The 63,404-nt window shown below is 43.6% G+C and overlaps 2 protein-coding genes across 2 annotated transcripts in view; both read left to right on the forward strand.

The window, feature by feature from the left end:
* LOC141472907 (myosin-1B) overlaps positions 1-1,340 on the forward strand; it is a 19,646-nt gene extending 18,306 nt beyond the window's left edge. Inside the window, exon 38 of the mRNA XM_074160194.1 lies at positions 1,188-1,340. Coding sequence (XP_074016295.1) covers positions 1,188-1,340 — 153 coding nt within the window. The remainder of the gene's footprint in view (positions 1-1,187) is intronic.
* Positions 1,341-25,833: 24,493 nt separating this feature from the next.
* On the forward strand, positions 25,834-60,625 carry LOC141473062 (myosin-4-like). Its single transcript, XM_074160372.1, has 39 exons — positions 25,834-26,037; positions 26,132-26,275; positions 26,371-26,527; positions 27,104-27,131; positions 27,222-27,333; positions 29,948-30,040; positions 30,137-30,200; positions 30,290-30,388; positions 30,485-30,588; positions 30,806-30,944; positions 31,367-31,485; positions 31,586-31,735; positions 31,815-31,985; positions 33,887-34,196; positions 35,655-35,728; positions 36,279-36,366; positions 38,131-38,248; positions 39,681-39,804; positions 40,655-40,791; positions 42,090-42,345; positions 44,204-44,446; positions 45,847-46,023; positions 46,681-46,826; positions 46,915-47,005; positions 47,777-48,166; positions 48,255-48,381; positions 48,774-48,892; positions 49,604-49,800; positions 50,310-50,493; positions 51,408-51,573; positions 52,372-52,496; positions 54,459-54,767; positions 54,854-55,057; positions 55,142-55,267; positions 56,441-56,611; positions 58,099-58,203; positions 58,283-58,378; positions 58,822-59,109; positions 60,560-60,625. The coding sequence occupies exons 1-39, from the start codon at positions 25,834-25,836 to the stop codon at positions 60,623-60,625; spliced, it is 6,021 nt and encodes a 2,006-aa protein (XP_074016473.1).
* Positions 60,626-63,404: the final 2,779 nt, after the last annotated feature.

Below are 63,404 nucleotides of genomic sequence, written 5' to 3' on the forward strand. Positions count from 1 at the left end.
TCCTTTCCTTTCCTTTCCTTTCCTTTCCTTTCCTTTCCTTTCCTTTCCTTTCCTTTCCTTTCCTTTCCTTTCCTTTCCTTTCCTTTCCTTTCCTTTCCTTTCCTTTCCTTTCCTTTCCTTTCCTTTCCTTTCCTTTCCTTTCCTTTCCTTTCCTTTCCTTTCCTTTCCTTTCCTTTCCTTTCCTTTCCTTTCCTTTCCTTTCCTTTCCTTCTTTCCTTTCCTTTCCTTTCCTTTCCTTTCCTTTCCTTTCCTTTCCTTTCCTTTCCTTTCCTTTCCTTTCCTTTCCTTTCCTTTCCTTTCCTTTCCTTTCCTTTCCTTTCCTTTCCTTTCCTTGCCTTTCCTTGCCTTTCCTTGCCTTTCCTTTCCTTGCCTTTCCTTGCCTTTCCTTGCCTTTCCTTTCCTTGCCTTTCCTTGCCTTTCCTTGCCTTTCCTTGCCTTGCCTTTCCTTGCCTTGCCTTTCCTTGCCTTTCCTTTCCTTGCCTTTCCTTGCCTTTCCTTTCCTTTCCTTTCCTTTCCTTTCCTTTCCTTTCCTTTCCTTTCCTTTCCTTTCCTTTCCTTTCCTTTCCTTTCCTTTCCTTTCCTTTCCTTTCCTTTCCTTTCCTTTCCTTTCCTTTCCTTTCCTTTCCTTTCCTTTCCTTGCCTTTCCTTTCCTTGCCTTGCCTTGCCTTTCCTTGCCTTTCCTTGCCTTGCCTTTCCTTGCCTTGCCTTGCCTTGCCTTTCCTTGCCTTGCCTTTCCTTGCCTTTCCTTGCCTTTCCTTGCCTTTCCTTGCCTTTCCTTGCCTTTCCTTGCCTTTCCTTGCCTTGCCTTTCCTTGCCTTGCCTTGCCTTTCCTTGCCTTGCCTTGCCTTGCCTTCCCTTGCCTTTTGCCTTCCCTTGCCTTTCCTTTTGCCTTCCCTTCCCTTCTCTTTCCTCTTTTCTTTTCTTTTCTTTTCTTTTCTTTTCTTTTCTTTTCTTTTCTTTTCTTTTCTTTTCTTTTCTTTTCTTTTCTTTTCTTTTCTTTTCTTTTCTTTTCTTTTCTTTTCTTTTCTTTTCTTTTCTTTTCTTTCTTGCCTTGCCTTTAATTCTTTTCATTTCTTTTCTTTTTTTTCATTATGTAAAGGCAAAATACCGGAGCATGTCTAGTGCAGTGTTACAGTCGGAACATTATTAAACATTTTAAAACCTGTTTTATCTCTTCCTATCCTCAGGAGGAGCTCTCCAATGTCAATCTCACAAAGTTCCGCAAGATCCAGCATGAGCTGGAGGAAGCTGAGGAGCGGGCTGACATTGCAGAGTCACAGGTCAACAAGCTCCGAGCAAAGAGCCGTGAAATTGGCAAGAAAGCAGAAAGTGAAGAGTAAATGCTTCCAGTAATGCAAAGTGAAAGAGAATTGCACAAAATGTGAAAATCTGCCACTTTGATTTCGTAATCACTTCTTAGTCCTTCATCAATGTCTAGATAATGAATGCCTAGATAATAAAAATTGTAGAGATTTTCCCATGGAAATAATGAGAAGTTCACTGTTGTATTTTAATCATTATCCTGATTTCTTATAAGGTTTACATTTTTTCTCACCTATTTAAATTCATTCAATTAAAAATCTTGCTTAAGGTATTTTCAAAGTGTATTGGCCACTGCTGAAGTGGTCTAATCAGACATCGTCCTTCATTCTCACCATGGAATTTCATCTAAGACTTCCATAAGGGAGAAAAATAATTTCTTTGCAACAGAATGTAATTATATCTTATAACTTCTGCTTTAGGAATATAATAGATTTTAACTCAAAGTTTCTGTGCCAAAAAAAAGAGTTTAATCTTCCTGTAATCCAGTCTAATCATCAATTATTCCATTAAATCCTGTGTCTTGTGAGACCTTTTTTCAGGTTAAACCTCTTCAGTCCTTCAAGGCACTTTGAAACATAGTGTAGATATAGTATTTAAACCTGACATGAGATCCACTTTCATTCATTAAAGTGATGTGCAAACCAACATTCCAAGGGTAGCACAGCCAGCTAGCTCATAAGCCCTGTCCAACCTGGCCTTGAACGCCTCCAGGGATGGGGCAGCCACAGCTTCTCTGGGCAACCTGGGCCAGGGTCTCACCACCCTCACAGCAAAGAATTTCTTCCTAATACGTAGTCTAAATCTCTCCTCTTTCTGTTTAAAACTGTTCCCCCTCATCCTATGGCTCCACTCCCTGATCAAGGGTCCCTCCCCAGCTTTCCTGGAGCCCCTTTAGGGACTGGAAGGGGCTCTAAGGTCTCCCCAGAGCCTTCTCGAGTTCTCCAGGCTGAACACCCCCAACTCTCTCAGCCTGTCCTCACAGCAGAGGGGCTCCAGCCCTTGGACCATCTTTATGGCCTTCTCTGGACTTGCTCCAACTGGTCCATGTCCTTCTGATATTGGTGGCCCCAGAGCTGGAGGCAGCACTTGGAGGGGTCTCACCAGAGCAGAGTAGAGGGGCAGAATCCCCCCCCCACCTTTCACTGCTGGCCACGCTGCTGGGGATGCAGCCCAGGATGTGGGGGGCTTTCTGGCCTGCCAGTGCACATTGCCAGGGTGTGTTGAGCTTCTCATCAACTGACACCAAGTCCTAGGGAGGACTTACTGTTCAGACTTATGGCTGGTGTTCAGTCTACCATAGTCACTTCTAATTATGTATTAGATTATATAACCTTTAGTAATTTTCCACAGGTCTGATTGTTAATTTAAGACACATGAAAGACAGCATTCAGTGGCTGAGAGCTTTCGGCATTTTTTCCCCTTTGCTTCCTGTTTAAAAAGTATTATTCAAATCAAGCTTGAAGATGGAAATACTAAATTCTTCTTAGGCTTTCCAAGGTTATAAGATACATGTGTGAAACATTTCATATTAATGTATTTATTGAATGCAATTTATGCATATATATCTATGTGTGTATAAATACATACACGTACATATATACATGTATATATGTATACATACACACACACACATATATGTAAAGTTTCCAAAGCTATATTTTTCAGCAGCAATCCAGTAATATGAAGATGTATGTTACTGTTTCATCACTGGTATGTAATCAAGGTCAAAAGTAATCACTATTTTTAGCATTCAAGGTCAAGGCTTTGATAAGCATTTTACAGCTTCACAGGACAGTTTCCCCTGACTACAGTCCTAGTTGAGTGTCACCAGATCTCCAAACCCATTACCAGAGTCACATGTCAGACACCTGAGAAATTGTCTGTGGGATTGATTGCCACCTGTGAACAGTATTGCTACCAAGTTCCTTTCAGAGGAAGAAAAATTATGACAAATCAGCATGAAGTCTTTATACTACATAGATAGCCCTCTTTTCATGGATGCCAAACAAAAGCAGTAGAAAGCATCTTTGCTCAGAAACCCCTTTACGTGCCAAAGAACTGTTTGGGCTTTTGGGGGTCCCGCTCCCTACTTTCCATGATATTTTTTTCGTGCTTCTGACTCAAGCAGATCATCTTTTTCTTTCAGGGAGTGTGTGGACTTCTAACTAGATTGCAGTCCTTTTACTCAGGCCCTTTCCTATCTACTTGCAGTGTATGCACAGGATGAAACCCTGGATTACAAAATGTGGGCTGCAAAATCCCTCCAAATTCTGGGATCTGTATCAGTTCATTACAGAAACTGTCTCTGACAGGTCCACTTTATCAACCTAACAGGGTAGCTCAGCCATGAGAAGGAGTTTGTAGGCCCCCTGGAGCAGCAGATAACATTACTCCTGTGGAACAGACAACACCTCATCACCCATGGACATCAGCTGGTGTGGTCACAGGACTGTGCAATGCTGTGGCAATGTCACAGGTCATACATACACTTCAGCTGTGTCTAACAAGCTGACTGAGTAGTCAAACCCTAAAAAAGGTGTTGGGCAACAGCTTCTCCCTCTCTTTGTTAGCCTGCCACACCTTGCAAGCACTGTGCAATGACACTGGTGAGCTATGCCAACTAGAATGGTTGCAACAAATCTGGTCTGTTCAGGTTCTGTACAGTATTGAGCCATTCAAGTGACACCACTGGCACCAGAAAAAAAGTGAAAGCTGTCACCCAGCCTATCTGGCATCACAACATTCACAAATGGCACAACAACATGCTGATGAGGCCTCAGACATTATGGTAACACCAGTCAAAACACCAAGTTTGACTCTTTCTGCTTCTTCTCCAAATGCATCTGTGACTTACTCCATCCCTGTCTGCCCAAATCCTTGTGATCACACTATAGCTGTTTGTCACCAGCCCTGGCCCCATCCCTTTTTCCATGCTTGTTCACACTCTGTGTTCACAGAGCAGCACTGCCAAGCCTCTACACCCCATCAGCCTGGTTCTTCCTTCTGTGTGTCAGAGGAATTCTGATGGGGGATACCGCATAATATCCCTGGAAGAGACTATTGCAATGTCATACTATGCCCATTACAAAGTAGTGCCTTGCTGCAGTTAAGTCTGAAAACACAACAGCAATAAGGAAAAACATCTTTGGTCTGGGCATTTCTGGCATTTCCAACATTTCCAACAACAAACAATAAATAGCTAAAATCATTCACTCACAGCCATCACACCTCAGCTAAGTCTGATGGAAAGAAAAAGCAGTAAGTGAAAAAGGCTCAGTCTTATGCATGTTTTTACAGAAAGAAGAAAATAAGGCTTTGGTCTTATTCATGGGTTCAGCCACAACATTGCCTCTCCCTGGCTGACTTTTGCTGAACCTCTTTAGTCACAAGGCTGCAGCTGGCGTTCCTCCCCTCGGTTATGATAGGCTGCAGAGACAGGGACTGATCAAGGAGCTGATCCCACCCCTGGAACAGCTGACACCAGCAACTTCTGGGACAAGGACAGTCACAGGAATGAATCCCAAAACATCGTGAAAGATCTGTGTGTGCCTCTTAAGATCTCTCTTCCACCTCCTATTGCAGGTGCCACATTGTTCCCACAGAGGAAGCCCAGCTGGCATGCAAGCAATGTCCAAGTGCCCTGAGTTAGGTTATGTGATAAAAACTTGTCTTCACACCCACAATAGAACACAGAGAGACGATTCCAGGAGGGGGACCCCAAATGACACCCTCCCCAGCTACTCCCAGGCCCGTCACAGGAGCCACCAGACTGTCAAAAGCACTCCTCCTCAAGCACAGGGTGCAGTGGGGACCCCGGAGGAACAGGCCCCTTTGCCGAGCACTTCCCAGGGCTCTTCTGATGCAGCACAAGGCTCAGGATCCAGGTTTGAAACCCACCACCATGACCCACAGGGAGCAGCTCTCCTTTCAGATTGAGGATTGCTGCTGCTGGGGGCGAGGCACGTTGTGGGATGCAGGGGAAGAGCAGTTGGGATCACACAGGGATAGTGACGGGATGTTTAAGGGAGGAACCAAAGGTGTGGAAGAAGAGGGGGTTAGGTGATCTGGGCAGAAACAAAGTGTCTGAGCCCAGCTGCTGGAAGGATCCACCTTGTACATATGTATTTATATTGTCTCTAGCAGACCCCCATCCTGCTCAGCCACAGGTGGAGGCAGAATGAGGTATTGGTGCTGTCTGTGTTTGCGTAAGTACTCTGAGTGTCTGTTTGTGATCTGTAGGACCAGTCACATAGATATGTAAGTACGTATGTATACATAGACATATATATGTACAGATGTATTTAAGTATGCAAACACATATGCGGGGCATATATTTTTGCTCTGTGTGTGTTTGTGCCTCCTGGGACTACATCTTCAACCTTGCTACAGGGGGCATGGACCAGGGGGCATGGATCTGGTGGCACAGAGCTGCAGCAGCCTTGCCTCTCTCAGGCTGTTGGATCCAGTATGGTGTATTTTCTTTTAATATCTGGCATAGTCAGCACGAGCCAGCTGGGCTATATTCCCAAAGTAGTAGATTCAATATTCCCAAGATGGGGAAGGAATTGACCCTTTTGCAAATGTGTTCTATCTGTTAGAATTATTTATCAAACTTTTGGAATATTGTGAGGGAAACTCCTGGACGAACCATGGTGATAGACTGAGAAATACATACACAATATTGGCTGCTTAAGAGATCAGGAGTGCAAGATGTGTTCTCCTCTATCCCTTCAGTGGCAACCATGAATGAGGAAATTAATAGGAAGAGGCAACAGGTCAACTCATGGCTCTGGGACTGGTGTTATCGGCAGGGCTTTGGGTTTTTGAGCATAGGCAGCAATACGAGACACTTGGCCTGCTGGTGGCAGGTGGGATGCACCTGTCCCAGAGGGGCAAAAGAATTTTGAGGCAGGAGTTATCAGGGTTCATTGACAGGGCTTTAAACTAGATATGAGGGGGGAAGGGGCGCTAACTGGGCCTGTCAGGATTAAACCCAAGGGAAGCATGCCAGGACTTGAAGGATGCTGGATTAGTGAGGACTCTCGATCTGTCATTTCATTTGAGAAAAGGGATAGACATTTAGAAATTCCTGATTGCGAACAATGGGAAAACCCTATCCTGAAAGGGGAAAAGGGCACTAGGCCAGGAGTTAACAAAGCTCATGGACAGAGCTTTAAACTAGAAGTGAGGGGGGAAGGGGATGAAACCAGGCCCACTGGTAATAAGCCTGGGGTAAAGGGCCAAGGATGGGGGTGAAACTGGGAGCCCAGCTCAAGTGCATCTACGCTAATGCACGTAGAATGGGCAACAAACAGGATGAGCTGGAAGCCATTGTGCAAGCAGGACAGCTATGACATAGTCGCCATCACGGAAATATGGTGGGATGACAGTCACGACTGGAATGCTGCTATGAATGACTATAAGCTCCTCAGAAGGAACAAGCAAGGAAGGAGAGGTGGGGGTGTAGCTCTGTACATTAGGAGTGTTTTGACTGTATAGAGCTAGATTCCAGTGACGATGAGGTTGAGTGTTTATGGATAAGGATGAAGGGGAAGGCTAATGAGGGGGATTTTGTGCTGGGAGTCTGCTATAGACCACCCAACCAGGACGAGCAGGCTGATGAAGTAGTCTATAAGCGGCTGGCTGGAGTCTCGCAATCGCCAGCCCTTGTTCTGGTTGGGGACTTCAGCCTACCGGATATCTGCTGGAAATACAACACAGCAGAGAGCAGGCAGGCTAGGAGGTTCCTTGGGTATATGGAAGATAACTTCCTGACACAACTGGTAGGAGAGCCTACCAGGGGAGGTGCCTCACTAAACCTACTTTTCACAAACAAAGAACGACTAGTGGGAGATGTGGAGGTCGGAGGCTGTCTTGGTCTTAGCGATCATGAAATGGTCAAATTTTCAATTCTTAGTGAGGTAAGGAAGGGGGTTAGCAAAACCTCCACCTTGGACTTCCGGAGGGCGGACTTTAGCCCTCAGTTCAGAACCCTGGTTGGGAGGGTCCCTTGGGAGATAATCCTGAGGGGCAAAGGGGTCCAGGAAGGCTGGACGCTCTTCAAGAAGGAAATCCTAAAAGCCCAGGAGCAGGCTGTCCCCATGAGGTGCAAAATTAAAGGGCGGGGAAAATGGCTGGCCTGGTTGAACAAAGAGCTTTGGATGGGACTTAGGGAAAAAAGGAGGGTTTACCACCTTTGGAAGAAGGGACAGGCAACTCAGGAAGAGTACAGAGATCTTGTTAGGTTATACAGAGAAAAAATTAGGAAGGCAAAAGCCCAGCTGGAACTCAACCTGGCCATCAATATAAGGGACAACAAAAAAACTTTTTATAAATACGTCAACAAAAAGAGAGTCAGGGAGAATCTCCATCCCTTACTGGATGCGGGGGGAAACATTGTGACCAAGGACGAGGAGAAGGCTGAGATACTTAATGCCTTCTTTGCCTCTGTCTTCAACAGTCGGACCAGCTACCCCCAGGGTGTTCAGCCTCCTGAGCTGGAAGATAAGGATGGAGAGCAGAACAACACCCCCATAATCCAGGAGGAAGTAGTTAATGATTTGCTTATGCACCTGGACACGCATAAGTCCATGGGGCTTGTCCCAGTTTGAAGTAAAACCGAACCAATTTTCTGTTCTGTAACTTTACATCCTAGCTAGGCCTCCTTTAAATCTCTGAAATTAACGGCATATTGTGGAGAAAACTGCTCATTCTCAGAATGATAAGACCAATGTTTGTGCTCCATGCCAAGGAATGGTAGGCAGGGAGGCCCTTGCTTATACCTTGCTTATATATTTATATATATATAAACCAAGGTCAGCCAATTTCGTTATTTGCCCCCTTAGAGGGTCGGAAATGGAAAAAACGTAGAGGGGTCACATCAGTGGGGAGGAGTGGACAGGAGAGGTGACCCAAACCTGACCAGCTGGGGTATTCCATGCCATCTGCCCCATGCTCAGTATAAAAGCTGAGGGATCAAAGGGTCAATCCCTTTCCTGCGATGGCCGACGTCCAGAGAGGACTCTGTCTGTTCATCTGCCTTTGATCCCAATCCGTGTGTTCCTGACTCCAGAGCTGGAATCCAGTTCCCATTTGTCGCTGAGTCCAGTCTGGGACTTCCCCAGTGCCTGCCGGTGACGTGACTGTCATCCTGGGAGCTTGATACGGTTTTGTATATATTGTATCTATTTCATTATTTTCTTCTTTATTTTTATTTTAATATTAATACTTCATTAAAGTAGCTTAGTTCATTCTAAACTTCAGGATCTCCTTATCTCTTTCTCCTCCTCTCTCTTCTTTTGGCGGCGGGAGAAGGGTGGGGAAGGGCCATCTGTCGGTCTGGTTTTGGTAAATTAGGCGGAAACCACAACAGGGCTGGATGGGATTCACCCAAGGGCACTCAGGGAGCTGGCAGGAGAGCTCACCAAGCCTCTCTCCATTATCTATCAATAATCCTGGTCAACAGGAGAGGTACCAGATGACTGGAGGGTGGCCAATGTGACACCCATCTGCAAGAAGGGCCAGAAGGAGGATCCGGGAAACTATGGGCCTGTCAGCCTGACCTCAGTACCAGGAAAGATCATGGAGAGGATCATCTTGAGTGAGCTCTCAGGGCAAGTGCAGGGCAGCCAAGGGATCAGGGCCAGCCAGCATGGGTTTATGAAAGGGAGGTCTTGCTTAACCAACTTGATCTCTTTCTATGACCATGGGACCCGCCTTCTCGATGTGGGGAAGGCTGTGGACGTTGTCTACCTGGACTTTGGTAAGGCCTTTGACACCATCCCCCACAGTGTTCTCCTGGAGAAGCTGGCGAATCATGGCATAGACAAGTGTATTTTTCACTGGGTAAAAAAATGGCTGGATGGCCGTGCCCAGAGAGTTGTGATTAATGGGGTGAAATCCAGTTGGCGGCCGGTCACCAGTGGTGTCCCTCAGGGCTCAGTCTTGGGGCCAGTCTTGTTTAATATCTTTATTGATGATCTAGATAAGGGGATGGAGTGCACCCTCAGTAAGTTTGCAGATGACACCAAACTAGGTGGGAGTTTCTGCTTGAGGGTCAGAAGGCTCTACAGAGGGATCTGGACAGGTTGGATCAATGGGCCAAGGCCAATGGGATGAGGTTTAATAAGGCCAAGTGCTGGGTCCTGCATTTGTGTCACAACAACCCCAGGCAACGCTACAGGCTTGGGGAAGGGTGGCTGGAAAGCCTGGGGTTGGACCTGGGAGTGTTGGTGGACAGCCGGTTTAACATGAGCCAGCAGTGTGCCCAGGTGGCCAAGAAGGCCAACGGCATCCTGGCCTGTATCAGGAATAGCGTAGCCAGCAGGAGCAGGGAAGTCATCGTGCCCCTGTAGTCAGCACTGGTGAGGCCTCACCTCGAGGGCTGTGTTCAGTTCTGGGCCCCTCACTACAACAAGGACATTGAGCTGCTGGAGCGTGTCCAGAGGAGAGCCACCAAGCTGGTGAGGGGTCTAGAGAACAAGTCATATGAGGAGAGGCTGAGGGAACCGGGCATGTTTAGTTTGCAGAAGAGGAGGCTGAGGGGAGACCTCATTGCCCTCTACAACTCCCTGAAAGGAGGGTGTAGAGAGGTGTGTGTTGGCCTCTTCTCCCAAGGGAATCATGAGAGGAGCAGAGGAAATGGTCTGAAGTTGCGGCAGGGGAGGTTTAGATTAGATATTAGGAAGAATTACTTTACTGAGAGGGTGGTCAGGCACTGGAACAGCCTGCCCAGGGAGGTGGTGGAGTCACCATCCCTGGAGGTATTTAAGAAACGTGTAGACGTGGCACTTCAGGGCATGCTCTAGTGGCCGAGATTGCAGGGTTGTGTCAGTTTGTGGGTGGGTGTGGGGGGTATTTTTTTGGTTTTTTTTGTGGTTGGACTCAATGATCTCAAAGGTCTCTTCCAACCAAGAAGATTCTGTGATTCTGTAATATTGTATATGTGAAGACTGGCGTGTAAATTGGTTTTGCAAGTAGAGTTGGTTTATTTTGAAAAACTGTTAACCACTGTAAACTGAGTCCTAATTATATTGACCATGAAGCAGGTAGAGACCAGAAAGTGAAGGTTCTCTGCAAACCACTTATTGGAAGTTGAGTTACAAAGACGTATTGAAAATTGCAAATAAGTGTTCTCAACTTACAAAACAGTTTCTAATTTTACAAAGTCTGGTAATAGAGCTCCAGTTCATACAGGAACACAGTGGGCCTTTGGGAGGAATGAAAGGTGAAAATTTCAGCCTCACCTTCCTGTTACAGATTTCATGATTTTTGCCCTTTCCCAAACTCCTTTGTTTCTACACTATGCCTTTTTAATTCCTTCCTTGAAGTGAAACTTGTAGCTCTAAGTACTGCAAATATGGGGATAGCGCATAAGTGAACACTGACAATAACGTGCAGAGTGTAGCTGTGTGATCCCCCGTGGGGTGCATACATATGCTCTGTGTGCGTGTGCCTGCTGGGAATACATCTGCAGCCTCGGCACTGGTTGGACCTGAGGGTATGGACCTGTGGAAATTTTCCTTCATTTTCCTCTAAAATCCCAGGCTTACTGAATTGCTGTCACAAGAGTATCCAGGAGTTCCTTCAAAAGGCTTCAGCTGGGAAGAAGGGGAAGGGAGCTAAAAAGAGTTGATGCGGGGTCTTCCCTGTTAAATATGGAAGGACAATACAGAGTTTTGTTTGTCTGTTTTAAAAACTAGAGAATTGCAGTACATTTCATAAATGCCACTACTTCCTATATCCATCCTTCTGTCAGGGAGAATGGATATAAGAAATAGCAAGGAGAGTAGCAGTGCTTGAGGGAGCTGGATTCAGCTTGGATCCACAAAGATGCCTTGGAGACCAGCTTTGGGCTGGACGGCTGGCCAGGCAGTGCTGGGTGCCCACCAAAAGAGCGGAGACCTGGCGTCAGCCCATTGACCTGTGCAGCTCTGCAGCTGACTCCTGCCAAAGCTGCAGGAGAAAGGGCAAAGAGAAAAGCAAACCTGACTGTGTCAGAAGGTCAATTCTCTATTGTCTTTGCTGCCTACTTTGAATAGGAAAAAGCTCAAGCAAAGAACAATGTTGATGTCCCCAATGTAGAAGCTAGTTTACGAAAAGCAGTGGACTCCTTAGCAATAGGCAAGATCCTTCTGACATCCTGGTAATCACTACTCAGTCCATTAATGACTTAAAATAATGATACCCATTTCATAACCTGCTAGCAGGCTCTATGGAAAAGGGTACATGGGACATTACTTAGGAGGGGTGTGAGGTTACAAGAGGAGTGTAAGGACACAAGGCCTGTTGAGGCCATACTGGAGGGCTGTGCTGGGCTCTAATAAAATATATATATAAATAGAGCTGCTGGAGTGAGCTTTCCCCCAAGCTGCTCCTGGGATTTGCTTCAGATCATGCCACTTTGGACACTCAGACACCATCCCCAGGGATGCTCATATGTCTACAGCAATGATTATCAGCCTGTCCTTGTCCAGGATCACTTCTCAGAACTATCTCATATAACAACACAGACACACACTTAGCTTCTTTAAGAAAGGTGATATACCTTCTCACATGGCTTTTAGATATTCATTAAGGCAATACCAGCTGGTTGTCCCACCTATCCACCTATTTTTGATTCTCCTCTAGGCTTGTGGAATATGACTTCCCTTTACAAATGCTTTTTTTCTCAGTATGTTATATTACCAGTGTGTACTCAAATTCTACTCATTATTAGCTTCTGCTCTTTTCCCAGTACAGGCACCAGGTTTCCTGGTCCACAGTTCCCTGAAACACTTTTTAAAAATTAGCATTCTACTAGACAACTTCCAGATCTCCAAAAGCAAGGCAGCTCACACACCACAGCCAATATTTCAGCTGGTTTATCCCCACGCCTTTTCAGAAATCTTGTGTAAATCCCATCTGGTCTTGGCCACTTGTTACTATTCATTTTGTCTATTTGGCAACAGGCAGAATATACAGTCATCATCATTCTGAGCAATTCTGGCATGGAAGTCAAGTCATTTTTTTTCCAACACCATTTTTTTTGGTCTGCTACTACTAGGTAACATCCCAAATAAGCAATATCATTTGCTCTTGTATAAGGAGACAGTACAGGCACCAGCTCTAAGTGGGAGCAAACAATCTGTATTGTTTCAATTGTGCCTTCCTCTACTGCTTTTGCTGCCAGAATTGCTGGGGGGAAAAAAAGGGTTTGTTGCCTTCACAATGCCAAGTTACAAATGATGGCCTGGTAACTAATTGCTTTCTAGTTTTTTTTGCCTCAGGAAGGGCTGAAGGAAGTAGAAGATCTACCATTTAAGGCAAAAAATCCTCACAATCAAAAGGGTAATAAATAGTTTTATCAGTAATGTGCACAGAATACATATTGCTGCCAACTTTACAACTGTTGAGACAACCAGAAGATATGATCATATCACTACTTTACACTGGAAAAATAAAAGATGGAACAATAAATTTATGATAGGCATCACCTTTCCCCCAAAATACAAAATATGTATTTCATTGACCATTTTGCAGTGTTCAGTAGTTAGCTGAAAGACATCAGTATTACAACAGAAGCTCTTCTAGACTGGGGGTAGTTGACAGCTGCAAAAAAAGCTTGCAAATATATTTTTAGAAAGTAATCCCTCAAAGATTATCATTAATTCTATTTGGCCTTGGTGCATTGTCAAACTCATGGTCAGTGATGTAGAAAATCAGCATGCAGTATCATGCACTTTTGACAAGTTTAGATTAACTTTCTTCTCCCTTTACATAAATTATCTCTCAACTTTCATTAGAAAAGAGTGTTATTTAAAGTCAGGCTGAGAAGACTGACTTTTAGTACATACTTTCAAAGCTCAATACATTTGTGTCAATTAAATGCAGGAACCCTTGCTGAGTTCAAAAACATACTTGAATATACATCTTTCCATGAATATGTATTTATTCTGCCATCACTGATCATTTGAGCCTAAAAATCATTCTGTCTAATGTGAGAAGAGCTATGGAGGAAACTTCCGTAGGAGGAAACCTCCATGAAGGAAAGCTTTCAATAAAAAGGACACTACCAAATGAAACTACGGGGTTAGAATCATAGAATTATAGAATGGTTTGGGTTGGAAGGGATCCTTAAAGGCCATCAAGTCCAACCCCCCTGCCATGAACAGGGACATCTTCAACTAGATCAGGTTGCTCAGAGCCCCGTCTAACCTGGCCTGGAATATCTCTAGGGATGGGGCATCGACCACCCCTCTGGGCAACCTGGGCCACTGTTTCACCACCCTCATTGTAAAACATTTCTTCCTTATGTTGGTCTAAAACCATTAACCCTTGTCCTGTCACAACAGACCACGCAAAAAGTTTGTCCCCATTATTGTTACAAACCCTCTAAGTACTGAAAGGCTGCAATAAGGTCACCCTGGAGCCTTCTCTTCTCCAGGCTGAACACCCCCAACTCTCTCAGCCTGTCCTCACAGCAGAGGGGCTCCAGCCCTTGGAGCATCTCCGTGGCCTCCTCTGGCCCCGCTCCAACAGGTCCATGTCTCTCCTGTGCTGGAGAGGAGAGACAGCTGGAGGCAGCACTGAGCAGGGGGGTCTGCCCAGAGTGGAGCAGAGGGGCAGAATCCCCCCCTCACCCTGCTGGCCACACAGCTGGGGATGCAGCCCAGGATGTGGTTGGCTTTCTGGGCTGCAAGCGTACATTGCTGGCTCTTGTCCAGCTTTTCATCCACCAGTACCCCAAGTTCTTCTCAGCAGGGCTGCTCTCAATCCCTCCATCCCCCAGCCTGTGGTGATATTGGGGGTACTGGTATCAATAGCATTAAATTTACCATGGCATTAAATTGCAGTGAGTGACGTCCCAGTTCTGTGCCTTGTAGATGGTGTTTCTTTTTCTCCTTTTCTCCAGAACCATTCCACGCAACTTTGCAAACAAATAATTTAAAGCACAGGGAATAGGCTTTATCCCATAATGAACACTAATAATGTATATGATAGAGTATCTTTGTGGCTTTCAGAGACCTGCATGAACAGTTAAGGATACAGTCCAAATGTATAGAATTTCTAGTGCAGATTAATGATCTTAAACGCCACACAACTTTGCCTCACTGATGATGTAATGGAAGAATCCTACGTGAAGGCTAAATCCCCAAAATATTATATTTTCAGAAACTGTTTAAAGTGAGGGGTGACAATAAGACGTTAACTGTGTCTCTTCCCCTTTCATTCTTCCTGGTGTTGGGAATAACATTGACATCCACATATATCCCGGAACTTGGGAGCCCTCTTAAAGGACAACTATATGCTCTGGAAAACAAGAAGAAGCAGCAATTGTGGATCTGTCTGTCTCATCTAGAAGATCATGTTCCTCCTCAGACTGCTCCTGATTTTTTTTATTGCTTTGTAATGTCCTGTGTAATGTGGGTCCCCCCAAAATATACATTCCCTTCCCACATCCCCTCAGATTGGAGTTCCTGCAGGACCTGAACAACTCTAACCTTGGGTCAGAAGAGATACTGAGAAATGCTGGGAAACACTGCTTATGCACTGAAAACTAGTCACATCACAGAGTTCCTTACAAGAAGAGTCACAAGAACACTGGGGCTGCCAGCCATTCTCTGGGACCACAACAGAGTGTACACCCCATCCTATTCCATTATTGAGCTTCACAGGGCTACTCTCCAGGCACTATAACGTACAGTGCCTCCAGATCACAACTTACCCTCCTGTGGCCATTTTGGACAAATGCCTCTGCACTCTGACTTCTCTCTCTCCTTGAGGGATTCTTCTGGTTTCCCTGCTCTTCATGCAAGTTTTCAGAGAAGTCTGTACCTGAGACAAAGCTAGAGAAGATACAATGTGCCTTGAAGATGGTATGGACCTGTCTCCAACATTCAGGTTTGGTGGAAGCAATGATGTTTTATTTTCAGTATTCCAGATGCATGAAAAATGGTGTGTAAAGGTGTAGGGCAGTTTTACAGATACTTGGGATTTCCCAAGGGAAGCAGTGTCAGACATCATTACCTGTGAAGAAAAGAGAAAGAATTTTTGTCAAAATAAAGGAGGGGTTCTGGTTAAAAGTTCTTTGTATCTGCTGGCAACAATCTTAAATCTGGCAATGTCATCAGCTATAAGGGTAGTTCCTTTTGGCTGGGGGAAATACACAGAGTCTGGAGATGGTTTGCTAGTATTCCTGAAACTCATCGTCTCCACCACCTTGTTTCTCATGAGTCCAGGTCCTCCCCTAATAACTTGTGAATTCCCAGCCATGTTGGAAGGTTATCCTTGTTGCTTCTCCTTCATTCTAGAGATCCTCTTTTGGGATAGTCATTCTCACTGACCCTTGCAGTCAGATGCCCTGCATGGCTGTCATCCATTATGCCTTCTGGCAATGAATTACATCTCCTTTCATCTGTTTTGAACCATCATCCAACTATTTTAAATATTTTAGATTTTTTAGATAAGATAGATATATTACCGTCTCCACTGAATCTTTTTCAAGCTGGAGAATCAAAGTCTACTTAGTCATTCCTCAGGTGGAGGTTATTCCATACCAGTCATTTTCTTCTTTCCTTCTGCACGCCTCTTCTGAAGTAACTTGTTCTGAAAATCTGGCAAGCAGACACTATATTTCAAAAGCATCATTAATACTGATTTTCAATAATTCTTGAAATATTGGGGAATCCCCAGAGAGCAAGTAGTAATTTAGAATTCTATAAATATTATAAATGTTTGTAACTCAATAATGTTCTAAATAGTAAACTAATGGTATTGATATTGACTTGAGGCAAACACTGGAATACTTGATATGCCAAAATAAATGCAGTAATTTGCACTGTCTATTTAAGGTAGCTTAAACTGTGTTGATATTTATGAATTTACATACTGTCTTGCTAAAAGTAATAATACTAATAGCACATAGATCTGTTACTGAGATTCATTTGTATGTATTTTGGTAAGCTAGAAAACCAGGGCAGTACACACTACACAGATTAAAAATTGTGTAATTGACAAGTGTCAAAATTCTTCTGTATTTGTAGGGTCCCCAGTGATTGAGTTTGCCTTTGAAAAGGATTGGTTCTTCACCATATACTTTTTTAATAAAAATATGACCGAGGAGAAAATGCAAAATCACTTTTATTACAAAAGAATTAGGTGAGTCAGATGTAAAAGACAAGATAGTCTCTGACAAAAAGTAATCATAGTTCCGTTATCCCTATGGTTAAGCTAATGATGCACATAATTAAAATGCAAATGTAAGTGCATATAGCAAATAATGGAGACTGCAACCTGTAAGACAGATGGGGAAAGGGTATTGTACCAAAAGCAGGTCCTGAGACTGCTGAAATGTGAAAAGTGCATGCAAGCTTGGTGCTGCAACTGTCACAGCTAATTTGAATCCTTGATACGTAGCAATTGGTCAAAGAAAAATACAGCAATAATATTATTTCCACAGCTGAGTAGTTATCATTGTCATTTCATGCAGTCGTTTCACTTCAGGCCAGACTGTGACAGGCTGGCAACAACTCTGATTTAAAAAATAAAAAAAACCCAACCAAAAACAAACAAACAAACAAAAAAAACCAAAACCCACCACGCAAACCAAAAAAAAAAAAATCAACAATGCTCTAAAAGCACTGAAAAATATACTGGAAAATACTCAAGAAGCAAGACAAAAGGCCTAAATAAGACACATCTCAACACTGCATGTTGCAATGCCAGACTTGAAAGGGTCCGTTTTTTGTAACAGAATCCAATATACCCTCTTAGATGCCTTTACTTCCTATACAGTGTACCTAAATAGCTGGCATCATGAACATAATCCAAAACAAACAGCCATGAGAACTGTGTAAATGCAGCAAGGACATTCCCTAGATTGAGCCAACATGAAGTGATGACAACAATGCATATGAAAATCCATCTCTTTCCAGATAGGGACCTGGGTCAATTCTATAAAGAGGTGTTAAGATTTCATGGCCTCTAAAGTTTAAATCATTTTCTGACAAATGTTTCTTCTGCCTTTAAAATAAAGAAAAGATGAGGTAGTGATGACAAACCTACTTTGCCACCTCATCTCCTGTACAAAGTAATGTAATGGTAAGAATATTTACCCAAATTGTGAGAGACCTGAAATCCACTGTCACTTGAGGAATTCATATCCCAAGCTCACATTCCTGTAGCTATATGGCTCTCAGCATGTGGATAGGCCCATGTGTGGATGGATTAACATTCTCAACATTCCTTCTGAAGTTCTACCCTCCAAGAGAGGAAAAAAAAAAAAAGTCTACAGAAGTACTTGGGACACAAGCAGAAAAGCACGGATGACTTCCTAACCTACTGGTTAGGAAATCCATCTGTTTAGCTTTACATGCTAAACTTTATTCAAAGACCTCTGCATATTTTATAGCAAGCAAACACTGATTCGATAGCATAAATAGACACCTCCTTGCTGGTGATTGTATAGAGATGTGGTTATCGCTGGCTCTCATATTTGTTATAATTCAGAACACTTATTCGTATCAGAGCAGCTTCAAGAGAAAGGATGGAGAGTTTTATTCCTTCCTTCCCTCGTTGTAACTATCTTGAAACTGAGTGGTAAAGTTGAATACTAAATTAATAATAATAAATGTGAAATGGTGCCCATGAGAAACGTGGAACATTTTTACACACAGAAATGGGTTCTAAGAACATTGCTTAGAAGACATCACATAGATACAATAGCTATTCCTCTGAAAACATTAGCTTCTATGCTTGGTAATGGTTCAAAAAGGGAAACCAATAGTTTTACATTATTAGGAAAGGAACGGAGCACAAAGAGAAACTATTACATGAGTGTACAAATACATGATGTACTCACAGCTTGAATACTGCAAGCAGTTCTAGATACATGTATCCCAAAATGAAATGAATGAACTGGGCCAGGCTTAGAGAAGGACAACAAGCGTGAACAAAGCAATGTGATCACTTCTGAATTAGGAACTATTAAGGAGTATAAAATCATGGGTGGAAAAAGTAGACAGGAAATAACGTTTCACTGTAGATGACGCCAATTCATTTTTCAGACAGATGGCTCACAACAAATAGAAGTGATTGCTCTTCATAAATGTAATTTACTTACCAACACAAGATGTTGTAAATGCTAAATGTTTACAGGAGTACAAAAATGAGTGAATAGTTTCATAGAAGAATTCCATTAAGAACTACTTAATCTGAAGGTATAGCATCAGGATCAGGGATTCCTTGAACCACTAGCTTTTGCAGGCTGGAAGAGCACTTCGGGTAAGCAGCACTAAATATGTACCCTGTTCTTACATTCTTTCCTGTACATTTGTCTTGGCCATGGCTGGGAACAGAACAATGGGTTTGAGGGACAAAATACATCTATTCTTGTGTTTTTGTCTAAAGGTTATACGGATTGAAGTGGCCCACGGCAGAGGAAGGAGTTATGTCTCGGTCTCTCACTGAAGGAGAAGAAGGTGGGAGGAAGAAAGCAGCTTATTTTAGGAGTTGTCAGTCACACCTACTTAGGTTTGAAAAGCAATTTTGTGCTTTCTCTGATTAGTAGCTTGTATACTGAGACAAAGGAATAGTGAACAGAAATATGGGCTACAATTCATGTGACTAAAAGTAGCCAACTGACACCATTTTAGACAGCCCTGTATTTGACAGCAACTACTCTCAACTACGTCCCATCCCCCAGTCAAAGCTCTTAGAAAATGCTGATCTTTATCCCCATGTGTCAACATTTATATGCTCAACATATCACCACTTGGGCATCTACACTTCCACTCATCACCACCTTCATAACTAATATTCAGTAACTACCACCATTGTTAGTCCTGCCAGGTTAAAGATGAGTCCAATGAGCACCTCCGGCAAGAGATCTTGAGAGAGTGATTAGGCTGTTGCACAGGTGGCAAGTGCACACAGACTTGGGAATTGACAGTTTAAATGGATAGAATAGGAGATAAAAAGCAAGCAGACTTTATGACTGATTCCTAGGCTAATCTATGGCAATAAATAGACTAGATTTAGTAGGGACTCCAGAATGGAAACTACATATTGCCCAGCACTAAGACTCTGAGGGACATCAGGGGCAGCTCATAGATGTGGATAGTTTGGATTAGGAATAGGTTAGGGTCAAGGACACAAAGACAGTTAGGGACAGACTTGGACTAGGGAGCATGGAAGGACTGCAGGTGAATATGGTGGGGGATGTGAACTAGGACTGAGGCTGGAGATAGTTATGTGTGGCAAAATCCCAACATAATTGGAGAAGTGTACATCCACGACTAGAGAGTATGAAAAGAGGCATGGAGAAGAACAACATTCTACCATATTCTACCATAATGTTCTATCTCTACAAATCAGTGTTGCATTTATGATCAGCTACTGCTATGTAATACCTTTGCACCTGTGACAGCCTCAGTTCATAGTACACAGTGTCACCATTTCCCTCAAATATGAGTTGACTTTGCTGCCATCACACTGGTAACCACTTGTTTACCACGTGACTTATTAATGACTGCCATGAAACAGGGAGTTCAATGGTAGACTGGCTTTGCAAGATGTGATACAGATAGGTAGTCTGTGCAAAAGATGAAACAGGGCTTTTATTCAATACAGGAACCAATTGTCAGAGACAACACATAAATCCAAGCATTCACACAGCCTTCTACCTCAGTGAGACATCTTCAATGAGTGAGATGGCAGCGGTGGTAACACTGTGTGAAAAAAAGTTATAGTGGTTCAAGAGGTCAAGGATGCGTTGGAAGGATGATGGTGAGCTCCAACAGATGGTACCTTACTGGTACAGGTGGTGAAGTGGGAAGTTCCCCCAGCAATGATGTTGTCATTTGTGAACAGGCACTTCTGAGGGGCACACAGTGCTTATTTGGGGATATTCCTCCATTCCTGAGAGTGGAATTTCCTCCTCTACACTCATGACTTGGCAGGCAGCACATCCTTAACTCAAAATCTGTCACCATGTCCAGCTAGAGCTTTTTTGTGAATTAGGTCTCAACCTACACACTCCTAACACAAAGAGCTGGTATCCAGTAGGTCTCCAGCAAATGCTTGTGAAAAAACTTGTCTCCCACACCTCCTTCCCAAAACTATTGCACTTCTGTCGTGGAGCACGTTAAGTTCTGTCAGAATGCATGGCCACCTCCTCCAGCCACTCCAGCCCAGTAATCCTGCCTGGCCACTGGAGTCCAGCGTGGTGCCCAGGGACCTGGGGTCTCTGCCCAAAGGGATGAAGCTGTCACTTTCCTGGTTGTGGGTTCAACCAATAACAAAGTTGAGCACATGTCCCAGAGACACACACATAGACGATACTGACACAGGTGGTCACAGAGACTGCCACAGCCAAGGTGCTGCCATCAACAGCACCCACACAGGGTGCCATCAACAGGACCTACATTACATAAGCACAAATAGACATGTCCCCTCCTCCTCTGGGACAGTAGATCACTAGTGCAGGCACACACACGCACCAGCTTCACAAGCACATGCACATTTGCAGCTCCCTCAAGTCCAGTGCAGCCCCTCTGTCCCCCCTGCTTGGACCCCAGTCCTCTGACCTGCCCCACTTGCCAGCTGGTCCAGCTTCATGCTCACAAACCTGCAGCACTCACACATATCCCATGGGCAACCTACATTCACAAGTCCCCACGGACTCACCAGCACAGACCCCCTGCCTGCCTGACACCCCAGCCTGGACTTGAAGCCCCCGCACTGACCAGCCAGTCCAGCTTCAAGTTTGCTTGCACACCGGGACTGGGGGAGACACAGATGCTCAGCTCCCCCCAGCAGCTGGCACCAGGCACATGGGTTGTTAATTCTGGTCTCGCTCCAGCTGCTGACACTGAGCCACTCACCTCACTCACTCTGGTGTCCCCCAGTAGTTGGTTTTGGGAATACACACCATTCCCACCCAAGTGGATGGAAGCCACTCACTCCAGTAGCTGATGCTGACACCCCACTGGTTCCAGCAGCTGACATCAGAGGCTGGGGATGCCCCCAGCCTGACTCCAGTAGCCAGCACCAATTTTTACTCACACACACACAGAGGCTTCACCAGTAGCTGGCACTTAGTCCACACACATACACGGGACAGAGAGTGAGATTACACAGAGCTAGTCAAGAAAGATTTAATAAGAAGATGTAAGAAGAGAGGAAACACTGAGGTGATTAGGTGCAGGGCTCAGCCAGACAAGCGTAGTGACTGGCCCTGTTTTACATGTGACCAGCTCCTTATACCCTTTTCTGTTTACACCGCTCTGTTCCTCCCTGCTCCCCCTTCCTCTGCATCTCCCCTCATGGGTCTGTACAGCTCTGTCAGTTCCTGCACCCACCCCAACCCTGCCTGGGACCTCCCCTGGCTCACAATCTTATCAGTCCTGAAGTCCAGGTTGATCTTCCTGGAAGAGGCTTGTAGTTTCTTGATAGGCCATCAATTAGTGTGACTGGAGAGATTTGTTTCTTCTCATTGTCTCCATGTTTGTTTTGCCAGTGTCTGTTTTGTCTGTGTCTCTGTATATGTTTCTGGTTCCTCCTTTTACCTTAGTTTCCCAACTGACAAGGTCCCCCAACCAGTAACCTTGCTGGAAGGTTTCACACTCTCACATGCCTTCTTCAAGCAGTGTGACTGACAGGGTTTGGTTCCCATCACCTCCTCCCTTAACATTTGTCAGTCAGATTTGTGTCCTAGTGTGTTCTTGTTTAAGGTTTCCTCCCTTTCTTACAGTCCTTTGTGGTGTAAAAAAAGGTTCTTAACCAGATATTCTTAAAGGAGCAGATACTCTCCTTCCACATACCCTTACAGAACAAGTCAAAGTTATTCTGGTTTGACCATCAGCCTGCTCCACAAACTCCTCTGCAGGATAATGGAGTGGCACAGAAGCCAGGCTCCTTGCCACAGGCTGAGACCTTGAGGATGCCTACAGGGCTCAGGTATTGCAAACCTGCCAGGACTGCAAATCTGCCTTGTGATCCAACTGGCAGTTTTCTTACTCTGTCCCATGTTTAAGGCTGGTTTCAGACTTGCCAGCACTCCATAAAGTGGTACAGAGAAATTTAATGAGAGAAAAATTCTGCCTCACTAAGTCTTCTTTATTCTCTATCAGCATGTGTAGATAGAGAAGATAGGATGGGATCCATTAAAATCAGAGTCAGTAAAGAAATAATTGTGCACAGTTAGCAAGAAAAAACACATCTTGTTGGTTAAAGCAAGCTCTTAAGGTCAGGAGCCAAGTGTTGCCTTATTTGGCATTATCAGAGCTGTCTTTGGGTTCCTCCATCCTCCATTCTGGCACAGAGCAATGTCAAAAGAAGAGGTCAGTGCAGCTGACTCCATACAACCTTAAACCAATCCTGTCTCTGAGTAATTAGCAGAGAGATCAGAGCTTCAACACGTTTACAACTAAAGAGTAAGTTATTATTGACCAAAAATAGAGCGCTTGAATGCTGTGTGGGCAGGAGGTTACATATAAAGAGCCACAGCTGAAGGCAACCTTATTCTTTGTTACCTCAGCATCTCAAGGTAAGTCCCACCTGCTTCCTTCATACTCTGACCATGGCATCTCCACAGCTCTGCAAAGAGGTGAAATACGTATGGGCATTTTCCTCTCTTTCCTCACTTCTTAACATTCCAGGTCATGCCTTACATGCAATGTCAAGTTTAAATGACCCAAACCATAGCAGTGTGGTGGCACAAGCAGAAGCAGAAGAGCCATGCCATGCCCCTCCTTGGAGGCACCTTCCACAAACTTTGCTACCTTCAAGCCCTGTGAAAGGCACAGGAAAACTGACTGTGAAGGCAGTTGAAACTGACTGGGAAAATATATGGAATGTAGCTGATCTTTTCCTAGACATTAGATTTATTTTCTGCAGATCATGATAATGTGGGAGTAACACAAGATTTTCTGTGGGATTTGGCTCTAGCTGAAGAGTTGTAAGGCTCTGTGTACAATTCAGCTGTTGAAGAGACTACACAAGGTGTATAAATGTTTGAGAGAGCATATGCTCAAGACAAAGGACTGGTTCTGATTTAACTCTCTTTGTCTTTTCTTTAACCATTCCACACAGATACTGAAAGCAGATTTCCTCCTGGGCTCTCTGAAGGTAAGGGTTTAACAAATAACATGCGGTTTTGCTAATTGAGCCTGAGCAATGAGTGAAGTTCACCCAATCAATGGCAAGGGCAAGTGGCAAAAGACCATGTTGTAGAACCAGGTTCACTGAAAAGGATATATGCTATTTTAATCAATATGAGCATATTCACAGTTCTTGGTAGGAAATGCTCCATTTATTGGGAAAGAAAAGTGACAGATACTCAAGCTTAGGCAAGAGGACATGGGAAACAACGATGGTAATGTTTTTTAGTGCTGTAATCTGGGATTCTGGGATTTATAGATGTTTAAAATTCACCCCCTGGCATCTGCACTTCTGGAAGCCTGAAACTGAGGTTGTGTTCAGAAAGGAGGCTCAAAGTACAATTTCAGAAGGGTCTAAGCTTATCCTGCCTTATGTTTGTTTCCTTTGGGGTAAAGTCTAGAACATTATATGCTGACTTTGGCTTATTGCACAGGTCCTGAAACCAGAACAAAGTTCAGGGTGATCTTGTCTCCTGTCTGATAGACAGATCTGTTTATGTACAAAGAGTCACCTTCACACAGAATTTAATATGCACCATTCCCTTGTAAGCTTTCTGGGGAAGGTTAGTGATTGAGTTCACCAGAGCAACGGAAGGAACCTTCCACACATGTGCCTTCCATGCTAATACCAAAACATGTTCACTGAAATTGGAGATGAAAGAGATGGAAGTATAGGTTATTCTCCCAGAGAATGCTGCCTTCTCTGTTCATGAACGCACAAAGATTCAAATTTTACACTATTTCCTGACAAAGACGTTCAGTAGTTTAACAGACTCTGCGTCTTGAGAAATTTTCTGATAACGTATTGGCATTTTCTGATGCTCTGCTTAATCTTTTCATGGACACTGTGAAATAATTTCTTTCTTTCATGACGCTTCCCTCGAGCTGCTCAGAGGCAGGATCACATGGGCAAAAATGCTGGGCTCTATATACATGGAATAATACTTTCAAAGTAAGTTAAAGGTTCTGGATTTTGTACTTTGAAATTTCTGAGTATTAAAGGCTCTTGAGAGATGCAGTCCCTCGAAGTCCTGCAAGGTGCATATCCCATAGCAGAAAGGTTTTGCTGAGAGAGATCAGCACTTACACTCAAAAGCAGCATTACAAATGCCTTCAGACTCATTTCATTGTTTTCTTGCACATAAAATTACTCCATGTTGATTGTTTCAGTATTGTGATGCCTTGAAAGCACACATTTGAGTTGCTCAGTTCTGTGCCTTTATCTTTTTTAGTACCACAGTGCATCAGACAGCCCATTAAGTATCAGGAATTTAGAATGGTGGGGTTTTTTTTGATAGCCTGTATATTAGCTTCCCTGGGGAAGAATATTCTGTTTACTCTAGTTCCTGCCTACATTATTTCTGCCTCTGTTATTTCCAGACGCTCTTGAATTATTCACATCAGTCCTTCTGACTATAGCAACCAATAGCATCTATTTGTGTTGAAGAATTTTTACTAGGTATTGCTAAAAATGTAAAATTAAACTGAGCATAAATCAGTTTTCTGAAATATTTCTACTAGACAAATCCCTCTCTGAATGACTGGTACATATTGGTACACATTAATTGTCTTCTAACGATTCATAACCACCATTTCTCTATATAATACATTAAAGCTAAAAGGTACTTTGTAATTGAAATTCTTTGAAATGTTATATCAAATACTTATTTACCTAGATAATACTATGCTATTAATCATTACCTTCAATATACATTATATTCCTTTATTAGAAAATTTTGCCACAGATCTAAAAAGATGTTTTATATTTGGTTCATATGATAAACAGGTTTGCCTTTAGATACGTGATGACTGACCCTATTTGTTCCGGTGCTTGGTACAGACAGAAACTAGTTGAACTTTCCCTGATAGGTATTAAAACATCAAAAATAGGAGTGTGCCAAGAATACTTCCAATTAGAAATTATGTGTGCGAGCCAGTCTGCTTAACTTATGGATCTTATTTGTGTCTAAATTTTTAGATGTCTAATGGCACAATGTATCTAAGTGGCTAGGTGTGTGTGGTTTTCAGAAGTATGTGGCTGTGCAGCTGTGTGAATAGCAGGTGAAGAAACAGCAGGAGAGACTTGTGAAGACTTCTAGCTTGATATTCTCTCTGCCCTCACTTGGGCACACAGATATCCCATTTAAGGGGGATGTCTTCAAAGACAATACCTCTCTGTGTAGAAAAGGAACTTTCTTTATTAGGACTTCTTCAGTGGATACTTGAAATTGAGGCAGAAGTTAAGTGCTTGTTGTTGATTAGTTGTCTTCTTCCTTTTAGTCATTAAGCATGACCACTGTCTGTATAAATATAAATTACAAATGCACAGGCTCTCTGAAACTTTTCTGAATTCTCCAGAGCAACCCCAGCCATGAGTTCAGATGCAGAGATGGCAATCTTTGGAGAAGCTGCTCCCTATTTACGGAAGTCTGAGAAGGAGAGAATTGAAGCCCAGAATCGCCCATTTGATGCTAAGGCAGCCTGCTTTGTAGTGGATGAAAAGCAAATGTATGTTAAAGGTAGCATACAGAGTAGAGAAGGTGGCAAAGTCACAGTTAAAACACATGATGATACAGTAAGTGATACCAAATGTTACTCATAAATGATCACCCTGTTCAGGCAGTTCCTTGGCTTAGATTCCTTCCCCTGTTCCCTTCTGGTTTTGTCAGACTGTGACTGTAAAGGATGATGAGGTCTTTCCCATGAACCCTCCCAAATTCGATAAAATCGAGGACATGGCCATGATGACCCACCTCCACGAACCCGCTGTGCTGTACAACCTCAAAGAGCGTTATGCAGCCTGGATGATCTACGTAAGTACCAGTAGCACTCTTCCCTTGGGTAGCTGGGAGGAACTGCTCTGGAAGTGGCCAAGTGGAAGCCAACGTGCCGTCTCCCTTCCTCGCAGACCTACTCGGGTCTCTTCTGCGTCACTGTCAACCCCTACAAGTGGCTGCCGGTGTACAACCCAGAGGTGGTGGCTGGTTACCGAGGCAAGAAGCGCCAGGAGGCCCCTCCACACATCTTCTCCATCTCTGACAATGCCTATCAGTCCATGCTGACTGGTGAGTAATTTGGAAAGAATGGGAAACCCTGATATATGCAGGGCTGGCTGCTTGGTCAAGAGCACTTGGCAGTTCAGGCATCTTAGGTACTCTTCTACTCAGTGCCTGAGAGCAACAGGTCCCATAGTCCTATGGCACAACTCAAGATTAGACTCCCTGTCGCTGCTTAGTGACCTCTGTATTGGCACATAATGAAGGAAAGACAGCAGCTAGCTGTATGGCTTTTTGCCCACTCTCCTAGTAGGGAATTTAAAGATACAGTAAGCAAGGAACACAGCAGAGAATCCGATTCTGATTAAACAATATTTAAGCCAAGATTCATACATAAAAGAAAACAAATAGTAAGTGGGAAGCCTGATAAAGAACCATTGCTTGGAGTTAGATTTTGGGCTGCTCCATCCCTCTGTGCACAAAAAAACCCAAATGCAGACTAATGCAGAGTTTACCTTATCTGGTTACAAAGGGATAAATACACTTACAATATAGTTCTTTCCCTTGAAATCAGTTAGTTTTGTCTGAGGAACAGAAGCCGTTCACATCTCATTTGAACAGCTCTTTCTGTGACTTTGTTTTCAGATCGTAACAATCAGTCAATCCTTATCACGTGAGTATACTCTGTTATGTGTGACTAAGCTGACAGAGAAGTAAACGTGTTTTCTGTTTCCTGTAAGAATTAATATTTTCATTTTAACAGTGGAGAATCCGGTGCAGGGAAGACTGTGAACACAAAGCGTGTCATCCAGTACTTTGCAACAATTGCAGTTACTGGTGAGAAGAAGAAAGACCAACAGCCTGGCAAAATGCAGGTATGTCATTGGTTCCCCCTTCTAGCATCTGCCCAAGACTCTGTCTGCAGAGCAGAAACTGTCAATGCATATTTTTGAGTTGCAGGACTATCAAAAGGTAGAAAGTGTAGTGCAACTGAGGAGACACTTGCGATGCACAGTTTGAGCACACCTGTGCTCATTTACCCCTGCTACCCGGCCTCCATCCCTCCGAACGCTAGCGGAATTATACTTAAAGAAGCATTTTCTTAATGTAGGAAAGGCCCAAGAGTCAGTTTGTCTCCGGCCCCTGTTGAGCTTCTCATTCCTATTCCTTGTTTCACTCCTATTGACAGGGGAAGCACAGGAACTCAGAACTCTAGAACGGTTGTGCTGAAGTTAAAAGTCATTTCAATTGCGTCAAGTAGTAGTTCCCACTGGCTTTTTGTCCTGCCTGTGGTAAGGTAACAGGCCTGAGGGGCAGCATAAGAAAAGTGATAGATTTGGGACAGCTGGGGCCACTTACCGCACAGTTAGAAAGTAACCTCTAAAAGGATGTTTCCAGGGAAGAAAGCACATGCTCTCATGCCCCTTTCTGCTGAGCAGCCCAGCTGCTGCAATCTGAGCCCACTGTGCATTTGCAAGGCGTGGGTTCCATTCCCTAGCACAGAGCAAGCAACAAACATCCTTGTGGCACAAGTGTGTTGCCATCAGCCTGTGAGATGGTATGTGCATCAAAGCGGGTGACACATGTCAGCGTGTTATTTGAGTACCCAAGTGCACAGCACAGCAGAACCTAAGGAGATTCCAAGGTTGAATATACTTTTCGCACCCCAAGGCAGGTGTCTGTAATTGATGGGTTGTTATGGCCAAGGCAAGTTCATGGCAAGCACTCTTTCCATTAGCACCATTTCAGAATCTGCTGGGCTCAGCTTTCACCAGCTGCTCTCTATGCTGGTACTGATCTCAGAAAAACTTTGAGACAGCTGAGAGATGTACTGACCATGCTTGATATAAGGAAAATCACCTAGCTCTCAGATGGGCAGCAACCTGTTCTGCCCTCTTCTGAGTTTATTAGCAGAATACTCTATTTTTTTAGTGTTCACAATCTCTGTAACAGTAGTATGTGCTTCTTCATAAGAACATAAAATAAAACACTCAGGTTATAGTTGTGTCTAGCCCAGCATCCTACCTCAGATGCAGGCTGAAATCAGATGCCAGGCAAGAGCATATGAATCAGGGAAGCATGTAACGGCATTTCCCAAGTATACTGTCTTAACCTGCAGCATTTTGTCACCAAGCCTGTAGACAGGACTTCAGAATGAACTTGTGTAAAGAATTTCCATGTCTTCTTCCATGTTGTTCTTCAAACATGGTGCTCTCTTGTGAGTTCCCTGGTAACAACTGCGCGCTAAAAAGAGGTTTGGTGTTGGTGTAGTCATCTGCACTGACACACACCTCTCTTCTCTTAAACAAGGAAGTTCATTTAGAAACCTGAAAGATACATGTGAGAGGGATTTGGGATTTTTTCACCTTTTTTCAAAAAAAAATATAGAGAGCTTCACATGCTACTTAATTTTACTTCATATGTTGCCTTAATTTTACAGGGTCCGCCTTCACTGTAGACTAATAAAAACTAATTTAAACCCATTGTGCCATCTTCAGATAGTGTTGGGAATTGCGCTCCCTCTCCCTTGCAAGATGTTAAAGGCTACACTGACCACCACGTACAAAGATGCAGTAACTTGAGCTGCGCCACTAATCTTTCAACTGGATAAAAACTGATATTTTTTTTCTTATTCTTCATTTTCCATCTCTGTCTTGGAAATCATCCTTGGCAATCATGGCATCAATATGTAGGGATCAATCATAGAAGCCTCGAAAAAAGCTTTGCTATATCATTCCAAGAAAGCACACGGTGACTCTGCTTCCTGGACTGTGTTGCACAGAAAAGGAGACACATGATGTCACAGAAGTTTCTTTCCTCCCATATTTTTGCAGTTAACAGTAGTGATACAATACAATATCAAAAATTTACATGTTGATTATTCCTTCTATTGTCATGCAGCAAAAAAACTCAAAGAGTTTCTGTTCTCTGCTTTTTTAACTTTGGTAGTTGAGTCTCAGGCTTTGTCCATGTCCCACTCTTCTTTTCAAAGCACATCTGGAGATGTATTTCTGTGTTCTAAAAGGCTGCTGGTTGGTTGAATGCAATTGCAAAACTTTACATTCTCCCTTGCTTCCTACTAAAGGCTGTACCTCTCTCTGTGTGTCCTAGAGTAACCTCCAGAAAAAATCCCAGAATTTTCACAGTTTCTTTAACTGTCATGGCCTTTGTCAATGAGAATGTGGAAGCACTTCTCATACAGATTTCAAACTCCTTGAGCTCCACTGTAGTGACTCTGTATAAGAATCTGAATGTATGATAGCAGGTACAAGAAGGAACGAAATACAGCTCTGCCTTTCAGCACTCTCCCCTTTGAAACCAATGGCAATATTCATGAGTGATGGCTGATGAGTGCTTAAAACCTCTCCTAAATTTTAGGTTAAAATCACATATGAAGTGTAAAAACAATCTGTTTGTAATATCTCCTTTGCAATATTTGTTATTTACCAGTAGTGAAGTTTGATAAGATACTTTTACTCCTGCTACTAGGGAACTCTGGAGGATCAGATCATCCAGGCCAACCCACTGCTCGAGGCCTTTGGCAATGCCAAGACTGTGAGGAATGACAACTCCTCACGCTTTGTGAGTTCATTTCAGATTTGTTGGAATGCAGACATCTAATACAAGTCTCATTCATTGATCACTATAACCAATATATTGATCTTTACTGCTTGATAGGGAAAATTCATCCGGATTCACTTTGGAACAACTGGCAAGCTGGCCTCTGCAGATATCGAAACCTGTGAGTTGGAGCAAGTCAGTGCACACAGAATTTGTGCATTAATGATCTCAAGTTTGCCAGGAGATTAACGACATATTTCTTTTGGTTAGATCTTCTGGAGAAATCCAGAGTGACTTTCCAGCTGGCCAGTGAAAGGAGCTATCATATTTTTTACCAGATAATGTCCAACAAGAAGCCAGAGCTCATTGGTGAGTGCCAGCGGTGCTGGGCTTGGGTCTGCAAGTGCTTTCTCTTTCTGCTGTTACCTTCCCTGGTGCCAAAAAAGGTGCCCTGTATACCTGCAGATCTCCTCCTTATCTCCACCAACCCCTACGACTTCCCCTATGTGAGCCAAGGAGAAGTCACTGTTGCCAGTATCGATGACAGCGAGGAGCTGCTGGCAACCGATGTGAGTGCAGCCAAGTGGCCATGGACACCCCGCTGTCAGGCTGGGGTAGCTGGGGAGCCCCGCCAAGCACAGGGCTGGCCGGAGCTCCACACACTAGGTGTGGGCAGGGAGGCAGGGGGAGACAGCCCACCATCCTGTTGCGGCACACGTGCCTGTCAACAGCACCTTGTGCTTCAGCCCTTGTGCTTCTCTGATCTTCCCTGGCCTGCCTCTGCAGAGTGCCGTGGACATCCTGGGCTTCAGCCCCGATGAGAAGGTGGGGATGTACAAGCTGACGGGGGCTGTCATGCACTACGGGAACATGAAGTTCAAGCAGAAGCAGAGGGAGGAGCAGGCGGAGCCAGATGGCACAGAAGGTAATGTTGGCTGCAGAGTTTGCTTGTGAACTGCACCAGGAGATAAGCTAGCAACCCTGTCCCATAAAGTGCCCAACTTTTTGACACTGATTTTCCCTTCCAGAAAATAAATGTTTTAATTTTGTTGCAAGTTACACAAAGTCAATCATGTAATTTATGCTCCTCAAGGAAACAGAGAGACACAAAGATGAAGCATTGCTGCAGCTCTCCAGGCACGCAACATCAGCGTGCCACAGCTGAGACACTGCCTATGTTGGGGAGAAAACAGTCTCCATGTCTCCAAAACAGCTCCAAGGAGCTACCCTTGATGATAGGTGCATTTGAGTAGCACCAAAAGTAGGCTCCTTGTAACACAAACATCCTAGAGCACCAGGAAACTTTTCTTTCTCTCTTTTGAACTCATTTGCTGTCTCTGATCCTAGTGGCTGACAAAGCTGGCTACCTGATGGGTCTGAATTCTGCTGATTTGCTCAAGGCTTTATGCTATCCCAGGGTGAAAGTTGGGAATGAATATGTAACTAAAGGACAAAATGTCCAACAGGTACCTAGAGAGCTGATCAGCCTTTCATTTTGTTCAGACATTTCTTTCAACTTTGAAGCTAACTGTGGTTTCATTACTACCATGGCTATGTTTCTTACAGGTATACAATTCAGTGGGTGCATTGGCTAAATCAGTCTATGAGAAGATGTTCCTGTGGATGGTTACTCGAATCAACCAACAGCTGGATACGAAGCAACCCAGACAGCATTTCATTGGTGTCTTGGACATAGCTGGCTTTGAAATTTTTGATGTGAGTTACAGTAGGTATCCTTGCCTGTTGATGACTTTTCCAAACTAACTGGCATTTTTTTATATTTTGCATTCTGCAGTTCAACAGCCTGGAGCAGCTGTGCATCAACTTCACCAATGAAAAACTGCAACAGTTCTTCAACCACCACATGTTCGTGCTGGAGCAGGAGGAGTACAAGAAGGAAGGAATTGAATGGGAGTTCATTGACTTTGGGATGGACCTGGCTGCCTGCATTGAGCTCATTGAGAAGGTAGAGGAAATCCTGTCATTTTAGGAGACCCCATTTCTTTCATGGTCATTTATTTTAGGCCACTCACTCTTAATAAATTGGCACATAACTGCTGAACAACCCTCTCACATAAGAAGAGACAGTTTATAAAACTGACACTTTTTGAATGACATGCTGCCTCTGCACAAACAATGATTTCCTGAACAACATGGCTGGGGTGGAGGGGTGAGGGGGTACACGATGTTAATTTTCTGCCTTCAACAAGATGGCCTTTAACAGTAAGGTGAAACTCAAGTCTTTACTCCTTGCAGTAATGGACAGAATTAAGTTCCTAGTTCTAGCAACACAACTCCTTCTGGCCACTCTGTCGCTGCCCACTGCTACTGCACTGGGGACCTTAAGGCCACATTACAAACCAGTGTCTCCTGGTTGTGCACAGCACTTACACATCATGTGCAAATCCAGTATGTACGTACCCAAACAGCTTCCTCCTCAGCAGCATACAGGTATCTGCTCCCAGTACTATCATTCACGTCCAGTGCCTCATTCAGCCACTCCGCACGCGCGTTCACTGCTTGATAGTCATGTCCATGGGTTATGCCTTTGCACACACAAGCCTTACCTTTCTTGCTAACCTCCCACACTTCCCACAACATAGCAGCATCTGTAGCCAGCGCTACCATTCACAGCTAGTACCTGTGGCATATTACTATATTTAACACCCAAAATCCACACTTACTGTTCAGTGTCCATACATTTTGTGTCCCACATCTTTGCAGTACAGAGTATTAGAGCCAGAGGAATCAGAACACCTATGCTGATCTAATGCTGCAGTCTCTTTTGTAATGACAGGAAAGTAGACACTTCTAGGATGCAAATCATCTGCTTCCAAAGTACATTCTTTTTGTGATTCTGTGAAATGTCTTTATAATGCTTCCGTTATAGAAGATCAATATGGACAGCTAACTCAGATCTAGAATTTGTTTTATAGACACCTACCATTAGGCAAGATGAATGCTAACCCTCACACAGCAGCCACACAGGGCAAAATCTTCATTTAAAACACAGCATTCCTGCCCAACATCCATCTCCTGTGGCTGCTGCTGCTCTGGAGGATCCCTGATTCTAGCTCTGGCAGCTGCCTAGCTGAAATCAGTTGTAAGCATCTAATGGCATCTTATTAAATTAAATTAAAAAAAAACATTCATACAAAGAAGGAACTCCTAGAATTCTCTCCAGGCCAATGAAGTGCAGGTCACATCGGTGTCTCCAAGAAAATCGGAGGACGTGTACTATCAGAAGATACCTAATGTAGCTCAGATTAAAGCTCTGATGTCATTGAGAATGTGCCTACATCTATGTATTGAAATACTTACAATTTTGAATACAATTCAGAGACAAATTAAAAGTCTACGGGTATTCTAAACTGCCAGATTATTGCCATTTACACTCCATATAAGGTGAGGAAAATCTGATCCATCATGCACATTCACTGGAGACAGGAGTTGTTAGACATTAGTTATCTATACATATTCTTGGACGTTAAGTTCGTGTTGACAATTGCGACCTTGCTCGTTACAGACATACACAACAGCATCAGTCCTACAAACAGGATGCTGAAACCTACTTCCTAACAATGTAGGGTAAAGATGATTGAAACAATTATAATATATACAGTTAGGCTTTCATTCAAGGATGCATGTAAACAGTACTGTTGAGTTGGGTAGTTCCTGGGTAGTAGCTTGAGCAACACAGATTAATTATAGTTTGCCTGATGATTATAGTAACTTGCAATATACTAAGAATTTGAGCAGTATAAATTACAGTCACTGAAACAAGTCACAGATCATATGCAAGGTGACATTTGTTTACTTTTCCTCTCCCCGCCACTTACCTTCTTCACGTATTCACATTTCTCCCAGCCCATGGGCATCTTCTCCATCCTGGAAGAGGAGTGCATGTTCCCCAAGGCAACTGACACCTCTTTCAAGAACAAGCTCTATGACCAGCATCTGGGAAAGTCCAACAACTTCCAGAAGCCCAAACCTGCCAAAGGCAAGGCTGAGGCCCACTTCTCCCTGGTGCACTACGCTGGCACGGTGGACTACAACATCACTGGCTGGCTTGACAAGAACAAGGACCCCCTGAACGAAACTGTTGTGGGGCTGTACCAGAAATCATCCCTGAAGCTGTTGTCCTTCCTTTTCTCTAACTATGCTGGTGCAGAAACAAGTAAGTGCTTTTTCAGTGATGATCGATAAAGCAAGAATCAACTAAAGTCTACTTCTGCTTCTGCTCTCTGTCGTATGGTCTAGACTCTCTATCATCCCATAATGTGACCCTGTTCTTGTGTGCACTCAGATATGCCATAACTAAGATACAAACATGGAGAACCACTGAAAACACCACATTCATGTGGTGCAGAGAAGCAAAACTCAGCAAGCTCAAAACAAAGTGACAGGAGGTGTATGATTCCTGATTAACCATGTTCTGGATTATGTGCATGCTTGCTCATCATCTAGACAGGTGCCAAGTATACATTCAAAATGCAAGCACTTTATAGTGTTTGGGAACAGTTTTATTTCTTGAGGTGAACTGGAAGAACTAAAAAGAGACCATGTAACTTCTTCATATCCAGCTGAGTAGTCCTGGTGTTGCAAGGGAAAATGAGAGAGAGAATATAATTTAAAAGTCCTCTAAGGGCATCAGAAAGCAGTCCAATCTCTTGCCCTTTTTGATGGCTGAAGACCATCAAGTTGGACCATCAATAGGTCTTCCTTACCAAAATGGCCACACAGATGTCTACAAAAAAAAATGCAATATTCTGGCCACCTGGATGCTGGGCAAAAAGAAGAGGCAGTATACAGTAGTAGTCACCTCAGCCATCAGGCATATGGACAGCAGGGTTTGAGGCTCAGGAGAGTTCTGCATGGAGACTTTCTTGCGGTTCGGTTTGGCTGACATAACCATGTGTCTGAGCAAACTCCTAGGAAATACTGGGGATGAGTCAGCTGTGGTCCTTGCAGGTATCATTAATATAAGGAAGGAGAGAAGAAAAGGTTGTGAGGATAAACTTTTGGATAAGATGTGAAGTTCAGAGCATGAAGAACCCATTTCAGTTTCAACTTGATTGGCTTCAACAGTGCAGAAAATGTGAAAAGGCCCTGACATGCTTGGACTTGTATTGCTGAGAATATAATTTGTTTCCTGCCTTGGGGCTGCTATAACTCAGAATAGATCCTTATTCCTCACCTGGAACATTGGATTGGGAGACTTTTTGAAAGAAGACTTCACTGCACTGATAACCAAATGTCCCCTGCTGAGCCACATTCTTGTGGCTTTTCACCTAAGTAAAAAATAGAAATAAAAAATGGGGCTATGTCTATAAGTAAAAGCAATGTGACTAGTAGCACAGAGTACGCTTATGAAACTTATGTCAGATCATGGTATTCCATACCACTAAAGCCGTATACATTATAATGCAACTTAAATCACGCATGAGACCAAATATACCATACACTTATCAACAGCCAGCTAGTAGCAGTTCACTAAAGCTCTCATTAAGCAGTGGGTCAGTATTTAAAATTAAAAATTAATTATTTTATTGGCCCATGACCAAATAAAAGAAGGTGAGGCCTGCGAAACTTACTGCTTACTCTAACCATTCACCTCCCGTCTACATCTTCCAAGGTGACAGTGGTGGTGGCAAGAAAGGTGGTAAGAAGAAGGGTGGCTCTTTCCAGACGGTGTCTGCTGTGTTCAGGGTATGTGAATTTCTTTTTAAATGAGCCATGCTTCCACAAAAATGATCAGAGGGCTCAAACACCTCTCCTATGAAGAAAGGCTGAGAGAGTTGGGGTTATTCAGCCTGGGAAGAGAAGGCTCTGGGGAAACCTTATTGCAGGCTTTCAATATATAAAGGGGGGTATATCAAAAAGGTGGAGAAAGACTTTTTACCAGGGCCTGTAGTGACAGGATAAGGGGCAATGGTCTTAAACTGAAAGAGAGTGGGTTGAGATTTGACATAAGGAAGAAATTTTTTTACAATGAGGGTAATGAGATACTTGAATAAGTTGCCCAGCAAAGTTGTGGATGCCCCATCATTGGAGTGTTCAAGGTCATGTTAGATAGTGCTTGGAGCAACCTGATCTAGTGAAAGATGTCCCTGCTTATGGCAAGGGTGTTGTGCTCAATGATCTTCAAAGGCCCCTTCCAAGCCAAACCATTCTGTCATTGTATGACTCCTTGACATTTGAAGAAAAATGCAAAAGCTTTGTAGCCCAAAGCTCAAACCCATGGTTTGTTCTGTCACAGGAAAATCTAAACAAGTTGATGACTAACCTGAGAAGTACCCATCCTCACTTTGTGCGTTGCCTGATTCCTAATGAGACCAAGACACCTGGTAAGTCCGTTATTATACTCTGAAGACACGAGACTGACAGGAATTGGCTGGCTTAGCTTTCACACCAACTTTTTCCAGATCAGCTTCCATTGTATGTGAAGTCCTTTGGGGTTGTCCTGCAGGACAGTGCCCAAGTAAACCTTGTATTGTTTCCCATGACTGTAAAATTTTGAGCATTATATGGTCTACAGCACTTACCCATCTTTGCTTAATCTATATACAGAGCTGAAGATGATAAAGATATAGTTGATTACAGCTGATGAAATTGTTGGTTGTGGGCAAGAGCATTAGCAATTTTAGGGGCTACTGTGTCATTCAGAATTGTTGGGTTCAGCCCAAGACCACTTACCAATTTCTAAATATTCAATGTTAGGATCTGATTCACTGAGCTGGAGATTTGTCAAAGAAATCGTATATCATTTGTAGAATTTTGTGTACAGGCTGCTGGGTACTGCTAGCAGTTGGAAAGCATTTTGATATAAAGCGAGGTTTTTTCCTTTATTTAATTAAACATTAAACACTCACAAAGTGTTTAGTCTCTAAGAACAGTTAAGTTTGGGAGTATTTACATGTGGCCATTAAATTAAACTACTTGGGGAGAGACTTGCCTGTGTGGGTTTTAGAAGTTTAATCATTATGAGGTCTGATACTGGTCAGATGATAAGGTTGATACTGGTAGAATGTAGTGGATGCAACAGGAGTACCGGGAAACAGGATCTTAGCATCTTTTAACCTGCTCAAGAAACAAAAGACCAGTTTCAGAACATTTCTTACCTTTCTTGTTTATGTCTCTGTGTAACCCTGAAGACCACAAGCAGGATTTAAGTAACAGACATACATATGACACTCACATTTCAGCTATTCATCTGAACTCCTTTTATATTCAGTGGAGACAAGCTGGCGTTTTAAGGTATGATTCATCTGGCCCCTTTTCTGCATCTATGTTAGGATGAGATGAATCACATCCTAGAAGAAACTGTTTCGCTCCACTGACTATAAATGAAGCCCAAATGGAAACATCCACACTTTATATCCTAAAGTGAAGAAAAAGGAATCCCACTGGAGTCTTGACAGTCAGGAAGGTGTAAGGGGAGAATTCGGGAAACCTACTAAAATAGAAAAGCATATTTGAATGAATGATTTTGCCAGATATAGCTGTCATTTTAATGTTCAGTTGGTCATTTTGACAGAGGTGACTCAAAGGGAATCTTGACTTTTGCCTTTTAAGAAAAAGAAAAGTAGTACTGTGTGAGCGAAATTAAGGATGGTGAAGTGAAGGAAGACAAACTGGACATTTTCTGATTTTTAGCTGTTTTTAGACTTTTCTAACAATTCCTTTGGGTACACTTTTATTGATTACACTGAAAAAATAAAGTACAAACCATTTTGCACTAATTAATGTCTCTAGCAGCTGATGGAAATTTCTGCATGACAAAGTGATTCCAAGAGGGTTTTATTCTGCCAGGTTTTTTTTAATATTTGGGAATAAAACTTAATTTTTTAATAATGTGGCCTTATGCCTTTTGGCCATTGGTGATTCACAAGCACTGCCAGCCCTAGCATTCTTAGTAAAGCTCAGCCCACTGAAGCAGCTCTCTGCAACTTGTATGAATTGAAGGCATGTTCTGTCTTCTTCCTGCATCTTTAATCAAGAACTGGTTGAATTTTATCCAAAAAAAAAAAGGGGGAGGTAATTCTGGAATGCTAATATTCCAACATTTCTTGGAAGAAAAGGACAGTTATGCTGGATGCATTTTGTTTAAGGTGAAATGGACCATTACTTGGTGATGCATCAGCTGCGGTGCAATGGGGTTCTAGAAGGCATCCGAATTTGCAGGAAGGGGTTTCCAAGCAGAATCCTTTATGCGGACTTTAAGCAACGGTAGGTCTTCAGTTATTACTGTCTGTTAAAAAACTCAGTAAACCCACCACTCAGGTGACAAGTCTGGTGACACCACTGAGAGACACCCTCTGAATCAGACTAGATTAGTGGCATTTGAGGGAACTAAGTCATTAATACTGTTTTAGGTCATTCCAGTCTTTTCCCTCTTTGACCAGAGATTTCTTGATTCATCAGAATCGGTTATCATTTCTAAACCGTAATCAATTCCCAGAGATTCAAAGAGATGCAAAATGCCCGTAGGGTAATGAATTAAGTGGCATTATAAACTGCTCTTTGTAAATATCCCAGAGTATGTATAGAAAAACAATACATGTCAGCACAGCCTCCTTACAGTGCACTGACTAAGCATTCAAAAATCCAGGACTTTGCTGGTGCTCTGTCACCTACCTGCACGCTGTGCCTTGTTTTCCTCATCTTTAAAATGGAGACAATTAAACCTGTTCATGTGAGCTCGGTTGCTATGAAATGCTGAATCAGAACTGGCTGCTGTTATAATTAAATGTAACAGTAACATCTTCCATGCTGAACTGGTGTGAAAATATCTGAAGAAGCTCTGCAACCTGATGTTCAGTAAGGCATTAGCTGGTCTCACTTGTCAAATCATAATTTGATGTGATAGATGAAGGAAGCTATCCATAAAGGCCACGGTCCAGAACCAAAAAGTGCTTTATAGTTCTAAGGAAATGAGCTGAAGTTCAGGAGGAACTACAATGGAAGCTTAAAATAGAGAATAAATTCACTGCACAATTATCACTGTCTTTATTTGGCATATTCTCTTTCAAGGTAGACTTGAGAATAAGAAGTGCTCCAGTGTAGAGGCACACATCCTCACTGATGTATCTGAAGAAACCCCTTTAGAAGGATTAGGTGGTCCTGTTCATGACACAGCGTTACCATTAAGTTACCTTGCAAAATGCTAAGACTGCTGCTAGCATTTACAGAATAATACCATGCCATTTTTAGTCCAAACTCAAGGATTCAGTGGTACAACTTGTAGAGACTGTGAGCTGTGCAAGATTTCCTTTGGAATATAGCTGATTTTTGTTAGTAGTTTTAATTCATCTTCAACTTTATCTTGAGTAGAGTTCCTCTGATCAATGAAACAAGATGGGAAGTGGTTGAGAAGTTCTCACTATGTTCTTCCTAATTCCTGGACCTGCAGACATTCTTAAGTATGCACGTTCATTTTATATGTAACAACATACTGTGTTGTTATACAATCCAAAAATTTCTCTAAAGAGCAGACATGTCCCCTTTTCATCATGTTCTGTTCAGCCAAGACTGTCTAGATTTCAGATGGCATATTCAACTGCTTTCAGATACCTCAGTTTCCATATATTTTATGACACACAATGGATCCTATTTTCCTCACCCTGTTTGCAATCAGTCCTTGCAACTTCTCTTACCACAGGTACAAGATTCTTAATGCCTCAGCCATTCCAGAAGGCCAATTCATTGACAGCAAAAAGGCTTCGGAAAAGCTTCTTTCCTCCATTGATGTTGACCACAACCAATACAGATTTGGCCACACCAAGGTAAAGTCCTTGTGGAAGAGTGCATATAATTAATGACAAAAAATATTGTTCGTCAAAAGTATTTCTTGCATATGAAATCAGCCTTCATGATGATTAGAAATGAAGTACGTCACTAGCAAGAAGGAGTACAGAAAACTTGGCTGGTTCTGGGGGTATGTGTGAGTGGTAGCACTGTAAGCCCTGGGAACACCACGCTACCAGAATGACACAGAGTGGCTGCAACTAGAACTAGTGCTGCCCCTTTCTCCTGCCAGGTGAACTCATTTATATCAGTGCATGTTAGACAGGCTCGGACAGTTGGACTTTTCTGGGGATTTAGGCACACACAGAAGTCTGTCTTCCATATCCAAAGCAGTACTAACTGGGACTCTGCTTCTCTGATCAACACAACCAAGGCAGTATTATCTCTAGACAAAAACCCAGTCACTTACACTACTGAACATCCACCATCATGTATGCTTCTCAAAGCCATCCCTAAGCCAGTTTACAGAGCAAATCTTGAGCCTGACATGGAAGGGTAGAGCACAGCAAAGAGACAGGGTAGGATATAGTACTAAGTTGAAAGTTAACTCTTTGTTTTAATAACTACTGATAAGCTAGACCTTCCACAACATATTCTGGAGCACGCATCAAATATCACTGCAATAATGTAATTAGATCATACATAGAGTGACTTGTCATGAATCACAGGAACACTGAGGATATTAATACTGACACAAAATTTCTCTAGCTGTTAAACCTTTACTCTGCAGGCATTTTTCCAAAACTGCCTTGTACTATCCTGCATCAGCTGCCAATAGTTGTGTATCTAGCTAAGCCTCAAACTATTTGACCCTCTTTTATGTTCTAGGTGTTCTTCAAGGCAGGTCTCCTGGGACTCTTAGAAGAGATGAGAGATGAGAAACTTGTGAGCCTCATCACTCATATGCAAGCTATGTGCAGAGGGTTCCTCATGCGAGCTGAATTTAAAAAGATGAATGAAAGAAGGTAAAATAAGAAAATACTAGCAGATTTTAAGTGAAGCAATGCAGTATACTATCTCAGGCCAAAAACTGTCCTTGGGAAAGACCTTGGAAAGATTAGGGGAAACAAAGGAAGCAAAAAATAATGCTTTCCTTGTTATAGCCTCCCAAATTCTGGCAATGGCTATTTAGCAATTGGGCCATGTAGTTGGACCATGATTCTTAGTATTTAATAGCAAATCTTTTCTCCAGGAATGCACTTACCATTTTCAACCTTTAAAGAACCCTGTGACAAAAATAGCAAACTGAACAAGTGCTAAGGTTTGTCTGTTTTGAATATGTTGCTGATAATTTCATTGGATCACATCAGTTTTGTAAGTACTGGCATATAATCACTCTCTGCTCTCCTTAATTTTCTTTCACGGCTCCATCATCTAAGATGAACAATTCCAGCTTGTACAGAGAAGGTTCTCCATACTTTCGACCATCCCAGATACTCTTCCCATTTCAACTCTGTCCCTTTGAGATGGGATGAATCATGCGAAATGCAGGGTGTAGGAGTGGCAGCGCTGGGCGAGCCAAGCTAAGTTTCTCAAATGTTGTTGACAAGTGAAAGCTTTAAGGGGAGCAAAGATCACATAAATGTATAAGATAATCTGCCAACCAGCTGCTTTTACTTGTACTACTCTGTGGTATATATTTAGCTCAGGGTCTTCCTGAGCCAGGGATAGTTTCTAAGAATTCAGAACTCTCTTTCTAAGAATTCTAAGAACTCTTACTGGATTTCTCTGCAAGGAACTGTCTAATCTCCCCTTGAACTATGGGCATCAACAACATTCTTTTGCATTCAATACCATAAAACTATTTAATTTTTGTTTTCAGTTTCTGACTTAATAATTTCTAATATAGTATTTGGAGTGACCCAAAAAGCATCAAGCTGCTATTTCCACAATTGCCAGTAACCTCCAGATTTGTAATCTCAGCAGCAGTACTTCAAGGATGTCAGTTTTCTCTCTGGTATTCACCAGAGCACTTGAACTTTCTTTGAGACTGAGGAAAGTCTCAGAGATTCCCATGCAACATTTCAGTGAAGCTTGTCTGTTTTGGAGTATTTCTCCCTCTTACAACCAGACATAGTTCTCGGTTCATGCTACTGAGCCAGCCATTCTGCAGTGAAAGGCCTACAAATGACTCTTTAATAAAAACAAGAGAGGTGAGGAAAAAAGTCTCATGCAAAAGTTCCTTGAGGAAAATGCTGATGCCATATGGCCATTAATCAGAGTCTGTTTCCAACCCATAAACTGTGTTTTCATACATTTTCAGAGAATCCATTTATATCATCCAATACAACATTAGAGCATTCATGAATGTCAAGCACTGGCCCTGGATGAAGCTGTACTTCAAGATGAAGCCCTTGCTGAAGAGCGCAGAATCTGAGAAGGAGATGGCCAACATGAAGGAGGAATTTGAGAAAACCAAGGAAGAGCTTGTAAAGTCTGAGGCAAAGAGGAAGGAGCTGGAGGAGAAAATGGTGACCCTGTTGCAAGAGAAAAATGACCTGCAGCTTCAGGTTCAATCTGTGAGTAATCTCCTAATTCAGATTCACCACACTTTCTCTTATTTTGCTGCTCTTTCCCTTCTCTTTTCCAATGTCTTTCACAAACACACATGTAACAGTCAGATTCTCCGCCACTGTATCTGGCCTTGTCATTTAAACCTAAGCAAAGTGAGTACAAACCACATATAAAACATTACCAGCAGTATGAATACAGGAAATTCTGATTGGACCCCCATGTAAGTGGAGCCCCACTTCACTATTAAGCAATCACCAGTTGAAGAATCAGATTTTCCACAGTATATGAAATGTACTCCCAACAATGGTATATGATTCTGGATAAAATACAGGCTGTTTCTACATCTGCTGCCCATTATAATATGGAACCAGGGCAGAGGTGCTTTTCTGTCAGAGACAGGACTGGAACTGTGGAACAAAGACTGATGCTTTTCTCTGGAACAGACTGAAATTGCACAAGACAGGAATATTGTCAGGTATTAAAAGGTGATGAGATATTATGTGGCCAAGGGTAGTGTGGTGCAAGTGGACTTGTCACTTGCCATGTGCTTTTGAACCAGTTGGGTTTCAACAACATTCCGGTATTGTTTCAAGCACCAAGGCTGTAACTGTTAATGCTGAAGGTCAGATTCATTACCTGAATCCTTCTTCAGAACTTCAACTTAACCTCACTCAGTTTTCTAAGTTTCTTTGTGCCCTTCTTGGTATATAACGCTCTGTCGTCAAGAACTCACCTACTTTACAAGCATTTGGGGCTTCACTTTAACCCCTTTGTGGATGGTACACCAAAAAAAAAACAAGAAGCCCAGGTTTAGCTAGGTTAACTAACTTCCAAGTTAGGATGGCTTTCAAAGCACTCAGATTTCAGACTTTAGAACATAAAAGAACATTGCCTTCAAGTGTGTTGTCTGACTCTTTCTTGACTCCTGGTTTTTCACTGTTTTAGTACTGGAAGAGTCCTTTCTGTCTTCCCACTAAGTACCATTTTCCTGAGGGAGTTTCCATCAACCCTGCTTTAAAGATTCCTCAAGAACCAGCTTCTCCAAGTTTGTTCTAGAAGATGCACACTCACTACCCATAATGTTCAGTGTGCTATGGGTTTCTCTCTGAGAGAGAATTAGAGAATTAAACATACCATCTTCTGTTACTGCAGTGATGGCTTTTAGCCATAACTCTTCTGGGAGGCAACAGACACCTTTTCTGGTATTCTGCCTAGAATACATCATAGTAGCATTTATTTAGACAAAATTTTATCTGTTAATCATGCATCTCAAAATGTTAATTATAGTAAAAGTTGCAGGCTAAAATTTAGGCTGAGCCTGACCCTGTCTTAGCTGAGAGAGCTTAGAGGATGATGGGAGCAATCTTAGCCTCATGTGAATAAAGTGGGAGAGGAAGTTTGGGGAAGAAACAGTCTGACCTGTGTCATTAGAGTTGGAGGAGCTTATTAAAGATAGAATCATCCAACACTCTACGAAAGCCGACTTTGAAATTCTATATGTTTTACAAATCAAAGCTCATACTTCCAGGAAATCCAGTTTGCTACCCACCCATATATTTCACTGATTCCTTGCAGGTTTCTTGTTATGACTAAACCCTGTGAGTTTATTGTGTGTTACTGTAGTCAAACCATCTGACCAGCTGAAAGGAGGTGTCTCTACCATGGGATCATGGTCCACTTTCCTAAGTCATGACTGAGCAGGACAATTTCCTCATGATCAAATTGTGTACATCACTGGGATGTGCAAAGGAAATTCTGCTCTGACTTGTGCAATCAGTTTCCTGGAGATGGCGCTTGAACAACATATGTTGCCTTTTGTAATTTTTATGATAAACATAATGTGGCTTCAATATGTTCTGACAGGAGAGTGAAAACCTAGCTGATGCCGAAGAAAGATGTGAAGGACTCATCAAAAGTAAAATCCAGCTGGAAGCTAAAATTAAAGAACTAAGTGAAAGAATTGAGGATGAAGAGGAGATAAATGCTGAACTGACAGCAAAGAAGAGGAAACTTGAAGATGAGTGCTCTGAGCTGAAGAAAGATATTGATGATCTTGAGCTGACTCTGGCCAAAGTGGAAAAGGAGAAGCATGCAACAGAGAATAAGGTGACAAAGGAATCAGGGAATTATTCTTCCCCAGACAGTTTTCAGTATCGTGGAAAGTTGCAGTCATTCCTAAGTGCTCTGAATTGAAGTGGTATGTGGCAAGGCACAGGAGAAAGGTATTGCCACTTAATGACCTGTGATGGAAAATTTTTTGTTAAAATTATAACTTCCTCTTAGGAAAAATATATCTTCCATGACTTTTGAACTAAAAGAGTTAACTTCTTTTTGAACTAAAAGAGTTAAGAGGTTGTTATGGTGCTTGATAGAGAATTTCCATATTTGGCTATTTGCAGTCATAAGGAAACAGTATATTTGTGTCTCCTGTGGACATTCTTTCCCTCCATTGACTTGATGAAATGATAAGAGTTCTTCCTGACTTCTAAAGTTCAGACTGTCAGTATAGCAAGGAGAGTCTATATCAAGTGGTCATTAACTCATTTATCCCCCAGTAGAAGCACAGGTCTCGTCATATACATCTCAACAATCAATGTGAAAAGACAGAATTGAGATATATATGTTGGAATTCAAAAGTTCACATCTGTGGTGACAGCATTCAGTCCTGATGTGGAAACAGGACCAGCAGAGATGTAATTACAACCCTGAGGTTCCCTTCACTGCCATCACTGAGAACAACACTGGATCCTAAGTTTGCAATTACAGATATGCTGGACATTTCTATACTAACACTTAGAGGAAATCTAGTTGGTGCTGGATATTAGGATGAGGGAGTGTCTTATCCAATATCAGGGCCATATAGCTAAAGCACTTAGCAGTGTGGGTGTTCCTTATCCCTACTGTCAGGCTTTGCCATCTGAATGAGACAAGTGGAAAGCAAGGGTCAGACAGGCTAGTGCACAGCACCTGGATGTTTGAGATAAGGTTGCTGGTGTGCAATGCTCCATTGAAGTACAAGGAATAAGTTTCCAAGATAAAGCTAGCAGAGCTGGTATGTCCAGAAGCCCACTTAGAACTTCCTGCCCTAAATTTGTGATCACTTGTTCCAAGGGCATAAGGTTCTTCGTCATGTTGTTGTGTTTCATTCAATTTTATGGAAAAATTAACATATCCTTGGCTATGCTTGGCACTTGATAATATGTTTTCAATGAACCTCTCTTGTTGAGAATTTACAGCTATTTGCCTAGAAAATATATCACATACAGGAAATAATTTTTTTGAGCAAGAACAACTCAGAGACCTACCATTCCTCCATTGCAGGACCAGATAGGTCTGACTGTCAGGCATGACACTTGTTGTTACCCTCATCATGAACTATGTAGACCTTCTGAGGAGAGCACTTTGCCTACATCCATGCAAGATTTTGCAAGGATGCACTCACTGTGTTCTCAGTCTGTCATTTCTCAAGGCACCCCCTCATAGTATGGATGCTGGCTGTCTAACAGGTTAAGAATCTTACTGAAGAGATGGCAGCTCTGGATGAAAATATTTCTAAACTCACTAAGGAGAAAAAGGCCCTCCAGGAAGCCCACCAGCAGACACTGGATGACTTGCAAGTTGAGGAAGACAAAGTCAGCACACTCACCAAAACCAAGACCAAACTGGAGCAGCAAGTAGATGATGTAAGAAAAAGGTTTTGGGTTGTGTAGGGGGATACTCAGACAGATTAGAAGAGACTAGAAATCTGTAGTTGGGAGTTTAAGCAACACCTAAAGCAGCCAAGGCATCTCTAATAATTTCAGCTAATAAATCACTGCCAGATGACAGGGTATTCTGGAATTCATTGCATCTTTCATCTTCCCCTCCCTATTTAAACTATGTTCATCATTGGGTATTTCAGCTTTACAGGCTTTTGTGCCCCAACTAGCTGGAGCAGTACAGCTGTGGCAGTTTGAAGTTTGATGCAGTTATTTGTGGTCTCTCACTGTGCAGCATGGAAATACTTGAGGAAGTTATGAGCACAAGGAATTTGTCAATATTTAGCAGTCTATATGCTAGGAACTGCAGCCACTGGAAATTTTTAATTTCTGTATTTTTCAAAAACTTGCACTTGAACTGTGCACTGCAAAGCTGTGGACAGTTTAATATCTGAAACTAAAGCCTAATGGCAGCTCTGATCTTGCAACGAGAGTGTAGCAGAGTTGGAGATGAGAATTATATACAGGATCTGATTGTTTTCTCTATTTGTCAATTTCCTACTCTAGTTAGATTTTTAAATCAAGAATAGTTACTTTCAAAGTATAATTTACATGTTTCAAAGTACGTTTTATGTGTTTTAGCTTGAAGGATCTCTGGAACAAGAGAAGAAACTGCGAATGGACCTTGAGAGAGCAAAGAGAAAACTGGAGGGAGATCTAAAAATGTCTCAGGATTCCATCATGGATCTGCAAAATGATAAGCAACAGATGGATGACAGGCTACAAAAGTATTGCATTGATTTTTTTATGCTCTGAATTCTAAAATTCTAAAATTTATCTTAACCATATTGAATTTGCATTCTTGTTCTTTAACAGAAAGGATTTTGAAATTAGCCAGTTGCAAAGTAAAATTGAAGATGAGCAGGCTCAAAGTTCTCAACTGCAAAAGAAAATTAAGGAGCTTCAGGTAAAGTTTAACAGTTGTTTATATTTTTTAGTCACCAAGCACAAGTTCCTGAGAATTAATTAATATTTATTCTTAAACAGTTCTACAAAAATATTCTCCTACACATGAATAAAACAATTAACCTGGATTCTGGGTGCTGTTCGCATCTCAGGGCTCTTTTACAGCAGCTCTGGCCTCCAATCATACACACCTATGTGAGAAATTTCTTAAGTGAAGCTTGTGGCAGGCTTTGAAAATGGATCAGATACTGAGTTATAACAGTAGTGAAGCCACTGAGTACTACTTTTCTAAGAAAACAATAGAATGTGAAATAATCTGTCATGATCAGGACAGAGATCACCTTCTAAATGCATAGCCAGGAAGACAGTTCTCTTCAGTGCTATTATCCCACGGTTGCTCATCTCAATGTCCCTTCCATCTTGTTTGCTGATGGAGAGAGGACACCGCTTTGTTTTGGCCTAATTTTGGGGAAATTCTAAGAAACTCACATTCCTTTACATTTTCCAGTGACACATCCCCTATTTCTTCAGAAAACTAGATTAGTAGATCCTTCATAACATAATAAATCCATTCTGAGCTATAACATAAAAGGAAATACCAGATTTTACATTCACTATTGTTCCAAGACTGAATATTGCATGTCCTAGGACACAATTCAGTGAAATTTCTAGTGGTGATATAAATGGACGTGAATGGTTGCTCTTCATTCCTTAATGATAATTTCAAATCTGTCTATTCAGAAATCCTCATTTAACCAATTAACTTTCACAGGCTCGAACAGAGGAACTGGAGGAGGAAATTGAGGCTGAACGTGCAATCTGTGCAAAGACTGAAAAGCAGCGAGTTGACCTCTCAAGGGAGCTGGAGGAGATCAGCGAGCGCCTGGAAGAAGCAGGAGGGGCTACCGCAGCTCAGATCGATATGAACAAGAAGCGTGAGGCAGAATTTCAGAAGATGCGTCGCGACCTCGAAGAGGCCACGCTGCAGCACGAAGCCACGGCTGCCGCCCTGCGGAAGAAGCACGCGGACAGCACGGCTGAGCTTGGGGAGCAGATCGACAACCTGCAGCGAGTGAAGCAGAAGCTGGAGAAGGAGAAGAGTGAGCTGAAGATGGAGATTGACGACTTGGCCAGTAACATGGAGTCTGTCTCCAAAGCCAAGGTTGCTGCACAGGAAGAAACACTTCTCACCGCCATTGTTCTTCTGAACAATTTGATGAGCTGAAGGATATGTTTCTATCTCTTAACAGAGCAATCTGGAAAAGATGTGCCGAGCCCTTGAAGACCAGTTCAGTGAAGTCAGAACCAAAGATGATGCACATATACGACTAATTAATGATCTGAACATGCAGAAAACACGTCTACAGACTGAGAATGGTGTGTCCCTAGGTTAAATGTAATTGTTCTTTGGCAAGTACTTAAATATGCTGTCTGCCTGCCTGTGTATTTTGTAATATATTCATCACTGGGTGATCTGAACAAAACTCAGACTGTAGAATTTCCTCCTGGTGGCAGTCAAAATTCCACCCAAGGAAACAAAACCAAACCAAAAGCAGCATTGTCAATCAAAATGAGTGAGTTTTTTGGTCAGTGTGCCAGCACAACATTTATCTTTGATAGTTTTCTCCTACTCATGGGAACGGAATTGCTACTCTCCCTTCATTTTACCACAATATATTTTGTAATCTCTTTCCATATGGCTAGCTCTTCTCATTTTTATGTTTTATGTTTCATATCTCTGTCTAAAAAAATAAATGTTTTCTCATTAGGTGAACTTACTCGGCAACTGGAGGAAAAGGAGTCCTTGATCTCTCAATTGACTCGAGGCAAACATGCTTCCACTCAGCAGACTGAAGAGCTGAAGAGGCAACTAGAGGAAGAAAATAAGGTTACTTGTTTTAATTTGGACTGACAAATTGTAAAATAAATCAATGAGCTGAAGCAATAAATGAGATTTCTCCTCAGAGAAAGGTAGAGACATAAGAACATTAAAAATTTTGAACATTGTCTTGGAGTATAACACATAGATAAGATTAGAAATTAAATAAGGAAGACAGTTTAAGCCCTCATTATCATGCTTTCTGAAGTTGAAAATCATGAGAGAAGTGAGTGGAAATAGCTCTGTGCGCATACCTTACTGCTACGGGAAATCCCTCAGGCAAAAAACACAACAGTAGCCAAAAAAAACCAAAGAGAGCAGAAGTGCAGGTGTACCCTGGGTCAGATATGACGACATAGTTTATAGTTTCTTCCACCTTCAGATAAAAACCAAATTCTACCTGAAAAGCTTATAGGGAAACTTTTTGAGAGATAATTCCCACCTTGACTGTTGCTGGATTTCCTGTCTCTTTGCCTGAAGTGCTTGGTGTGGATGAGCTGGATCGCAGTATCCCTGACAAGGTGGACAAGTGTCTGATCTTGCTCAACAACTTCAAATCTGCAACACAGAGTCCCTAATGTTATTCACTTTGCTCTTTCTGTTATTCGAGCAACAGTTGCCCATGGGCAGTGAGATGTGGAGGTTTTATCGAAATACAATAAAAAAATCCAGTCACAAATTGTTAATGTTTTGACAATTTGTATACTTTTAACTACCCAGGCCAAGAATGCCCTGGCCCACGCCTTGCAGTCTGCTCGCCACGACTGTGACTTGCTCCGGGAACAATATGAGGAGGAGCAGGAGGCCAAGGGGGAGCTGCAGCGTGCCCTGTCCAAGGCCAACAGCGAAGTGGCCCAGTGGAGAACCAAATACGAGACGGACGCCATTCAGCGCACAGAGGAGCTGGAGGAGGCCAAGTATGTGTAGGGATGGTCTGGAGCAAGTAGAAGGACATTTAAGTGTAAATGTGAGAAGGAACTGAAGGAAACCAGAATATGCTTGTAGGGACAATATGCAGAGCAGTGTCCTTTGTAATGTGTTAGGAGTGAAAAGGGGAGCGAGTAGAAGTTTAAAGGAGGAAAAGGAGTAGAGGCTTGGGAGTGTCTCCAGAAAGGAGAATTCCAGTGCATTAACTATGCAGTTAATCATAACAGTTGAGAAATCACATTCTTTGCCAATATTTAAAGTGTGTTTCTGGTTCCTCTCCACGTTGGTGTAGTCTACCCTTTGGGTAAGTAATCTCCCAGCCTATGCACCACTTAAGCGTGCTGTGTCATCCCAGGCTCCTATTGATGCTCACTGTTCACATCACAGCTTTCTATGTTGCTCTGTCTGACCATCTCCCCCATGCCAAATTCTCTTCCTGCCCATTTTCTGAGAATGCCAGAATTTTCCTTCTCTCAGCTCTGATTGTCTCATCCTGCAGAAAGAAGCTTGCTCAGCGCCTCCAGGAGTCAGAGGAGCAGATTGAGGCTGTCAACTCAAAGTGTGCTTCACTGGAGAAGACAAAGCAGAGGCTGCAGGGGGAAGTGGATGACCTCATGATTGATGTGGAGAGGTCGAATGCAGCCTGTGCAGCATTTGATAAAAAGCAGAAGAATTTTGACAAGGTTCATTCAAAGAGCCTGCCAGATCTGAGTGTTGTTATACATTTGATAGACCAGGCCAAATTCTTAAATTGCGGAAGTTCTTCACTCACAGTAAAATAAATTACATTTTATCCAAAGCAAAGCTATGGTAAGGAGCACATAATGTGACATGTGACAATGATAGTGTCACAGTGTGAGTAATCCCAGATGACCACAGCAAACAATAAAGTAGCTTTCTGATAGTTTTAAAAAGCATGAAGTTTTCACAAGGGAGATAGATTGGGAGGATCCATTTCTAGTCTTTGATCAAGCAGACTGAGCAAGTATTTGCAAGCAAGCTAACAAGCCCTGACTTTTGCTTGGCACTAAGTCTGCCAGCCTTATATTTGGGTTAGGCAGAGCCTCAGACTCATTTTCACAGTTCCAGCCTTCACTGCCCTTAATAACATTTAACAGAATCATCACTCTTTGCCCAAGTGATGTTGCACAGCCCTGTGCCTTGGCCCAGCCTTGTGAATTGGGTGAGTGTGCTAAAAAAGATGCCCTGCAGGGCTGTGGTACCAAACTCAGGAGACAACGAGTAACGTGATCTGTCTTGGTGGGCTGAGTGCAAGACCGCTGGTTCCTGCAATAATAAAAAGGCTCACACAGCCTCATCAGACTAAGCACGTTGTGTCCGGTGCTGTCAAACCAAACTTATGCCTGAGAACTTCGGGTATGCACTAGTGCTGGCTGAAGAGGATAATTTAAGTAGGTTCCACCAAAACAGCCAGAGTACGTATCAGAGTGAATTGATTTTCACAGGGAGAGAACAGCCTAAAACAAAAGACTGTAAAGCAGGCCATGCCTCTTGGGTTCTTGTCCTGTAAAGGTGCAGAGACAGGAGTGTTGCAGAATGGGTCATTCTTATGCTCTGATAGCTCTTGTCACTTCAGGTCCTCGCTGAATGGAAGCAGAAGTACCAGGAGAGTCAGGTTGACCTGGAAGCTGTCCAGAAGGAGTCTCGCTCTCTTAGCACTGAGATCTTCCGGATGAAGAATGCCTATGAAGAAATGGTTGACCAGGCTGAGACTGTCAGACGAGAAAATAAGAACCTCCAGCGTAAGTTCAGATCTCTAGCAGCTCCACCATGATCCACCATCAGCTCCATCAGAATCCACCATGAGTCCTAAGATGCTTCTATATTTCTGGGCTACCAGAGCTCTGCCTCTTCCCAGGGTTTTGTTCCTTATAGTTTTCCCGCAAAGTTCAGGTTAGGCAACTTTCTTTCCTGTTCAGCTGATCACAGTCACAGGCCTACAGCATGCGGCGTCCTGATGGTATTCCTCCTCCGTTCCCACCATCATAATCCCATTCATGGCTAGGGATCAAATTATGGAGAGAAATTATGATGAAACCAGACACTCATTTTTTTTCAGATTATTTCAGTCACTGCCATTAGAAAAAAAATCTGGAGGGCTGTTGTCTATCTCCTGATTATTGGAGGACCATGTAGCTGTGGCACAACAGATTGACATTTAATGAGCAAAATAACTATATAAAGGAAACACAAATCGGTTCCTTCTTTGGGAGCTGAAGGATCCCTGGGGAGTATCTGAGGATAAAGAGAGCAATCAAACAGGACCGTCTCTCGAGCTGTAATTTCATTATCCAGAGGAAGTTGACATTATTCTCTGAGCTCAATGCAGTTGATCCCTCTCATTTTCAAATTGCACACTGAACTGGAAATAGCAGGTAATCAGAAATAAAGATTGCACAAGAGACAAGACCTATTATTTCTCCTCACTGCTGCATCTCACTACATTATTATGTCTTCCATCACTCCCATTGCCAGACAGCAATTGCAGGTCCATTGACAATATTACCTAAGATGAGTTGAATCTGTTTTCTGTGTTGCAGAGGAAATTTCTGATCTCACCGAACAGATTGCTGAATGTGGAAAAGCTAATCATGGACTGGAGAAAGCAAAGAAGCAAATTGAGCAAGAAAAGTGTGACCTTCAAGCAGCATTAGAAGAAGCAGAGGCAAGTGTCCTCAATAAGGAGGCTTGCTTTTAGAGAAATCGTGAATGGAGAAAATTTGGAGATTACACATTCCTGTTTGTCATGATACTGTCACAAAGATGCAGTAGGAGAGCACAAGCAGACCAAATAGTACAGGGACGGCTCCACTCCCATACCTATGTGGCATTTCTTGCTGTGCTATCATGTACAAAAACACTCAGTCCCAGACTAAAATTGAGCTCATTTTGCACCACCTATTTGAATTTGCTCCTCTGAAAGGCTAAAGAAAGGTCACTTGTATTTCAAAACTCTGACAATTTTCATTTTTTAGTCAAATTAATCAAGGATGTTTTCAGAGCATGTCTAATCCATATTTTAAAATTTTCTTGATTTCATCTCCCATTCAAAGAAAAATGACTGTTGAAAAGAATCAAGACTATATTTCTTCAGTTCCTCCACTTTCAATGAACAGGAGTCAGTAATACATTGAAGGAGTCAGTTCATAGGACATGGGTTCTAATGAACATGGAGAGGTTGGTGGGGATCAGCTGAATCTTGGAGATGCTACTGGTACACTGATGTGCTTTGCTGACAAACACTGCATACCAGGTCCTACAATTCCATGGTCCCTCCATCTTCCTTACTGTCTTTGGCTATCCCTAAGCTCTTTATAACTTTAAATCTTACTTTTTTCCCAGTCCATGCCAGATTGCAGCTCTTTCAGTTCCCTCTTGTCTAGGTTCTGCCTTCTCTTCCCTATCTGCTCTGACTGCCTCTTGGAAAAGCTTTTGGTACTTCTATATGACCATACCTGAGTCTCCACAAAATGCCTTTGATAGCTGCCCATGGTATACCTAGGACATAGCTCAAATACAGAGACACAGAATTAACCTAGGGTGGGAAGGATGTTTGGAAGGTCTTTAGTTCAACCTCCTGCTCAAAGCAGGGCTGACTTCAAAGTTACAAAGGTTGCTTGAAGCTTTAACTAATTCTTCTTTATAATTTCTAAGGATGAAGATTTCATAGTATTGCTGGACAACCTTTTCCAGTGAGGCATCATTCTCATGGAAAAACGTTTTTATCCTTATATGCAGTCAGGATTTCCCCTGTATCAACTTTTGACCCTTGCCTTTTGTCTTTTTGCTGTCTACCACCAAGAAGAGCCTCACCTTATTTTCTCTCTAACTCCCCTTAGGTAGAAAAAGAAATAAAAAACAACTGACACATCTCTAATCTTTAGATCTCACTAGATGGGTGGGCAGTAGAAGCAAGAGTTATAGTGGCCATGCAAATCCATCTGCTCTAATTCATGCATCTAAATGTCATCAGTCTAATCCTGAATTAGTCACCATAGGCTCATTCTAGAATCAAAAAGGAGAACTAGGCATCTCTGGAGGGTCTGTTCTTAAAAGGGATGCCAAGGCTACATCAGCCGTTTTATTCTCTGGATGTTCATTTCTGTCCACTGGTTGTAAAGACCCAGCTTCAGGCTTCTAACTCCTAGACATCTGAAGATAGACAGTATGAGTATCAGAGGAAAAAGGCTGTATGGAAGGGCAAGATGCCGACACAGTCACTGGGGTGGGACTAAATGTAGATCCCCTAAGCAGAATTCAGCACAGAGATGCAAGAGAAGGCAAGCTGCTTCTGAGCATGAGGCTTGTCTGACCAATTTTAGGTATTCACATGTTTTGTTATCTCTGCAGTGTCAACATAGCCCTCAGTGCCCAGATCTTATTATATAAGGAGCATTTTCCTAAGGAGTCTCATTCCTAAATTCCTGATTTATACCCAGCTAAGGTTTAATGACTCCTGTGTATGGGAACAGCAGTCATTTTTTTCAGAGCTAGGCCTTTTCTAAAGGTCTACAGTAAGGCAAATATATCTGCGTTACTGACTACAAAGTGTCAAAATTCTGCAAAATTGGGCATTTCCCAATCACGGACACTACAGAGACAAATTATATTATTTCAACCTTGCCAGGGCTCTTTAGAACATGAAGAGGGAAAAATCTTACGTGTTCAGCTGGAGCTGAACCAGGTGAAGTCAGATGTTGACAGAAGGAGTGCAGAGAAAGACGAGGAAATTCAACAGCTGAAGAGGAATCACCAGAGGGTATTAGAGTCTATGCAGACTACACTGGATGCTGAGATAAGAAGCCGAAATGATGCTTTGAGGCTGAAAAAGAAGATGGAGGGAGATCTGAATGACATGGAAATACAGCTGAGCCATGCTAACTGTCAGATAGCAGAGACACAGAAGCACCTCAAAGCTGTGCAAGGGCAACTCAAGGTAGGGACCATGAGGGCTACTGTCCTACAGGTCTTTGCCACTCATTCTGCTTGCCTCTGAATCTCCTTGTGCTTCCACCTTCAAAGGATTCTCAGCTCCATTTGGATGATGTCTTGAGAGAGAATGATGACCTGAAGGAGCAGCTTGCTATGGTAGAGCGTAGAAACAATCTGATGACAACAGAAATGGAGGAGATGCGAGCTGCTATGGAGCAGACAGAGCGAGCCCGGAAAGTTTCCGAGCAGGAGCTGACAGATGCCAGTGAGCGAGTGCAGCTTCTCCACTCGCAGGTATTTGGTATCTCCTTTACAACAGGCATGTGGGAATAGAGTGAAACAGGGTGGGAATGACCTGTCTTCTGACTGTCCCAACAGAACACAAGTCTCCTCAACACCAAGAAGAGATTGGAAGTGGACATTACTCATTTACAGAATGAAGTTGAAGATAGCATTCAGGAAGCCAGAAATGCAGAGGAGAAAGCAAAGAAAGCGATCACAGATGTAAGTCCTCTTGCTTGCCTCTCTTCCACTTTATATTACCACAGTCACTTTTATACTTTAGAAAGGAGCAATCGGGTTGAGAAGAACTAATTCTTCGACATAGGAACAGAAAATATTGGTGACACACAATCCCTCCCACATGGGCCTCACACAGCCTCTGCCCTCCTGCTTGCCCTGGAAGATCCCTTCAGTCAAGGTCCTCTACTCATGTTCTGCTGGCAGTCTGTGTTGAAGAGGCATCCTGCCTCCCCTTTATCATACCCACATTCACTTTTTCTTCCAGGATAAATGTAACAGACAGGATAGAACAGATGTAATAGGAAAAACTGTAATAGGGAAAGGGTGGTCTAACCAAGTCCTGTTTAGACACACCACAGAAAAGCAGAAATTAAGACTAAAGTTATACATGCTTCTATACAAATGCTAGACATGTAAGAAGTAAAGAGATTAGGAATGTTTCACTTAAACAAGGCTACAGTTCCACAGCATCAGAAGAAACAAATCTTAGGACTATCTAGGAAAAGTATATGAAAATGAAACAGAAAATGATCGCACTACTGACTAACAGTCCCACCGTGACTTCATGGTGCACCTGGGCCTGAAGAGCTGTGTCTAGTTCTGGTTGCCCACCACCGGCAGTGCTGTGGGTTCCCCTCTGCTCTGTCACATTGGTGACAGCTATCCATCCAGGTTTCTGAAGATCTCAGCAGGCAGAAGATTTTCATTGTAGTTCGAGATACTGGGAGTCATTTCATTGGCAAAAACTGCTTACGAGTCTGACTCTTCAGCAAATTCAGGCAGCAAATGGCCAGATATTCAATATCCTTTGGAAGCCCAGAGATGCAGAGTGCTAGCTGGTGGTACTTCAAGATGTCTCTAATTTCCACTGACTCTCAAGAAATTAAATTTTGGTACTGAGTCATTTGCATGCTCTAATTATTTTTTTCTTATCATCAACCCTGCCTGTTCTCCAAGGCAGAGTAGTTTTAGAAATACAGATACTGAGAAATGGTAATCCTCTTTATATGACAGACCCTTAGCACAGCCACAGGCACTGACTGAGAACATGGAGAGCCACACACCAGTGTGAAGCTGGGCATTGCTCTTGGGGAGAGCGCAGAACCGCCAGAGACAGGGAGGCCTATTTGTAACATAACTGTGCACTGCTACCAGGCAGCCATGATGGCAGAAGAGCTGAAGAAGGAGCAAGACACCAGTGCCCACCTAGAGAGGATGAAGAGGAATCTGGAACAGACAGTGAAGGACCTGCAGCTCCGTCTGGATGAAGCTGAGCAGCTGGCTCTGAGGGGTGGAAAGAAGCAACTCCAGAAACTAGAGGCGAGGGTATGGTGAAGATGAGGGTGGGCTAAGGTTAAGTTCCTGAGTGGGCCCTTGGTTGGTGGAACCTCCTTGGAAGGGGACAACAGGGACAACCCCAGGTATCTCCAGCAGTTTTGATGAGTTACACTGAGTAGTCGTACATCACATTGTGGGTGAAGAATTTAAGAATGACCTCGTAAAAAGTGAGTGGGCAAAAATGGTGACAGATGAACATCAGGGTAGACATATACAGTAACTTACCTAGGGAAAAATAATTTAAGATAGACTTACTTGGGGATGAAAGTGGAATTGGTAATGCTAGTTCAGCCAGGAGATCTGTCTCGTCCATGACATGCCTCAGAAGCTGTTTGTCCTACATGCAGGAGAAGCAAAAACCCAAAAGAGAAAAAAATTCGGGCTTCATTAGGAAGGGCACTGAGAACAAGACAGAGACCATAACTTGCCATGTGCAAATTCTGGTCTCTGCAACTCAAGAAGGACCTGACAGTTAGAGAAGCATCCAGGGAATGGTATCTAGGGTGGAGCCTTATGAGGAGAGACAAAAAAGACTTGGACTCTCATTTGGAGAGGAGATAGCTCAGGGGGAAGTGATCAGCATTTACAGAATCATGACAGCAGTGACCAAGATGTATTCTGAATGGTTATTCATATCAAAATGCACAATATGAGAAGTAAGGACACACGATTCAGATCAGAACGTCTTCCTCTGGAGATCGGTTTAAAAGAAATAAAAGGAACTACTTCACAGAGCTGGCAGTGAAATTCTGGAACCTGCTGCCTTGGGAGGCTGCAGAGGCAGCTGGTACAAGGTTGCAAAAGGGATCAGAAGTCAGCGGGTTTATAGAGGAACTGAAGGGAAGGGGCACAGATACGCCACCTGTTGTCCCTGCGCAGTATGCGCTGCTGCCACTCCCAGGGGCAGAGCGCCCGGCTGGATGGACCCCTTGCCCGACCAGTTACTGTGCTCTTCAGCTGTTGCAAAATACAGCACAACTGACTCGGGGTTTGGTGCTCTTGGCTTTGAAAATATCCATACAGAAATAAAAACACTGGAGTCCAGGTTTGACTTATATACACTGCAGAAGAGGCAGAGAGCTGTGGGAGGTTGTTAGGGACTATTCATGAGGGTGAGCTGGACTCAAAAATTACAAATTAAATAGATTTCCCCTATTTACCTGGTGAACATTGACAGAACTCTCCCCTCCCTGTTTCAACTTCCTCTTCTCTGACAGATTTAAACCTAATTTTGGAAATAAATGCCCCAGGTATGCACAGCTAAATTCCTTCTATAAATATGGATTCACACAATATGTCACTACTAATATAGCACAGCAAGCAGCTTTTAGCCAGTCTGGCCCAAAGAAGCAGCTGCAGGAAGCTGCACTGTCTCTGCAGCCGTAGTTCACAGAACCCCATTTCCCAGGGTCCTGCAGTGGGATCAGCAGCCTTTCTCGGCAGTTTGCCATCTTCACCATGATGCTGTGTTTCAGATAAATGAGCTAGAAAATGAGCTCGATGCTGAGCAGAAACGGGGAATAGAGTCACTGAAAGGTGCTCGCAAGTATGAGCGAAGGCTGAAGGAGCTCACTTACCAGGTATTTCACATCCTTTGCCCTCTTACGTGCATCACCTCAGTCCATCCTCCGAGGCTGACTTGATTTTCACTTCCCACAGTCTGAAGAGGATAAAAAAAACATTCTCCGGCTCCAGGACCTGGTGGACAAGCTGCAGTTAAAAGTGAAAGCATACAAGAAACAGGCTGAGGAAGCTGTGAGTGGAGAACTCTTTTTAAATCTTTGTGGGCCCAGGGTGGAGATTTCAAAAAGGCCTGGGCTCCCATGTTCATTAAAATTAACGAACACCCAGTTTGATAGGGCAGCTATGGCCACTGGCTTTAAGTATTCCTTACCTGGTAAAGACTTACGGCTCACAACAGATTATTAATTATAGCACAGCTATAATTATCATGGAGCTGTTGCACTTCTGGAGCCGAACTACCCAATTCTGCCAGCTGGAACTGAGCAGGACTAATTGCTCTGTCCCCAGCAGAGGGCTCATGTTGTGACAGTGCTGATAGAAGCGCTTGGAGCGCCGGCAGCACAGGGAGGTGGCTGTGAGCTGTAGGATGTTACTGTGGCCACATGTAATGTGTAATGGTAACGGAGCAATGTCACTTCGTGCCCATGTCACTGACAGCACTGCATGACTTTCAGGAAGAACAGGCAAACGCTAATCTCTCACGATGCCGCAAGACCCAGCACGAGCTGGAAGAGGCTGAAGAACGAGCTGATATTGCTGAATGCCAGGTTAACAAGTTGCGAGCCAAAAGTCGTGATATTGGAGGACAGGTGAGTTGGAGGCTTGCAGAGAAGGACCCTTCTACACCACAAGTGCCACAAAGATCTGCCCAAACACCAGGCAGCCACAGCTGCATTCCTCCCACTCTGGTGCTGGAGCGGCCTCATAAAGGAAGGCCAGAAATTGGCACTTATTCAAAACCAGTGAGTTTTGAAAGTCCTCTTTGTGCTTCCCAAGAGACAGAGCAGATACGATCGATGATAAGAATCCAGGTCTATCAGCAGAATTGGGAGATACTGGTTTTGTGCCAGTAATATGGCAGAGCATTTGCAATAGCCGCAGACCTGAAGCAACCCCAGAAATAATTCAATTGCTCCAAGAACCTCTACATTTTCTTCCTTTCTTTATATTTAGAAATCAGAGGAATGAGGTCCCCGAGCGGAGCTGCGGCAAGCTCTCTTACTATATAGACTTCAGTGCATCCAACAGAGATAGTGATTACATGCTGCAGGTAACTAGGTGTGCATGTAACTGATCTTTGACCAGGTCACATTTAGCCAACCCTACACAGAAGCTGTGAGAAATAAAAAATAAACCTGGGTGATGCCATGGCGACTGTAAGGCCTATCAATTCGTTACGAGATCGACAATGAGTGTGAATGGATGCATCAGGTACGGCAGCAGTTCCCAAACTCCAGGTTATGTGCTACGGGGAGAAAGTGGTTCCCAGGACAATGGGAACACACCCCTCAGCTGTTCTTTGGGGCTTCAACTTTCCTGCGTGAGAGAAGCAAACAGTTAAGTAGGAAAAGTACCGAAAAGATCTGTCCGTAGGGCTGTAACAGTGGCTGTGCCTGGAAAGGCTCCGCTCTTCTGCCCTGGCAGCCCGTGCGTGGCGCAGCTCCGTGGGACGGGACGGGGGAGCGGCTCCGGGAGCCAGCGCCGGAGCGCGGGGAGCGGCCGCCAGCGGGGGAGGGACGGGCGGGGACACCGCCCTGCGCTGCCTGCGCCCCCCGGGGCATCCTCCATCCGGGGCGTGTATGAGCCGGGGGATGCGATCCATGCGGAGGGGGAGATCCGATCCATTCGGGGGTGTGTGGGATCTACTCCATGCAGTGGGCGGGGGGTGGGATCTGTTCCATGCAGTGTGTGTCGGGGGGGATCCGATACATGCGACGGGGTGTGGGGGATCTGCTCCATGCCGGGGTGGGGGGGGTGGGGGGGGTGGGAGGGAAGGTATCTGCTCTGTCCAGCGTGTTTGTGGGGGGATCCGCTCCATGCAGTGATGGGGAGGTGTGTATCTGCTCCATGCAGAGTGTCTGGGAGGGTCTCCCCTCCAGGTGGGGAGGGGGCTGAATCTGCCGAACCCCGCAGGATGGCCCGTTCGCTCAGCCCATCGCCGCCCCGGGAGCCCTGTGGCTGCCCCGGATGCCTCCCGCCCCGGGTCCCCCCCTCAGGAAGGCTGCGGTCGAGCTCCCTGGCCGGTCTCTGCTGGCTCCGGGCTGTCTTCCCCTCCGGCATGCCAGTGGTGGGTGCTTGCCCCCGGGCCGGCCCTGAGTCCCCACATCCCGAAGCACTTCCCCATGAGCAGGATCCCCTCTGCAAAGGGAAGGGTGCTCTGGCTGCCTTCCTCCCTCTCATTTGTGTCTTCAGGCCATCACCACGCATCAACTGGTCGCCCCTCTCAAGGTCCTGCCTCCTCCCCTTGACACTCAGTAGGCATCACCTCCCCGTGATCACAGAATCATAGAATGCTTTAGGTTAGAGGGGACCTTAAAGATCATCTAGTTCCAACCCCCTGCCATGCGCAGTGACACCTTCCACCAGACCAGGTTGCTCAAACCCCTGTCCAACCTGGCCTTGAACACCTCCAGGGATGGGGCAGCCACAGCTTCTCTGGGCAACCTGTTCCAGTGTCTCACCACCCTCATAGTAAAGAGTTTCTTCCTAATATCTAGTCTAAATTTCCCCTCTTTCAGTGTAAAACCATTCCCCCTCATCCTATGGCTCCACTCCCTGATCAAGAGTCCCTCCCCATCTCTCCTGGAGCCCCTTTAGGGACTGGAAGGGACTCTAAGGTCTTCCTGGAGCCTTCTCTTCTCCAGGCTGAAAGACCCCAACTCTCTCAGCCTGTCCTCACAGCAGAGGGGCTCCAGCCCTCAGAGCATCTTTGTTGCCCTCCTCTGGACGCTTTCCAACAGGTCCATATCCTTCATGTGCTGAGGACTCCAAAGCTAGACACAGTATTCCAGATGGGGTCTCACGAGAGTGGAGTAGAGGAGTGATGCTCCTTCCTTCCATGTCATTGCTTTCCCCTCTCGTGTATTCATCTGCACCAATTGTTCTTGTACCTCATGTTCACTTTGGGCTTCTGTCCTGCTTCTCCTGTGTTTTATACTCTGTCATTACTGATGGCTGTAACCCCTGTGCTTCCTGATGGGTCATTTTCCTGGTCCCATCCAGGGTCCTTTGTGCCAGTCATGTTCTGCTAATGCCCCATCAGAGGGTGATCTGCCATCACTGCCTGTCGAGCTGGCCAAAATCATCTTACTGTTTCTTTCCTTCTGCCCTACAGCTACCTGCCATCATTGGCTCTGGCTTTTATGTTCTTCAGCACGGCATTTTCTGTTGTTGGTGACGGATATGGGCAGCCTGGTCACAAACACAGCAGCCTGTGACTTGAACTGTCACTGTGTGTGTGTCCCCCAAACAGATCTACAGATCTACAGCTCACCAGGCATACTGGCAGCAGGTGGGGGAAGCCTAACCCAAAGGGGAAAAAGGATATTGGGACAAGCATTAGCAGGGCTCATTGAGAGAGCTTTAAACTAGTTTTGAAGGGGGATGGGGTCAGAACCAGGGTTACTAAAGTGGTGCCCGGGAATAGCGTGCCAGTGCTAGTAGGTAAAGGTGCCAGCACGGCCTTGCAGCCTGTTGTGGCAGTTGATGAGGGAGAGGACACATGTGGCAGTGAAGACATGAGTAGTGATAAGATGGTAACTGCAGAAATGTCTGCACATGGACAGGTGGGAATTAGTGCCTGCCCTCCCAGAAAAATAGTGGGACGATTAGCCCAGCTGAAGTGTATCTACATGAATGCACGCAGCATGGGCAACAAACAGGAGGAGCTGGAGGCCATCGTACAGCAAGAAAACTATGATCTAGTTGCCATCACAGAAACGTAGTGGGAGGACTCGTATAACTCGAGTGCTGTGATTGATGGTTACCAACTTTTCAGAAGGGACAGGCAAGGAAAGAGAGGTGGTGGGGTGGCCCTTTATGTTAAGAGCAGTATTGTATGCCTCGAACTTAGCAATATGCACGATGACAGCGTTGAGTGCCTATGGATAAGAATTAAGGGGAAGACCAATAAGGCAGACATCGTGGTGGGAATTTGTTATAGACCCCCAAACCAGGATATAAAGGCAGATGAAATATTCTATAAGCAGCTGGCAGAGGCCTCACGATCACTCCCCCTTGTACTCATGGGGGACTTCAACTTCCCAGATATCTGCTGGAAATATAACACAGCAGAGAGGCAACAGTCCTGGAGATTCTTAGAGTGCGTGGAAGACAACTTCCTAACGCAGCTGGTGAGGGAACCAACTAGGGAAAGTGCCCTACTGGACCTGTTGATAGTTAATTCAGAAGGTCTTGTGGGGGATGTAAACATTGGAGGTCGTCTTGGACAGAGTGTTCATGAAATGATACAATTTTCAATTCTTGCTGAAGCAAGGAGGGGGCCAGCAAAACTGCCACGTTGGACTTCCGAAGGGCAGACTTTGGCCTCTTCAGGAGCATGGTTGAAAGTGTCCCTTGGGAGACAGTCCTGAAGGGGAAAGGTGCCCAGGAAGGCTGGTCGTACTTCAAGGAGGCACTCTTAAAAGCCCAGGAAAGAGCCATACCCAAATCCCAAAAAACAAGCAGGAAGGGAAGAAGACCAGCCTGGCTAAACAGAGAGCTTTGGCTGGAGCTCAGGAACAAAAAGAAGGTTTATGATCTTTGGAAAAGGGGCCTGGCAGGCAAGGAGAAATACCAGGAAGCGGTGAAGATATGCAGGGGGAAAATTAGAAGGGCCAAGGCTCAAGCCAAGCTCATCGTGGCCACTACAGTTAAGTATAAGAAAAAGGGTTTTTTTCGGTATGTAAACAGTAAAAGGAAGATTAGGGATAATGTGGGCCCACTGAGGAATGAGATGGGCACCCTAGTGGTGGAAGACACGGAGAAGGCAGAGTTGCTGAATGCCTTCTTTTCTTCAGTCTTCACTGCTAAGGCTGCCCCTCATGAATCTCTGGCCGTGGAGGCCAGGGGGAGGGTATGGAGAGAGGAAGTTTTTCCTCCAGTAGAGGAGGACCAGGTTCGGGACCACTTGGCCAAACTGGACATTCATAAGTCCATGGGCCCAGATGGGATACACCCACGAGTGCTGAGAGAGCTGGCAGATGTTATTGCTGGGCCACTCTCTATCATCTTTGAAAGGTCACGGAGAACAGGAGAG

The sequence above is a fragment of the Numenius arquata genome, chromosome 17 (assembly GCF_964106895.1).
Source record: "Numenius arquata chromosome 17, bNumArq3.hap1.1, whole genome shotgun sequence".
Lineage (NCBI taxonomy): Eukaryota > Metazoa > Chordata > Aves > Charadriiformes > Scolopacidae > Numenius > Numenius arquata.

Excerpts from the sequence above, each read along its gene's own strand:
- LOC141473062 (XM_074160372.1), top strand. The coding sequence starts at position 25,834 with ATGAGTTCAGATGCAGAGATGGCAATCTTTGGAGAAGCTGCTCCCTAT. Across the intron at positions 30,589-30,805 it reads AGGAGCTGCTGGCAACCGAT|AGTGCCGTGGACATCCTGGG; the intron begins GTGAGTGCAGCC and ends CTGCCTCTGCAG. Across the intron at positions 42,346-44,203 it reads TGCAGCTTCAGGTTCAATCT|GAGAGTGAAAACCTAGCTGA; the intron begins GTGAGTAATCTC and ends ATGTTCTGACAG.